This window comes from Hylobates moloch, unplaced genomic scaffold, assembly GCF_009828535.3.
Source record: "Hylobates moloch isolate HMO894 unplaced genomic scaffold, HMol_V3 SCAFFOLD_17, whole genome shotgun sequence".
NCBI lineage: Eukaryota > Metazoa > Chordata > Mammalia > Primates > Hylobatidae > Hylobates > Hylobates moloch.
Genome location: NW_026652292.1, coordinates 2517333 through 2589421, shown reverse-complemented (window position 1 = coordinate 2589421; position 72089 = coordinate 2517333).

The following is a 72089-nucleotide window of genomic DNA, read 5'->3' as shown; positions in this document are numbered from 1 at the left end:
ACAAGCGCGCGCCAGGCCGCCTTATAACACGATTAAACGGTATCATGAGAGCAGGGCATGCCTTGTGAAGCCATCACAAGGGCTTTGGGGAGACTGTGGCTGCCGTAGGTGCGGGCAGTGCAAGGGGAAGCAGGGAACACCGTGGACAGGGCCAGACGACTTCTCCGGGGCGGTGACCCCCCACCAGAAGCCTCTAGTTTCCTAAACCAGCAGCTGACTTCCAGGGCGATGGCTTTCAGGCTGTCTGCAGTCGGGACACATTATGTTTGCCGCTATACTGCAAGTTCTCTTTGATATGCCTGGGAACATATATGAGCTATATATGTGATTATATATATATATGAACATGAGGACCAATTTTGAAGATGTCTTTGTATATCCTTAGTAGACAAATCGGTGAGATGCACTAGGGTTGGGAAATGCTATTGGATGCTATGTAGCATGTTTTTCCTGTCCTGGAGGAAAACCTAAATTATGTAAATGGCAGTGATAATACAGTAAATGGCATTTCAGGATGCAATCTTGAACTCCTAAGATGTCAAGTGCCCGATTGTGATCTTAGTGCACACACATGTAAAGTGGCATTTCTCCCGCTATTGTGCACTCATATTTCCAGGAGGACTGTTATATTTACAACATGAAATTTAAAAGTTAAAAACAAAGAATGTAAGAGCGTCAGGTAAAGCTTTTCCTAGATTGTGTTTTTGTAATATTTCTGCCTTCTCTTTTGTTAAGTCACAACAAGCTTTTCTTGGGTTAAAGAGAGGAAATAAGCCAGTTGAATAGTAATATGGTTCTTTCATGTATATGCAAGAAAAAGATCTTTTCACACCTTGATGAAATTAGCATAAATTTAAATACTAATGAACTGCCAGTGACTGGTTAAGAATACCAAGAACTGCAGTCACACAAAGTTAGACATCCCTAGGAAACAGCTCTGATTCTAGGGGCATGTGGCCTGATCCGGGCATGATTTTTCCACACACACAGTCCTAGACAGGTCAGGGTGGCAGGAGGATCGCTAACTCTTCATTAGGGAAAAGTTTCCTCAAAATGGAAAAATGGAGGCTGAGTGATAGTTAAAAAATCCAGGCCTGGGAGGCCGAGACGGGCGGATCACGAGACCTTCCTGGCTAACACGGTGAAACCCCGTCTCCACTAAAAATACAAAAAAATTAGCCGGGCGTGGTGGCGGCGCCTGTAGTCCCAGCTACTCGGGAGGCTGAGGCAGGAGAATGACGTGAACCCGGGAGGCGGAGCTTGCAGTGAGCCGAGATTGCGCCACTGCACTCCAGCCTGGGCGATAGAGCGAGACTCCGTCTCAAAAAAAAAAAAAAAAAAAAAAAAAGCTCCAGGCCTTGAGTGGCTGGGCCGTGCAGGGGGATTGCTGGAGACATTTTGGTGGCTGCCACGTTGTTTTGTGGTGGGTTTGTTTGGTGCAGGACTGGGCTGAGGAATTATTTGCGTGGGTATCTCACAGCAGCATGGAAGGTTGGTCTAAAGCTCTGCAGACACCTCTGCACGGTGGTATCCAATATGACAGAGACCAGCCAGAAAATATGAATTGTGTGCCTTGATGCTTGGAGTCAAATCAAGTTTAGCCTAAAGCTGCCTCCTTATGTATTTTAAGTTCAGCCTAAAGGGTTCTCTGCACGTAGTGAACCCTTACTACGTGCAGAGCTTACTATCTGCAGCTTATGTGGAGGTGGAAACAGACTAACCTGCTCTTGTGCCAATCACAGAGTTTTGGCCAATCAAAGAGCGCTGACTGGTCGAACTGTGTTCGAATAAGGCAAACGCTGGGCTAGAACCTCTCTGGCGTTTCTGTACCTCACTTCCGTGTTCTGTCTATACATCTTCCACCACCCGGCTGTGCTGGACTCTGAGTCTACTCAGGCTCGGAGGCTGCCGGATCAGTGAATCGTTCTTTGCTCAGTTAAACTCTGTTAAATTTAATTTGTCTGAGGTTTTCTTTTAACGTTGTATTTAGGGAGGAGGACACTCACAAAGTGCTCCTGGGATCCCATCTGCCCCACACACATGGAAGCACCTGCGGCCTTGCGTGGGTGCGGTTCCTCTCTGCTTTAGTACTGAGTGCTCTTAGACAAACTTAAAGGAGGAATCCTTTTTTTTTTTTTTTTTTTTTGAGGCGGAGTTTCACTCTTGTCCCCCAGGCTAGAGTGCAATGGTGCAATTTCGGCTCACTGAAACCTCTGCCTCCCGGGTTCAAACAATACTCCTGCCTCAGCTTCCCGAGTAGCTGAGATTATAGGCGCCTGCCACCACGCCTGACTAATTTTTGTATTTTTAGTAGAGACAGGGTTTACCATGTTGGCCAGGCTGATCTCAAATTCCTGGGCCTCAGGTGATCCACCCACCTCAGCCTCCCAAAGTGCTGAGATTACAGGTGTGAGCCACCGTGCCCACCCCCTATTTGTTTTAAATGTTCTGCTATCATATGGTATTGGGAATAATTTCACATTCTTTCAGGTAAAGCTTGTATATTGATACACAATCACATCATCAGTCCTGCGGTTGTGATCTAAGGTCTCAACATGGAGTCTTGATTCCTCAGGGAGTTGCAGCAGGGCCTGTTTTGTCTCTGTGTCTCTGTCAACACACATCTTGCTTGACACTCTCGAGACACTCTTCCAGGAGCTTTCTCCTTGCTCTGGGTCCTGACGGGCATTATCCTGCCATCCGAAGTGACTACTTATTATTCTTGTTTTTAAGTTTAATAGTCCTAAAAAATTCCAAAATATTTGAAAATATAATTCTAGGAAAAATATTTAAAATGTCACAATTGGCAAGAAGAAAAATTACATCAAACCTCACAAAAAATAAATACTTCTAAAAAATGTGAGTAATTGTCAGTAAGTAATATTGTGGTTATTTTCCAATTTTTTTTTAAATAAATTATTTTGAGGCTGGGTGTGGTGGCTCAAGTCTGTAATTCCAGAACTTTGGGAGGCTGAGATAGGTGGATCACTTGAAGCCAGGAGTTCAAAACCAACCTGGGCAACATGGTGAAACCCCGTCTCTACTAAAAATACAAATATTAGCCAGGCGAGGAGGTGGACGCCTGTAATCCCAGCTACTCGGGAGGCTGAGGCTCGAGAATCGCTTGAACCCAGGAGGTGGAGATTGCGGTGGGCCACGATTGTGCCACTGCACTGTGGCCCAGGCGACAGAGAGTGACTCAGTCTCAAAAATATATATATATGATATAAATAAATAAAATAAACATAAATAAATAAATAAACATTTTCAGGCTGAGTGCAGTGGCTCATATCTGTAATCCCAGCACTTTGGGAGGCCGAGGTGGGCAGATCGCCTGAGCGCAGGAGTTTGAGACCAGCCTGGGCAACATGGCAAAACCCCATCTCTACAAAAAATGCAAAAATTAGCCAGGCATGGTGGCACATGCTTGTAGCCCCAGCCACTCAGGAGGCTAAGGCACAAGAATCACTTGAATCTGGGAGCCGAGATTCCACCACTGCACTCCAGCCTGTCCAGCCCGGATGATAGAGTGAGACCAGTGATAGAGTGAGACCCTGTCTCAAAAAAAAAAAAAGTAAAAAATGTAAAAATTAATTATTTTCTATGGTTTGCAGTTTTTTCACATCAGATCCTTAAAATTTATACAGCACCTCCAATACAAGCTCAGAAACATGTACAAAGTTATTATTAGAAAAGGCAAAAGAGAACAAAATACTTTCTGCCATGGCTAAAAGCTTGGATAAATGATGATTTTTTTTTTTTTTTTTTTTGAGATGGAGTCTCGCTCTGTCACCCAGGCTGCATGCAGTGCAGTGGCGTGATCTCGGCTCACTGCAAGCTCCACCTCCCAGGTTCACGCCATTCTGCTGCCTCAGCCTCAAAACATTCTCCTTCATGGAAATAAGCCTGGCGGAGCCTTGAGCAATGCTCAATTTACAGGCCCCTGAGGGGCGCCTCTCAAGCATCAGGTGCTTGAATCAGATTCCAGCTGGAAGAAACAGCATTGATTTAGGGTTGAGGCCTCAGGCAAGAACCTAAAGTTCCTGTTTCTTGGGTTGTCCATTCAACAGAAATGCAGAGCCATCATTATCTAGGGTTGACATTACCACCAAGCAGTTCCAGAGGTGGATCTGTGCCCTGGTCCACAAGGGGAGGCCAGGCCACCGTGTCGTAAGTCCGGGACAGGCTGGCCGGAGCAGAGCCAGGACTCAGTGACATGCAGGGAAGTCCACTGGATGTTCCCCTACAGGAGCACCTTAGTTACAGTCAGTGTTGGAGGGGAGAAGCCCACAGAACAAGTAGATCCTGAAAATCCATTAATCACTTGGAATGAAATGGACAGGCACAAGGTAAGGCTTCCAGAGACAGCAGGGGATGGGGACCCCTACGTTACTGTCAAAAAATTTATTTAGGAAAAAGGAACTGGAAGTTTTTCTAAGACCACGGACCTGAGGAAACCCTGAACCCACCTCACCCACCGCCCACCCCAGACGTGGTTTAGAGGCCTCTGAGCACTGCTGAGAGGCCCCACTTCCAACAAGGCCCGCCCAGGACTCCCAAGCTGAAAATGGCCTTCCTCAGGGGATGGGGGTGGGTGGGGAGAGTGTCCAACACTGACAGATGGAAGGAGCGAGGGAGATCTCTGCCACTGAAAGACTGAAGAATCAACCAAAGGCTGGGCTCACACTTGTAATTGCAACACTTTGAGAGGCCAAGGCAGGAGGATCCCTTGAGCGCAGGAGTTTGAGACCAGCCTGGGCAACATAGTGAGAGCCGGTCTCTAGAATAAATTTTAAAAATTAGCCTGGTGTGGTGGTGCATACCTGTGGTCCCAGCTAGTTAGGTGACTGAGGCAGAAGGATAGCCTGAGCCCAGGAGGTCCAGGCTGCAGTGAGCTATGATTGGGCCACTGCACTCCAGCCTCGGCAACAGAGCAAGACCCCGTCTCAAAGAAAAAAAAAATGAAATAAGAGTAATGATAATGTTAACAGTGCAAGGGCCGGGTACAGTGGCTCATGCCTGTAGTCCCAGCACTTCGGGAGGCCAAGGCGGGTGGATCACTTAAGGTCAGGAGTTCGAGACTAGCCTGGCCTACATGGTGATACCCCATCTCTACTAAAAATACAAAAATCAGCCATGTGTGATGGCACACATCTGTAGTCTCAGCTACTCAGACGGCTGAGGCAGGAGAATCACTTGAACCTGGGAAGCGGAGGCTGCAGTGAGCCGAGATCATGCCATGGCACTCCAGCCTGGGCAACAAGAGCGAGATTCCGTGTCAAAAACAAAAGCAAAACAAAACAAAACAGAAAAACAAAAACAAAAACTGTGCAAGTAACAGCCTGCACTGCCATTTATCAAACACCTGTGGAGCAGCAGGTCTTGTGCTCTGCATTTTATATGCATTGGGTCATTTAAGATTCACCTTGCAGGCAAGGCGAGTCTGCAAGGACCCAGCCCTTGATGATTTCTCTTAACCAACAGTCAAGGAGGAATCACCCAGTGCCAGGCACTGCAGGGCCCTTTTGGCACGTGCCAGCTTCTTGTAGGAACAGGCTGGCACAATTTTAACCAAGCAAAAAGGAGAGCAAATGGTCAGGGGGAAACAAATGCTGAGAGTGTGGTCTGGTGTGGAGGAGTGCCAGGCGGGGTGGTGAAGGCACTGCCACTTCCCCTTGGGTGGGATGTCCTAGCACAGAAAGCCTGCCCTGGAGACTAGGCTGGCAGGATACTGAAGGCACTGAGAGCCCTTCTAGACCGAAGCCAGGGTTCTGCCAGGATCACAGCTGTTCCCCAGGTGAGGAGACCCATGAAGAGGACATCCGAGTCCTGCCCTCTGACCTCAATCCATGACACACATTGGGTGCAGGAGCCGGAATGAGGAGCTGTCATCATTTTACCCACTCGTACAGTTCTCATTAACGTGCTTTCCTGAAAGACTTGGTTTTGTTCTCCAAAGCGTGGAGGTCCCATGTCTGACAGACCTCCTGGGAGTGCGTGCAGGAATACTGGGCAAGTTCAACAGAGCGAGAAAAGGTGGACGGCCTCTGTGAAGTCATCCCATTAATCCCATCAATGCCACCGCAGACCCTGAAGGAGGATGTTCCCTTGGACCAGTGTGGAAGGAAGAGCTGCATGCTGGCCCCAAGCTGGGTTCCACTTTCGCCTATGCCCGCTGATCTTGAAAAACATTCTGAGCTTTGCTGGCCCGAGGTATTCACTCTCTAAACTAACATGGTTGGGTGAGAGCTGTTTCCATGTTGCTTGTAGCGTCTATGCTGTGACTGGCATGCTCTTCCAATCACGGAGAAAGAAAACTCCATCAGAGACCAAACCATTTTATTCTGGTGTTTGGGCGACAGTGCCTGAATCAGTGGTTGGAAGCCTCTCCTCTGTGTATGGGTGCGGCTAATGTGCAGCTTTTCCCAGACGGACTCTCTGCAGTTGGAGCCTTTCCCCACATGTGACCCCCAGATTCACCAGGGAGGTCTGGAAGAATTGTCACCCCTTCCTGACTTCGGCCATCACACTAGGCACTTCCATGTGGCTCCTGGATTGTGTTCCCACCTGAGCACAAGACAAGGGCTCCTATAAATCAGCTACACCCTCAGTGAACTGAAGTTCTAAGCACAGCAGGTGGCCCTTGCATCTGAGCCGCGAACATCACCTTTGATAGAAAATGCCTATAAGTACCTCCCTGGCAGAGCCACAAACAGGCTCCATGAAACAAATGTGGATAACACGTGGCAGTAGGTAGATGTGGTGCTGATGAGCAAAAACTCCCCGAAGAGAGCAGGTTCTTCAGGCTGCTGTTCTGCGGCCATCCTGGAAAGCCTTCTTGCAGACATCGTGTACTCCCATGAGGATTTTACCTTGCAGAATTTTCCCATTACCCCTCAAAATCACTAGTAGCAGAATTTCACCAAAACATACAGCTGCTTTGAGTGCCAAGTTCCATCACTCATGATTTAAAGATTGGAAAACTGAGACGTAGAAGAGATGAGAGCCACCAAGGGTCATCAGGAAACTCAGCCCAAGCTTAGATAACCTCACTGTTTCTTGTGTTCTTCAGCGTCCCTGCCATTTGCTCATTATTCAGAATGCACACATCGAGGACGGCTCCGTGCTGGGCCCTGGGGAGGTGACTCTGAACCAGGCCTGACCTGGGAAAGACACAAATAATCCCTGAGCTCTGGGAGCTCCTGCAGTAGAAGAAGACAGCTGCAAAAAAAATAAAAATAAAATAAAAAAATTTAAAAAACCACAACCTGGAAAAAATGTAAAATAATTCTCTTTGATTAAATAAGCTAAGCAAATACAGTGTGGCTGGGGGGCAAACAGGAAGATTGTCTCTCTGTAAGGAGGCCATGGAGGCGATGTCAGAGTTTGGGAGGAGAGTTTTGGAACCAGTGCAAAGGTCCTGGGATGGGAATGAGCTCATCAGAGCTGCACAGGGAGCAGTGAGGGTGGGGCAGAGGCGGGTGGGAGCGGGGAGGGCCAGACGTGAAGGACCTTCCAGGCTGAAGTGACATTTGGGTTCTAAGTCCCATGGGGAACTGCTAGCAAGCATTTTGGTGCTTATGGGGGACATGCTGTGATTTATATTTTTAGAAGGCCCCTCAGACTGCCGTGTGGGATGGCTTATGGGCCTGGGAGGAGGACCAGAGAGCTGCAAACATCCAGCATAGAGGTGGGGGTGGATTGAGGCAGTAGCATCAACAAAGACCATGGGAGGACTTAGATTCTAGACATTCTGGAAGGAGGTTCCAGGGGCTCCCCAAAGTGGATTGGATGGGGCCGGGCAGGTTGTGAAGAAACGTGAGTGGAGGCTGACTCCTAAATTTTGGACCTAAGCAGACTGTTTGGGTCCTGGTTCTCCTGAGGAGTGAATTCTGTAAATTAATCATATTGATAATCAAATTAATCATATTGATAGATGGGATGAAGGTAACCTCAGAGGGAGAGAATCCGTCTTGGTTTCAGTTACCAGGGAGGAAAATGCATGCACGCTGAGAGGCAGCATGAGAACTGTGGCTTCCACAAAGCCAGGATCAAATGGGACCAGGACCACAAGCTCAGCTTCCAGCCATCCCCAAACCGTGCATGCACCCTGTGTGTCTCCTGGTTGCAGTGAGGACAGGTGGGGTCTTTGGCCTGCAGTTACATTTTGGAGAATCTGTATCAGCAATGGAAAGACAAACACGGTTGGGAACTGTTTCTTTGCACCTGCTCTGTGGACCAAGTCCCGTGTGATTCTTGTACATTAGCTGTGCCTGGTTTTAAAGTCACAGGCCCCTCCGAAGGCTGTGAGAGGGGAAGCAAATGCCTGGGGCCTTAGGAAGCCAAGAGAAACCCTCAACAGTATGGCGTCATCAGAACCCATGAGAAATCCAGTGTCAAAGCCTCACCCTGCCTTCCAAACTCAACTTCAGATGCACAGAAGTTTTCACCTCCACTGCATGTGCAGCAAGAAGATGGCTCAGGTGGCTGAAACCATGAAGAGTGCAGGAATGTGCAGAAGGCTGCTCAGCAACATCAAATCTGGTGACACGCCATTGAGAATGTTCAGCTCTAAACACTGAGCATCCTCTCTCTGCTGCTCTGGCCACAGACACCGTTTCCATCCTGCAGGGCCAGCAGCCAAGGGAAAAGCCTGAGTCAGAGCGAAGAGGACCCAGTATTGGTCCAGAGGCAGTGAGTTGGGGGTGGGGGGCTGTGGGCAGTTGGAGAAAAGCATGTTGAACACTATGCTTGTTGCAAGAGATCTGTGCTCAGGGGACCACAGATGCCATGGCGGAGCTGGCCTCAGAAGCCAGGAGACCCAGGCACCTGCCGCAGAGACTCTGAGACAGGAGGGGCCATGTATGAATCTGTTGTTCCAAGTTGGCTTTTTGAGGCTGCATTCCTTAGGCCTACTGCCTTTGGGTGGAACTGTGGGTGGGGGAATGTCCCATGCATGGAGTCAGGTTGCAGGGGCGCTCGGCTTTCACACAGCACCAGCGGGAAGAGCTGGGGCAAATTTTCAGCACAAGAGTCCTGGCCAAGGATTGATGTAAATAGGGCATTCTTCTTATTGTTGTTGAGAGAGCTGTTTTCACATGGAGGTGAAGCACACAGTTGTTTAAATGAGGAGCTGGTTCATCAGTCAAAAAGCAGTTCCTCATAGGGGCACATGGGGGTGATAAAAATCAGTGACAAGGATAGTGAATTGCCTGGGAGGGTTCAATACAAATTCGAGATAAAGGAGGGAGAGATGAAGTCAAGACAGCCTAACTGCCTTGGCCGATCTCCGCTGCGGTGCGGGCCATGGCTGGCCGATTCATTTCCAGGGCTCAGGGCCAATCTTCTGTCACCTCTGTTGTCCCATGTCAAACTTTCCGGAAACAAGGCCCAAGAAAGCAGATAATCAATAATGAGATCAGGAGATGTTATCAGAAGAAAAACAGGGCCCCCTGCTTTGTTTGTGTGAGGTTGTTTTGCCCAGGCTGCTTGTCAGTGAGTGAGTGGGGTGCGCATAGCATGAGGGAGTGGGCAGAGATGACCCTGGGAGGGGAGTGAGGGGAGGGGAGAGGAAGAGGGGGGAGGGGAGAGGGGACAAGAGCAGGGGAAAGGAGGGGAGGGGAGGGGAGAGGAAGGGAAGAAAGGAGGGGAGGGGAAGGGGGAGAGGAAGGGAGTGGAGATGAGGGGAGCGGAGGGGAGAGGAGGGGAGGAGAAGCAGGAGAAAGCAGGAGAGGGAAGGGTAAGGGAGGGGAGGGAGAGCAGAGGGAGAGGGGAGGGGCTGGGGGGCCAGGCACACAGAGTCAAGGGGAAAATGCAGCCCTGTGGCCCCCTCACCTTCCACTTCCATCCCTGTGGCACCTGGAGCCACTTCTCTGAGTGGCTTCATTTCTTTGGTGTCCTATCTCAGACAAGTTATTAAGAATTTCAGAGGCTGTGCAAGTCTGACGTGGGACTCTGGGGGGAAGAGACCCAGCCTCCTCAGTTTGGCCTCTCCTTCTCCACATGGCAGGGGGCGAAACTGTCCCCCATATCAGGCAGACACTCTTCTATGGAATAACACTTCTACGTGGTTTTGGGGACGCCCATGCCTCCTCAGAGACTCCAGGCACACACCCTCAGTTGCAGGACATCTGCTGCAGCCCTGCCTCGCCCATGGGCAGTTAGACCCCACTGCTCTGATAGGTGAGCTTCTGTAGGACACTCGGCACCTGCTCTTCGTCTATAGAACAATGGGCGCAGCCACACCTCTGCCTGGTAACAGGCTCACCCACGTCCTCTGTATGACAGTAGGAGCACCCATGTCTCCTCTGTGTGGTAACAGGCAAACCTGACCATCGTCTGCAGAACAGCGCACCCCCCACCTCTCCACTGGGACATTGGGCTTACACAGGACCCTCATGCGATAAGCACACCACATGGACTTTGTGTCATCAAGCACGTGCCTCTGCCACGTGACGTGGGTTTCCTGCTCCCCCTCTGTACGGCAGTGGTGCACACACTTCCCATCTAGGATCCTGGGTGCACCCACATGGCGCTCACACGTGACAATGGACACTCTTCTCTGCTATGTACTTATAGGCAGGCTCAGGCCTCCTATGTACACCAGGTGCCTATCCACGTAGCTACAGGCTTTCTCAGGAGGTGCTGACATGAGACTCTGAACTGTGACCTCAATTCTTTCTCAAAAATATGTTAGTAAGAAGAGTGATTAAAGAACATAGATGCCACTTGTGTGTATATTTGAACAGGCTTTGCAAAACAATAAATAAAACAGTCCTGTTACTGCCACCATCTTATAATTGGAACACTGTTTGTTTTCACGGAAATCGTCATAGACTGCATGGAACAATGAGTCATCAGAGATAAAGGCATTCTACCAATACATAGTTTTTGTTAAAAACGCTATTGTACCTAATTACTCATCTGTACTTTTCCCGCAAAGAATTTCTAACAAATGAGCTCAGTCATAAACATTTGCCATTGACATTTTATCGCATGACCAGCAGAATTAAACTGGCATTTTGGGGGGATATATTTTATTTTTCAAATTACTCTGAATTCGACCCTTGGATATTTTATTACTAAACCAACCCAAGTACTGGGTGTTGTGATTATTTATAAAACGCACCAGGATGGTCAGAGGGCACTGGGCCGCCTTCCTTAGCTGGCAGGTGTCTCCTTTTAACCCCTCTTTCTCTGTCCGTCTTCTGCCTCGGGCTCTGTTTGGGGAGACGGCTTCCTTGCTTGTGTGACTGTGAAATGCAACTTGCTTTTAACACAATACGACATGACCATGATCGTTTAAGGCTGTTTTTCAGAGGGGGCAGCTGAAGTGTTTGTGCAAGATAGTCAGGGAAGCAGGTAGGGACCAGGAGCGGGGAGCCGGGGAGCCCGCAGGACTCCTGGGTTTCCTCCCCCAGATTCCCAAACTGCCATCCGGTCTTAGCCATGTCTTCCAGCGAGGGGAACCCGCACAGTTCATCCCAGCCCTTCAGAACATCTCTTTCTGAGGAGTGTGTAGTTTCTCTAAGCTGAAGGCTGATTTAAAGAAGAATTTGTGCCCGGGGGAAAGGCCCCGTTGGCCTTTTAGTACAATACAATTCCAAAGGCAATCACAAAAGAAGATAGGCTTGCCAGAGTTAATGAGATTCCTCACCAAAAACACTAATCTGGGTTAAAACTAAAAGAATGCTGATAAGGATATTATGGCTCACACTGAGAACAAGAAAGGTGCTCTGCTAAGATCAATTGTGCATATTAGGAGGCAGCCTTTAATAGTGTTTAAAAAAATCTGAGGAAATGGATGTTAAAGACAAAGCCTCTTAGATGCGGAGTGGCTGAAATAGAATAAAACACACCATTTTCACTTTTTTTTTTTTTTTTAAATAACGTTCCAGGTACAAATCAACTAATATTAGCAGAAGTTTAACATCACTTTAAAAGAAAGCGATTGACCCACTGCGAAAGTACAGAGTGAAATGTGGAGCAATGCAGTGATTATCTCTGTTTCCCCTCAGGCAAATACCTCTCTCTTAAGTATGAGCACTGCAACATTTTGTTTTATTACCTTGTGAGATAAGTGAGGAAAAAAGCCGTCTGTACCTGGGGAATTAAAATATTCAGCTTTGTCATATCAGGGTCTGTTCTCAATTTCATGCAGGGCGCATAATTATAACAGTGTTTAAATTGAGCCCAGAAGAAAGATGGGTTCAAGTGCAAATTAATTTCAGATTATCACAACAAAGGCAATCATATCTCAACAAGCTTGCCAGCAGCACACTCAGCTAAGGTCCCCAGGTCCTTCCCCTCCCCAACTTACAACAAAGACCTTTCAGCTCAAATTAAGCTAATGATCTCAAACAGCCCCTTCTGCCTACCTTTTTGGGATTTTACTATTTGCACAGTTGAATGTGGTAAAACTGCAAAAGAGACAAAATGCAGGAGAGGAACAGGGCTGGGGTTGGGGGAGGAGGTGGGGGAAAAGGTAGCCCGGAAAGGTCAGGGCTTTCTATCCATCAAGCGGTAAAATAAACAGGGAGCTGCGCGGCCGGGCCTGCACATCCTCAAATCGTCTTATTCAGTGGAGCCGATCAGAGCAGACGGACCCGCTGAAAGGGGCCTGGGTTGATCTGAACTCTTGCAAGTGGCCTCTGAGGCCACAGAGCCCGGCTCCGCTCCTCCATGCAGCCACAGCACAGCTTTCATAGAAACCCAGCGTCTTGTGCCATCCCGGGGGACCTGCTGGGGAAGGAGGGAAAGCCAGGGCTGAAAAAATTCAAGTCAAGCCTCATTACTTCCTCATTACCTTTGCAAAAGTGGAGGGAGAGAAATTTTTATCTGGGGAGCGAGGCTGGGATGTCACTGTGCTCTGCCTGGTTACTGCACAGCCGACCGTGGCACGCGGCCGCCGGGGGACTGGAGAGTTCTCCCGTTCCTCTGCAGCGATGATCCACTCGTTAGGGTTTTTAAGGCAAATTGCCATTGCTTATCACTGTCAGCCAGGGGGGGCGGGTTCACCCCACTTCCCGCCCTGCAGATGGATGGGGGAGATGAAGGAAATGCATTCTAGAGTTTGCACCCTCGTTCTGTGTTAATTGTCTTCACCTGCTTTTATTTGGCTCTACCCAGAAGACAAATGCACTTGATGCCAACACAAATGCACCCTCCTCACCCAACAACACCCCTGTGGCCTGGGGTCTCTGCTTGAGGCGGAAACTCTTCTAACTCCCACTCGGGAGCTCATGGCTGGGTTCAACTGAGCAAAATTTAGTTCACAACAGGGCTCCAGTTCTTCCATGCTGGTCTCTTTTCTCTGACTTTGTGTCTTCTGGCTGAATTGTTTTCCTCTGGCCAGCGGTTGCTTCTCAGGGTGGGTGAGAGCAGGCTGCCGTCCTGTGGCCAAGGACACTCCTGGGCCCAGCCCCACCTCCTCTGTGGAAAGCTGGGCTGAGGTTGAATTTAGGATGCGGCCGGATGACCGGATGGGCCTTGAGCAATGGCAGACACGAACGTTGATTCCAAAATAGGACCCTGTGATGAAAGGCCTAAGAGGCCGGGTGAGCTCAGGCTGTCTTGCTCAGAGAGCATGTCTTCCCGGAGGGCGGTTCTCATCAGCAGCCCCTCTGGGGAGAGTTTGGTGACATTTTAAGCTGCAGAGCAGTGCCCTGATGGAAGCCTGCTACCAACCCTCTCCCGCCATGTCTTCTGGTTTTCAGTGTTTGTAAGCAACTAATTCTTATTTTCACGCTGTATTTTCTCAGAAGACGCTGTTTCCCCAGGTGTGTCCACCTCTCCGTCCTGTCTCCTCTTCCCAATCCCTATTCTTTTTTTTTTTTTTTCCACATAGAGTCTCACTCTGCCACCCACGCTGGAGTGCAATGGTGCAATCTTGGCGCTGCAACTTTCACCTTTCAGGTTCAAGTGATTCTCCTGCCTCAGCCTCTCGAGTAGCTGGGATTACAGGCACCTGCCACCACAACTGGCTAATTTTGTATTTTAGTGTAGACGGGGTTTCATCATGTTGGCCGGGCTGGTCTCGAACTCCTGACCTTAGGTGATCTGTCCACCTCAGCCTCCCAAAGTGCTGGAATTACAGGTGTGAGCCACCGCACCCAGCCCCCAATCCTTACTCTGAAAACTTTGTGCCCATTTTTTATTTCCCAATTCTTGCCCTTTCCTGTCTGTCTCCTGGTTTGCTGTGGGTTCTCTGTGAAGATGCAGGCATCACATTCGAGGGACAGGAAGCGGCAGCAACACTCATGTCCCCAGCAGTGGCCAGCAGTCGGTGACTGCCCAGTGTTGACAGGAATTTAAAGGAGAGGGACACAGAATTAAACACAAAGAGAACTCTATCCAGAGGCTCCAGGGGCTGGGGGAGGGAGAGTGGACTTGTAGGGGGAGAGGAGGTGCAACAGTACAGTCAGAGTTTGTCAGGAACGAATTTCCCTAAATGGAGATAAGCTGTTCGGATTTTGCTCTGTGGCCTAGAACGCTCCGCCTAGAGCCTAGGGGGTGAGTGGGCCTCCTTTGCCTACCAAAGCTTTTCTAAGTTTGGGCCAACACTGAAAATCGAGAAAATCCACCTGTCAATCATTAGTTCCTCCTCTCCTTGGTACTGCACAAGCGTGGCCTGGGGGCCGGGCTGGGTTGGGAGAGGGGAGCAGGCCGGGAGGACTTAGGAAGCATGGAAATGAAAATGTGTCCTAGAAGAAAAGAAGCCAAAGAGGTGTAAATGACATTGTTAGGGATCTGGAGAGGCCCGGGCTCCCGGGGGGCTGGGGCACATTCCTCACACTTGGGGAGGCCCCGCAGCTTCCTTCGTCCCAGGTGGGCCTCTGTCCCCATTCTACATCTGAGTGAGCAGATTCAGGTGCTCAGCCCCACGCAGCTGGAGGTGGCCTCTCGCTGGAAGGCCCCTGCAGAGTCAGAGAGGAATGGGGGACCGGGGGAGGGTCACATGGACAAGGGGCTTGGGGGAGATGGGAGGTGGGGGACAGAGCCAAGGCTGGGGCCTGGGGACAAGCCACTCCTGCTGTGACATGTCCTTGGTGTGTGCGGCTGGCAGTCTCCTCCCAGGTGTGTCTCCAGGCCCCAGTGCCGTGCTGGTCCTTGCAGGGGCCTCTTCCCGAGCAGTGGCCTCTGTCTTTCCGGAGATCCAGCCGAGGGGCCAGCCTCTGGCTCTGCCCACGGGTCTGGTCCCGGTTCTCCCCTCCTCCACCCACCCCTGTGGCTGTCTGGGCTATGCTTCCCCATCGGGGCCCAAGGGAGAGAAAGGAGGCTGGTGGCCGCAGCCCTCCCTGGTGGGTGGCGGGTGGTGTGAGATGGCCGTGGCACCAGGAGGACAGTGCATTCACTTACACTCCCTGTCTGGTGAGCGTCCTGTCCAAGCCTGTGATTCCCAATGCCCGAACTTCCCGATCCATCTCCTGTTTTCTCTTGTGGTTTTCTGTGAAGATGAAGCCATTGCATTTGAGGGGCAGGAAGCAGCAGCAACACCCATGTCCCCAGCAGTGCCCAGGAGTCGGTGACAGGACTCTTTGTGCCCCCAAGTGCGAGGTGGTCCTGGCCTGGCCTCCACCGGCAAGAAGTGGAATGGACCAGAGCCACCACGTGTGGGAGGTGTGGGTCTCTGGCCTGGATTCTCTCCAGCAGCGGGAGGAAGGTGGGAGACTGGGGTCTGTGCCTGGCTTCAGGGCCGACGGAGGGGTGGTGCTGCCGCGGGGCTGGCCTGGAGGCCTGAGTGGGGCAGGTATCTCCTGATGAGATCCTGGGGGTGGCAGCGACCATGTAGAACCCCAATGCCTGGTCCCGGCACCCCCTTTTTAACCTCATTTAGGGGGAGTCTGTTGTCTGGGACAAGACCCCAGGCCTGCTCTCCTCCCCAGACAGCAGAGCACCTAACTCCACACGTGGTTCCTTAGGTGAGAGGGCATGCGCCTGGCTGCCCAGGCACACTCGTTGTTCCCCCCGGCCCTCAAGTGTGAGCCGGGGCTGAGGAGGGGACATGAAAGCAGCCTGCATTCACTTTGAACTTGAACCTTCTGAAATGAGCAGGGAGACAGGCAGTTCTGAGCTGACAGGGGTGCAGAGTGTCCCCCGGGCAGGATGGACTTGGCTGTTCCTCCAGGGCTGTGTTGAAACAGGGCCATGCACAGTTTTATTGATGTGTTGAATTCTTTTCAGAAATAGTTTCAGCATTGCTGTGGTCTGAACGTCTGTGTTCCCCAAAATTCCTGTGCCAAAACCCTCATCCTCAAGGTGATGCTATTAGGATGCCTTTGGGAAGTGATTTGGTCATGGGGGTGGAGCCATCGTAAATGGGGTTAGTGCCCTTAAAAGAGGGACCCCAAGTAGTCCCCTTGCCCTTTCCACCCCATGGGGACACAGTGAGAAGGCACCTTCCACGAACTGGGACAGGAGGCGTTGCCAGACGCCAAATCTGCAGATGCCTCAATCCTGGACTTCCAGCCTCCAGAACTATGGGAAGTGAATTTCTGGAGGGCATAATTTAGACAGTAAAACATCCCCCGTTTAGGAGCACATCATGTCTTCACAGCGGCTGTGTGGATGTTAAGCTAACATGAGCCATCTGCCAAGAGTTCTGGGCTGTGCTTCCCGTGGAGTCTTGAGGGGCTCATCCTTGACAGCGTCAGGACGGGGTTGGGTGCTGATGGCTTCTCCCGGGAAGCCTTCCTTGTTTGCCGGGTCTGGCAGTGCCCTGGTGTCCCCTTCTCCTCTATGTCCCGTGTTGTGAACACCTGAAAGTTTTTGAAGCAGGCCTGCATCGTGCACAGCTGCAGCCTCCCTGCCTTCACAGACTGCCTGGGGGACCAGTAGGCACACTTGTCGCTGGGGACCTGAAGACAGCAATGTTGAAACATAGGCCCTGCTGTGGGCACAGCATGGGGTCCCCCTCCCATCGTGGGGGACCGTGAGCACCCACAGGCATGAATGCTGGCTCTGAGGGACCCTGGCAGAGAGTTGTGGGGACCTGGCCTCACATGGCTGTGGTCCCTTACCAAATAGAATGTTGTAGACTCCCTCAGACCAGTGACCAGCATGCAGACAAATCACAGAAGGGGAAGGGAAACACACCTGTTTGAATTCAAAACAACAACTTTGAACTAGCTACAGAGGATGCAAATTACGGCATCATGCTCTTCATAATATCTTATTCTGTTTCCCAGAGTTCTGAAGTCAAGATCTGACCCGGGCAAAGTAGGTCCAAAGCCAGCCTCCTCCCACTGTGCAAACTTCAGCACCCACAGAAAGAGGGAACCCAGGTTTTCCTGGGAATCAGTCAGTTACCGATCTATCTATCATCCATCATCTATCCATCTATCCATCTAGCATCTATGTATGTATTATCCATTTATCTATCATCTATATATCCAATTATCCATCTAGCATCTATCCATGTATTATCCGTCTATCTACGATCTATCCATCTACCATCTATCCATCTGTCATCTGTCTATATACCCATTATCCATCTATCATCTATCCATCTATCATGTGTCCATCTATCATCTATCTATATACCCAACTATCCATCTATCTTCTATCCATTCTATCTATATACCCAACTATCCATCTATCTTCTATCCATCTATCATCTACATACCCAACTATCCATCTATCCATCTATCACCCATCCATCTATCATCTATCTATATACCCATCCATCTAACATCTATCCATCTATCTATGATCCATCTATCTATGATCCATCTACCTATTACCCATCTATCATCTATCCATCTATCTATCCATCCACTTATCCATCTATAGCTGTCTATTCATCCATCTATCATTTATCTATCCACCTCTCTATCCATCTGTCTATCTGTCTTCTACCTGTCTGTCTATCCAACTGTGTAGTATCTGTCTTTCTATCTGTGGAGAGATACGGAGACAGAGAAAGACACCAAGAGAAGAAAAGAGACAGAGAAAGTGGGAAAGAAAAGAGACAGAGAAAGAAGAAAAGAGAGAGAAAGCAAGAAAGAAAAGAGACAGAGAGAGGAAAAAGAGACAGAGAAAGACACAGAGACAAGAAAGAGACAGAGAAAGCGAGAAGAAGAAGAGGGAGGGAAGGGGAGGAAGAGACAGAGACAGAGTTTTGCTAGGCAAGCTAAACTCTTCGAAGACATTAATGTACCGAGTGCGATGCTCCACCTCCTCTCACTACATCACTCAACATCACCAAGCTTCAGGTTTGTAAAACATAGCTCATTTTTAGCACGGGGAAAATATAGAAGTTTCTAGTTTCAAGACTTGATTTTTAATATATTTTGTCTTCCACCCTTTTTGGTGATCATTGGTGAAATCCTAATTACATCTTGCCTTTAACCACCCACAGAGACCTTCACAGTCACCTTTCTTCAGACTTAAAGAGCAGGGTCTTTCTCTTCCTTTCACTGGAGCGGGTGAGTGCTCTCCAAGTCAGATGTTCACTTTTTGGCACCATAAACAAGCAGGTTCTGTCTGCTGAGGGATCAGGGGATGTGAACCTGACACTCCAGCTTTACAATGATGACCACAAAATGCCTTTAGAAAGAAGATTGCAATCCATTTTAATCTGGGAAGACATTTCTTTTTGTTTTTTTTTTTGTTTTTTTGAGACGGAGTCTTGCTCTGTCACCCAGGCTGGAGTGCAGTGGCGCAATCTTGGCTCACTGCAGGCTCCGCCCCCCGGGTTGAGGCCATTCTCCTGCCTCAGCCTCCCGAATAGCTGGGGCTACAGGCGCCGGTCACCACGCCCTGCTAATTTTTTGTATTTTTAGTAGAGACAGGGTTTCACCGTGGTCTCAATCTCCTGACCTCGTGATCCGCCCGCCTCGGCCCCGCAAAGTACTGGGATTACAGGCGTGATCCACCGCGCCCAGCCTAATCTGGGAAGACATTTCACCTTTGAAACCAAAATCTTTGGTAGATATTTCTGCTGTTTCCCAGAATGCGAAGCAGTGCTCATTGATAATGCTAATCGCGTGTTCCACCCCAAGGACAACTTTGGAATTCCGCATCTGTGGCTATTAGAATCAATCACGACAAAACTTACACATTTTAACTTTGTATGTTTTATCTAATCATTTTTATTAGATTTGCTATAAGATACATGACTATGTCTTACAGTTTTTTTGATTAATTGTTAATATAATACAAAGATTAATGATAATTATCTACTAGGTATCTACATAGCAATTAACCAGCACTTTGCTTGTGTGTCTTTTACAATGTTCATTTAGTTTATTGAACATGTTTATTCTGGGTTTTTAGAAATGAATGTTTTAACACACGCCTCTTCCCTCTTCATATGCTATTAGAGTTGATTTGCCAAGAGAGACTATCAGCTGTGCATAAATCCAACAGAACCCATGCTGTATCTAAGAAATCTTAGTTTGTTTTAACTGAAAACTAAAGCAGCCCTGGAGCCCTCACCTGTGAGGTGTGGAAGGCATAAAGAAGTTGGCAACATGTAATATATTAATGTTTATGCTTCAGAAATATTTACATGAGATTGAAAGAAATTCCAGACAAGTCACATCAGGATATGTGAACACATTTGAAATACACACATCAATATTGCCAGCATTAAAATGAGTAATTCCAGAGAAAACAAATTAAGATGGCCAATGATAACGGTCTCATTTGACAAACGTATATGACACTTTCCTTTATCGTTTATCGCATTTACCTTGCAGTAAGAAAATGGTGTCTATTTTCTTGGGGCTAGAACAGGAGGGGTCCCGGGCCCTGGATGGTGTGAGGCCTCTTGTCCAGAGTTGCAGTGAGGTCACTGCTAGTGGCCGTGCAGGCTGCTTTGGGGCAATTATATGCCCACAGTGAAGGACAAAGAGATGCAAGCAGAAAATAGGAACCCCAAGGAAGGTGCTCAACCTAGAGGCCAAGGAGAGGGAGAGAGCAGCGGGGAATTGAACTCCAGAAACCATGGTCGTGGGCAATAATAGCATGGCGGCTAGAGCCCTGGAGATCAGGGTTGAGCCTAAGAGGGGCACCGTGGAGCCCAGGAGCACACAGACATCGGGAGATGCCAAGGCATGTGGTTCTCACATTTACAAAGCATTCATCAGAAGGCAAGCACGGTCATTACGGTTGCTGCTATCGTAAAAATCATTACAAATAAAAGCAAAACACATTTCTGTTATTAAACACAAAACTCAACTCTCTCAGATTTCTGACAAATGTCTCCACATATGTTTAATACTTGCATATAAAATAAGTGTCTTTGTTTTTTGAAGGTTCAGAAACATGATGCTTTAATTTAATGTATTCTCCAAATAAACATACTTGAATATTAGTCCAAGATTTTTTAAAAAATATAATGCGATACAATGCTACAACACACAACTTCTTAGAGCTGTTTCACACTGAGCCAGTGGGAGTTGGCAGTGATGGAGAGTTAACATAGGGAGAGCCTGTCTTGGTGCCTGGTGGGTGGAGGAACAGGGCTTTCACAGGGGCGGAGATGGGAGTGCAGGGCTGAGAGCAACCCCTTCCTTCAGCCATTTTGTTTTTGTGCAGAAGCCCCGAGCTGCTTAATCAAATCCATCTCCTCTCAGGACTTCGCTGCTGTGAACAGGATCGGGGTCTAGTGGGGCCGACCTCCACCCTCGGGGCGGTAAGAATGGGGTCACCCTGGAGACTCCCTGTCCCATGCATTTGAGGGGTAGGCACAAACAGAGACTTCTTTTTTAAAAAATTTGTACTTTTATTTCAGGAGTTTTGGGGGCACAGGTGGTTTTTGGTTACATCATAGATATGTTCTGTTTTTTTTTTTTTTTTTTTTTTTTTGACACAGTCTTGCTCTGTCACCTACGCTGGAGTGCAGTGGTGCAATCTCAGCTCACTGCAACCTCTGCCTCCAGGGTTCAAGCGATCCTCCTGTCTCCGCCTCCCGAATAGCTGGGATTACAGGCATGCACCACCACGCCCAGCTCATTTTTGTATTTTTAGTAGAGACGGGTTTTCACCAGGTTGGTCAGGCTGGTCTCGAACTCCTGACCTCGTGATCTGCCTGCCTCAGCCTCCCAAAGTGCTGGGATTACGGGCGTGAGCCACTGCTCCTGGCCAAGAATAATATATTCTTACCACTCCAAGTACAAGACAGGTGTGAGCGCCTGACCCTCAGAACATCAACCCGTGCCTTCATCATGTTAATAAATTAGCGCCAAAGAGGAAAACGATGGATATTTACATCTTTGTATCAATCATGTGACCTTTTCAGAATCAGGTTTCTCAGCAAGAATCCATCCCAAAGACCCAGCACGTGCACTGCGATGCCGAATCTGAGCTTGTTTTCTTTGGAAGACAAGTTCCACTAAGTCTGTCAGAGACTCCCCATGCAGAGGTCACTCGTGACTCCCTCCAGGCCTGAGTCTCTGGGGCCTAGGATCCAGTCATGAGCATGGCTGACTTTGGGGACAGTTGTTAATGTGGCCATCATTGCCAGTTTGTGGCAACCAGTTGCATACTGGGCCTGTAACTTAAAACGCTTCATACCTGAGTTTTACTAATTTTATGTAACTGGCAGTTCTCATAAATTGAATGTATTATCTTAAGTATTCAATAAAGGAGAAATGAATGAAAATGAGAAATTATGCATTTTGAGATTGGAAACTGGTAATTCAAGATTTACTTTATGAGAAACAAAATGTTTATGGAAGTGTCAGTCACCTTGGGCCTCCGATGAGCCCAAGGAGAAACCCCATACTGTGGGTCATTATCTTAGGGATTTTCTTCTGTTCATGCAATGTTTGGCACACCTGAAATCAACGGTTTCTGTGAAAATTTTTTTGACTTGTGTGAATTCCCTGGGGGCATCAAATTGGAGTGAAATAATGCACCAGGTCCAGTCTACAGGACAGTGCTCTGTTTCTCTGATGACGCTGAAGTTGGCACCCAAGCTGCATGCAACGGGATGGGAGAAGGACCGCCTGAGAACTCTGGCATTTGCCGCCCTGTGGCCATTGCCTTTGGCACCCAAAGACACTGAGAGCCAGGTTGGTGGGAGACACATAGACAGAACCTCTCCCAAAGCTACCGGTGAGAGGTCTCAAGAGACTTATGACACGAATACACCTAAGCTTAACACCCCAAGTATAAGACTAAAATCCCAGACTGTAGCACTAAGTCCAGGAAAACTTTATGCACAAAGATGGCCCCTGAAATGTTCCACGGGATTATCAGGATTTTAAATGTCAAATCACTAAAGGATGCTTTTCTATGTTCTGGCCAAGTTACCTGAATGAACATTTGGCAAGAAACAAAAATGTTTCACGATATTGGAAAATGCTTGTGTGATATAACCTTGAAAAGCAAGGCATGAAGATACAAATGCAATCGTATGCCACCCGTGTAAAACATTATGTAAACATGGAGCTCTTACGTAAAAAAGTAAAGTGATTAAACTGTTAGTGCTTATTTCTAAGTGTGGGGTTATGAAGTATGTTTTTTACTTTATCCTTCTCTGTTTTTTTCCCAAATGACAATGAGAATGATAGGAAGACATACAGGTGAGTGCAGCCTCAGAAACAGGTGCAGACGGTTATGAGCTGAATCATGTCCCCCCTCCCCCGATTTCTTGAGTCAAAGTCCTAATCCTCACTACCTCAGAATATGACCTTACCTGGAAATAGAGTCACTGCAAAAGAATTAGTTAAGATGAGGTCATATGGGAGTAATCCAACATGACCAGCGTTCTTATCAAAAGGGGACGTTTGGACATGGAGAGGGACGTATACAGTGGGAGGGCTGTGTGCACACATGGGCAGAGATGGGGCGATGGCCAGCAAAGGCTGGAAGCTGGGACAGAGGCACAGAGCAGAGCCTCCCCCACAGCCCTCAGGCTTCAGGCTCTAAAACAGGAGAGAATGCATTTCTGTTGCTTAGGTCTCCCAGTGGGAGATACTTTGTTAGGGCAGCTCTGGGAAAGGAATATCTGGGATAGATACAGATGTAGATGTGGAAATAGATCAGATGGAGATATATGAATCCATAGCAATTCAGAATTACAGATATGAAAATTTATATAGATATAGATATGATACAGATATGCATGAAATGGTTATAGATGTATGTTTATGTATAGAGAAAAATTGATATAGATACATAAATCAATATGAATATGAATACAGACACAGATGGTTATGGACACAGATATAGGTACATGTGGATATACATAGGGGTATAATCTTTTCTTTTCCTTTTTTAAGATGGAGTCTCTCTCTGTCACCCAGGTAGTGGTGCAATGGCATGATCTCGGCTCACTGCAACCTCCATCTCTTGGGTTCAAGAGATTCTCCTGCCTCAGCCTCCTGAGTGGCTGGGATTACAGGCACCTGCCACTACACCCGGCTAATTTTTGTATTTTTAGTAGAGACGGGGTTTTGCCATGTTGACCAGGATGGTCTCGAACTCCTGACCTCAGGTGATTCTCCCGCCTCGGCCTCCCAAAGTGCTGGGATTACAGGCATGAGCCACCGTGCCTGGCCGGGGTGTAATCTTAAATAGTAAGTACAATAGAGACAGGGACCAGAAAAGACCATGGTGGAACAAGAGTCCCCGAAAACCATCTTCGCGCTACACAGAGGTGTGTCGGCCTCCGTGGGATTCCTTGTGCTGCTTCCCTCCACCCCCTGGCATTTCTTGTTTTGAGTGATGCCGTCCGAATTCCTTGTGAGCTGGCAAGTGACTTATGTATAGATCATGACATTCACCTAGGTGACAGATGGTCTCACATAAGGGTCTAGTCTCCTGAGCGGCGGGGCAGGGCACCCAGCCTTTTCCAGCAAGTTTTCCCCCAATGGTAGAAACACATATTTTTCCTTTTTTTTCCCGGTTCTTTTGAACTTACGTGGTAAAATCACCCCTTCTGCTGTTTTATGTTTTAATTAGTGTCATTTCATTCGTACTTATACCCTTAGGCTGTTTTAGCAACAAACTATAATTTTACAAATTGGGGCAAAAGTTCTCATTCACCGTATGTATTTCAAACAGAGTATTTTATTTCAATAGAATGATTTAATCTTTAAGGGTAGAAAGTCCCCCTGATATATCACTCGTCAACATTGGCCTCTGCAATGACTATCAGACTCCCCGAAGCTACGTGAAACTTCGTCTTTTTAGGAAGTTTGCATGGCCTGGCCAGCTCCTACCAGATGGAAACTTGGTTCCTTCCCACTCTGGGCTATCGTAATCACCTCTTCCTGCTCTGAAGGCAAACCCGCCCCTGCAAGTAGCCAACTGCCAGGGGAGGCTGCTGTACACCGCCAGCGAACAGCACTTCCTCACTTCACACTCTGCCCACGCTGGCGTCTTCCAGATAACCCGAGTGTGATGTTGTGAGCACTGATAACCCCAGGACACCGTGAGCCTTCCCAAAATAGGAGCAGACTCCGGGGCCCTCAATCATAGCATCACTTAGGCAAAATCCGCTGCAAAAGTGGGTAATCTCTCTAACCACCTCACTCGTCAGAGATTGTTGAGAACGCTGAACCCGCAAGCCCCAGAAATCCCATCAGCCAACACTAAGAAACAATCGTCAGTTACTGGTGACAGGAAACGGAGGGACTCTGAGGTTTGAGCTTAGCAAAGCACGCCCTGGAATGCTGTTTGGAGGTTTTTGGTTTGGGAGATCTGCTGCACCTCTGTTCTGTCCACGGGAAGCCTGCTCTGGGGCTGGAGGGCTGGTCCACCTGCTTTTCCTCATAGGCGTGGTTCTGAACGTTTCATTAGAGACACATGACCTGCTGGGGAGGCCGTGGGTGGCTTATTAGACCAAAGACAGGCAGGGTTTGAGGACGCCAAAGCCAATCTTGACCACGCCTGCTTTTTAGAAGGTAGATCCTCCCTCAAAACTCCTGAACATTGTGGAGCCTGGTCCTGAGGGCTCCACAGCTTGTCTGCAGGGCAAAGAGAACCGATTTTCACAAGGCTCACAGAGGGCCATGCAAACTCCATCATCTGACCTCACCCCAAACTGTCCGCTTCCCAGCGTAGGAGCCACTGAGTCTCCTCGTCTCAGTGGAGGAGGACACCGTACTGAAAGTGCATTGTTAAGAATGAGAGGCACAATCCTTTTATACCAAATGCTGTTTTGAAAAGCCTTTAAGGGGCTGCGCGAGGTGGCTCACACCTGTAATCCCAGCACTCTGGGAGGTGGAATTGGGTGCATCACCTGAGGTCAGGAGTTTGAGACCAGCCTGGCCAACATGGCGAAACCCCATCTCTAGGAAAAATACAAAAATTAGCCGGGCAGGATGGCAGGTGCCTGTAACCCCAGCTACTCGGGAAGCTGAGGCAGGAGAATGGCTTGAACCAGGGAGGTAGAAGTCGCAGTGAGCCGAGATCGTGACATTCTACTCCAGCCTGGGTGACACAGCAAGACTCTGTCTCAAAAATAAATAAATAGATAAATAAATAAATAAACAAAATTAAATTAAATAAATAAAAGCCATTAAGGGAGCCCCTTCAGCCATCTTCTTTCTTTCTAAACTTCCAAATGGAACTCAGACAAACTCGGGTTGTCATCCTGTTAGAGTCTCCTTTGTAGACTGGGGTGTCAAGGACAGTGACAGTTCTCGCAATGGGAGCCACTTGGGTTACATCAAAAATCACTTCAGCACGTTCTCCCCCTCACGTGTTCTGTGAATGGAATGTTGCTTTGGACTTATGAGAACAGGAACTTTCTTTTCACTCTTCTAGCACATGTCGGGTTTTTTTCCCTCTTGTCTTTCAGTAATTTTGAAATCAGACTCTTGTATCCGTTTATAATACAGTAAATCGGAAAAATTAACCTCCAGACTTAGGGGGAATTTTTAGCTTTGAAGATCTGCTATATAATTGCAATAAAAAAAAAGTGTCCGTGATCTTTTCCATGGAGGAAGGGAGGGGGAAGACGTCGGCGTGGTGGCCAGCATGCTGCCATCTCAGTGCCTCTGACGGTGATAGTGTGACGAAGATTTTTCAGAGTGGTTGCTTCCTCCTAACAATGAACTTTTTGAATAAAGCTATTTGGATAGAGAGCTGTTTCTGGGGGACAATAAATAATGAGCATTCAGGGGCGAAGGTAAGAAGATCCAGTTTGTGGCTATCTGGCAGTCCCAGGAAGGAGAAGAGAGACAGGTTCGTCTTTGAGGGAGTCGCTAGGGCCCTGTGTTCCCCTAGACGCACTATTCCAGACTCTTCTAGAAAGTGAAAAGCCAGCTGCATCTAAGCAACTCTGTCTTCCACTAAAATAACCAGTTCCCTTGATCTCTCGTACAGGATGTAGGGGAGTGGACAGGGTAGAGGCAGAGGGTCCTGCCGGAACACGCCGAAGGCGACTGATCCGGATTTGATCCCAGTGAGGATGACGGAATCATGAAGGCTAAGATCATGTCCAGTTGGCATGTGGGAGATCTTCCCAGACAACACCGGAAGCCCGGAGGTTCAGAATGAAAAGCTGAACATAAGAAACCACAGAAAAAGTCTTAAAAGTTTTTGTCTGGGGAACATCACACACCGGGGCCTGTTGTGGGGTGGGGACAGGGGGGAGGGATAGCATTGGGAGATATACCTGATGTAAATGAGGAGTTAATGGGTGCAGCACACCAACATGGCACATGAATACATATGTAACAAACCTGCACGTTGTGCACATGTACCCTAGAACTTAAAGTATAATAATAATAATAATAATAATAATAATAATAATAAAAAGTTTTTGCCTAGGAAAAGACATCAGAGACACATTCAGCAGCAGTTTCAGTCAAAATGAGCCAAGTCATGGCACAGTAACACACAGCACCCAGATCTCAGTTGTCTTAAGCAGCAAAGGTTTTTTTCGCTCAGGGAATGTGTCCATCTCGAGTGACTGGAGGTGTCCCAACTTAGAAGGTCACTGGCCACTTTAGCAGACAGCACACATCGCAAGCCATTCCTTGGTCCTATGGCTTACTCGGTTACATGGCTCCTGAAAAGGCTCTGTTGAAGTGACGCTGGTTAGTTGCTGAAATTTCGCTGGCCAAGCCACTCACCCCTATGACTGGTTTGGAGAGGAGAGGAGAGTACAATCCTATCATGAGCTCAAAAGGAGGAGAACCAGAAATATTTACAAACAGCACTACTGACCACATACTCCGCCCTTCTGCTCACCAAATATTTGGCTGGTTTATTTCCTTTTTGGATCATTTATTGTCAGTGTGCAGAAATACAACAATGTTTGCATATTGATTTTGTGTCTTGCAATTTTGCCGTATTTATTTATTAGTTCTAACAAATTTTGGTAGAATTTAGGGTTTTTTACAGATAAGATCATGCCTGCAAACAGAGACAACTTGATGCCTTTTATGTCTTTATCTTGCCAAATTGTCCTGGGTAAGCCTTTTAATACTATGCTAAATAGAAGGTGCAAGAGTGGGCATCCTTATCTCTTTTGTGACCTTGGAGAAAACATTTTCACTCTTTCATCTTTGAGTATGATGTTAGCTCTGGACTTTTCGGGTATAACCTTTATTACATTGGTGTACTTTTTTTTTTTTTTTTTTTTGAGACAGAGTTTCACTCTCGTTGCCCAGGCTGGAGTGCAATAGCACGATCTCAGCTCACCGCACCCTCCACCTCCCAGGTTCAAGTGATTCTCCTGATGATGGTTCAACTATAAAATGATGGTTCAACTATAAAATGATAAAATGATAAAAATGATGGTTCAACTATAAAAATCAATCAGTGTCATATGCCACTTTAAAAAATATTAGGGGAAAAACAAACTACATGATTATTCAAATGCAGAAAAAGCATTTGACAAAATTCAATACCCTTTCTTGATAAGAACACCAACAAACTAAGAATAGAAGAAACCTACGTCAGCCAGGTGCGGTGGCTCATGCCTGTAATCCCGGCACTTTGGGAGGCCGAGGCGGGCAGATCACCTAAGGTCGGGAGTTCGAAACCAGCCGGAACAACATGGTGAAACCTCGTCTCTACTAAAAATACAAAATTAGCCAGGTGTGGTGGTGCATGCCCGTAATCCTAGCTACTCAGAAGGCTTTCATTGATTTTCCCTATTTTTTCTGTTGTTTATTTGTTCATCTATATTATAGTCTTTATTAACTCAGTTTTCTGTTATTACTGCCTGCAAGTGGACTAATTATTTTTTGAGGTAATGTCTTTCTTTCAATAACCTTTAAATGGAGACAACAGAAACATAAATACATGAAAATATTTTTATTTTCTGCCTTGTTTCCTGAGTGCTATTCATTTATTATTACCTCCCACGTTTCCAAAGGTAATAGTTTTTCAAACATTTTGCCACCATAAAATCAACATCATTCTTTCACAGACTGATAATTCCATCATTATCGCATGTTAATCAGTACCAAACCAATGAGATACCTATCTAGCTCTCCACCTGTCTGTCTCTCTATATTCATCTATCCGTATTTCTCTCTCTCTCTCTCTCTCTCTCTCTGTCTCTCTGTTTTTCAGTAAAGCAGCTTGGTTCCATGTAACAATTTCGGTATCAGTCAGGATGAATTAGGATGATGCACTAGACAACACCTAAAATTGTTTCTGCAACTAAAGACAACAAATGTGCAGGCCCTGTGTCTACCTTGGGTCACAGTTGGGTGTGGGTGACTCCCACATTCTTAAGCTTGTCATCCAGGGATGGAGGCTCTTAGAGGCATTATCATGTTGAACGTTACTGACCTCCCTGGTAGAGGGAAGGAACCATGGCAAATAGCATCCTTATGCTTCAAGCCTCAGGCTGGAAGTAAAACTCTTCACTTCTAATCACTTTCCTTTGGCCAAAGTAAGTCACAAAGACATGGCCACCTTCAAGATGGAGAGGGCACAAACTGGCTATGTGTCCAGAGTGGGGAACTAAGAATACAGACAGCTTAAAGACTTCAGCAAAAGTCAGCTAACAGTCATGGGAGAACGTCTACAAAGCAGAGGGCAGAAAGAGTGTTATTCATAATTTAAAAGAAAAAAAAAACTTCGAAATCCAAATAAGATAAACTTCAAATAGAAAAACGGGCAAAAAAAAAAAAAAAACCATAAAAATGTGATTCACAAAGAAGCAGCTCATGTACCTAGCACATCTGTGCAAAGATGCTCAAATCCCCACGAATGAAAGTAACAGTGAAATATCACTGTATGCTTATTTGCTTGGCAAATGGAGGCAATAAACCAGAAGATACCTAGTGCCCACAGGATGTGGGAAGAATGTTCGTTGTTACAGCCTTTGGGAAGCTCTGGCCACATTCATCAACTTCACAAACATGTGCTTCAATTCAGCAAGTCCACCCCTGAAAAGCTATGGTAGAAATAGAAAGCATAGTTAGGTAAATATTTTAGTACAAAAATGACTATTACAGTGTTGCAGAGTGTCCAACATTGGCAACAAAATGAATATGTCACAATGGGTCCATATCAAAAACATTGCAAGTTGCTTGCAAAAAACTAAATTAGAGTTATGCCAGGTGACAGCATCTGTTAGATATTACTAAATATGAAGCAAAAGCGACACAAGGGTCTGTAGTATGTGGTCTCACTTCTGTAAGGCAAGCAAAGGGCCCTCACTATGTGCGTAAATGTATGTTTTATGGACTGTATGAACAACGGAAGTCTGAAAGCATAAGCACCCGGGGGTGACAGTGGACTCTCTGGGGTGGAAGACCTGGGGCTGACTGGGAGGCAGGTGAGGAAGGAGCAAGGTGTGTGGCAGCGATGAACTCAAAAGGAAAGAAAAACTGCATGATAACTTGGCATTATGTTACTATCCCATTTGTGTATTTTTGCAACTTTATATGATTGTATATTAAAGCTTCTTAAAAAATGAATATTTAACTTTAGTCTGTACCACTCTATCCCTTTTGAAAATACAGTCTTAACTCTGGTCCTGCTAGCAAGAAAGTTTATTAAACTTGCAGGCCTGTCTTCTGCAGATACCTCACGTTCCTGACCCTACCTGTGGCTTCTGTTGACTATCTGTGAAGCTGGAAGATGTGTGCTGGAGAGATGTTCAACAAAAGGGCATCATTTATTGGCCAGCTGGTGAGCAAGGCCAGTGTATAACCTTCCCCTGTGACATGCTGTCTCAGAGCCATGTAGGACCTCGGAGAAAAGGTCCTGCCAGGAGGTTTATAAGGCAGGGAATGTTGTGAAAAATTTCCCACAAGGTTCCTGCACAGTATTTCAGGGGCTGAAACTTAAAATCCCAAAAGAATGAACAGTGATGGCTTCTATTGCCCCCTCTCATGTATACCTCAAAATTCTATTTCCAAACTCTCATCCTATGTCATTCTTTTCCAAAAACGTCCAGAATTTCAAATACAATTGACTCATTTTTGATACAGTTACACTGTTTTTGTGTCATCACTAAAACAGAAAGAAACCAAAGAAAGATATGTTTATTTCTACGACTGAGGGCAGACAGAGTTTTAAGGCTTGGGACATAGTTTTAAAAAATAATTTAGAAAGCCGAATTGCTAACTTATGGTTTCTTTAAACAGAGGTTCTCTGGCTCCAGGTTCCAGTCTCACAACAGTCATGGCGCAGTGGATTCCATCAATGGCTATGCCATTGATCAGCAATTCAAAACCGCCAAATCAATTGTTCTATGGTCAATTTGAGGCCACACAGCATGGATTACATGCTTGTCAGTCAAATAGACGTGGATTAAGTCCACTTAGATTTGTATGTCTATTGAGATACCTATTATTTAAATAACGCTGAGCGATATTCATCTCCCTTCACATGGAGTAAGTATATACTGCTTTGCTTGTCAATATATACCTGAATTATTATTTCATTCAATGTAGTAAACCATCTTTCCAGGTGCTGGAGACATGGGAAATGATAATTCATAACAGTGGTCCGGAGTGCAGAGCCATACATTAATGCCATGTGATAAAAATCAGACACCTGCCAAACCCAGGCAGAGAGAGGCGCACTTGTTCTTCACCTGGGTAGCTGATGTCTGGAAGTTACTTTTTCCCCAATGGTGCCCATCTTGCAGACTGAAAAGAAACACTAAGGCTTATGCAGCCAAAACAGTCAAACGTTTTCACGTAAACGGTCCATTTCATGACAAATTTAAGCAAGCTCCATCCTCGTTCTCCCTGCAGGTGGAATATCACGGATAGGGCGTGGAAACAGACCCGCCTGCATTGAGCCCAGCGCTGCTCTCTGTGCAATGGATCTTGGTAAGTTACTCAACTGAGGTAGTGGTTTCCTTGTCTGAACAGCACGGGTGGGTATTAGACAGACGAGGGTGGGCAGCGGTGTAGCTGTGGATGCAGAACACGGCAGCCGCTGGTTCCATCTGCTCTTCCTTCTTCCTTTTCCCCTGTCCTGCCCTCTCTACCTCTTTGCAGCCCATGTTCAGCATGAATATTAAAGTCAAACCTCCTCTGAGATAGTGAATTTTAATTGTCAACTTGGCTTGGCTATAGTGCCCAGTTGTTGTCAAACATTTAGTCTAGATGTTGTTTTTTAAATATGGTTAACATTTAAATTAGAATATTTTGTTTTTTGTTTCTTGGGGTATTTTTAGAGATGGCGTCTCATCTTTATGTTGCCCAGGCTGATCTTGAACTCCTGGACTCAAGTAATCCTCCTGCCTTGGCCACCCAAAGTGCTGGGATTACAGGTGTGAGCCACCGAAGCTGGCCTAAATCAGAAGCCTCTGAATAAAGCAGATGCCCCGTGATAGTGCAGGTGGGTCTCTTCCAATCAGTGGAAAGCCATGAGGGCAAATTCCCCTAAAGGGAAGGAATTTTGCCTTCAGATGACAAAACAGGAATGCGGCCTGAGTTTTCAGCCTGTGGACTCAGGACCGCAGCATTAACCTTTGCCTGAATTTCCTGTCTGCTGATCTGCCTTGCAGACTTCAGTCTTAACAACAGTATGAGCCAATCCCTTAAAATACAGCTAAAATAAAATAAAATAAAGCTAAATAAATTATACACTTGTGTACACACACACAGAGACACAGACACACACACACACACGCATGCATGCACACTCACCCTGTAGGTTCTGGTTCTCTGGAGATCCCAAGATAACATGTCCTAACATGGCTCTCCCCTGCCTAGCTCCATCTGACTCATCTAACTGCCCCCACAGCAGAGCTTCCATGCAAGCAGGTGCATTTTTTCGGGGACCTGGCCCAATCCATCTCACAGAGCCACCTCCACCATGATCTTGCCCCCTCCTCTCAGCACTGGTCTCAGCCATGCCATGGAGTCTTGCCCCCCAAGCACGTGTTGCAGGACAGTGGGCCTGGACAGTGTCCACACCCTCTGCCTTAGCTTGCCAGCAGGGCTGAGAAGCACCAGCACTGCACGACAGGACTGGGCCGTGGCAGGGCCGCTGAGCCTGCAGCCTCCAGGCTCCTGGGGGCCACGCGGAGGAATATTCACAGTCATGTGTCTTTTCTTCCAACTCAGCACCCAACAGGATAGCATACATTGTCAGGGACAGAAAACCCACTTAGATCAGCTCAAAACCAGAGGATGTGTAGCCTGGTATAAATGAAAGTGGAAGGAGAGACGTGGAGTTTTACTCCCCCTCTCTATTAGGCCTACTTTCCATGTCCAGGTTCTGGCAGCCTCCAGTTCCTCCCAGGCCCCAGTGCGGACATCCCCATGAAGCGCCTCTGCTGCCTGCTCTTTGGGGATCTGACCAGCAGCTGGGCTCAGCATGAACTCCAGCCACCAGCCCTGATCTCCCTGGAGGCACCTGGACCCCCAGAGGCCCTGGCGGCTCCGCCTCTCCAGGGCTCCAGCGACCTGGGACCAGCCACCCAGGGGTAAGTGCCACAGCCTGGAGGTGCTGGAAGGAGGGCCCCTGGGGCAAATGCTGGGCCATCTGGGCCATGTCTGGGAAACCAGCAGATAAATTTCCCTCCCTTGTCACCTCTGCAACCACCTGGGGCTGTTCTCAGCAGGTGGTTTCACACGCCCTGCCCAGAGCTGAGCCCCTGACTTCCCTGGTGAGGCTGGGCCAGATCAGAAGTGCTCGACCTTGAACCTGTGCCTCCCCTTCCTCACTGCTTGTTTCCCACCTGCCCCTGCCCTGCCTCACACTCCTTGAAATTGCCAACCTGTAAATGCAGGCTCAGCACCTATTTTCTAGCGTGCCTGGCCTGAGGAAACCTCTACCATCGAAACTCAGACAGATGTGATCCCATAGTTATCCTTGGAGGCTAATGGATGCAGCTTTAACATATTCTGTGAAGAAGGGAAAATTATGCTTTTAAAATTCTTTCTCATGGCGGCCACATGCTCCCATTACTATGTCCTCAAGTCTGTCCTCATCTGTAGCCAGCAAGGCCCCAATAATATGGTCTCTAACTCTGATTGGGGGAAATGTGGCATAAACACACATCCCTGAGGGTTTCCTAGCTGGGGTGCAGCCTCTGACCTGCAGCTTCTAGCACAGGCTGTGCCTCCAATGGCCTCTAGGACATTCATGTGACATGAATGGGGCCATTCCCCTGGCAGATTCTCCGGCACTGGTGCCTCACGGCTGCCAGCACAAGCACTTGTTCACATTGCATCTCCCTCTTTCCCAGCTCAGTGGACCCCCAATGCAGGGGCTCTTCTTCAAATCCCCCATCTCCCCCATCCTTGCCGGCCTCCTCTTCTGCTGACAGTCTTACTGGAGCAAGACCCAGGAGGCTGCAGGCAGAGTGGGCTGGGGAGGGAAGGCTGACAGGACAGGAGGAGGAAGCCTGGCCCACCTCGAAACTCACCTCCTGGATGAGGCTTCCAGACAGCAGTCCTCTGAAAACATGACGGCCCAAGGGGTTTTGTACTCAGAGTCATGTTGAATTTGTGTTTCTTCTTCAACATTTCTCATCAAAATGTCATGTTTCAGGAATAAGAATGGCATCAGAGTTTTTTATTAAATTTATTTTTAATTTTATGTATTTAAGGTTGTATAACATGATGCTTTGATATACATATATACGCAGTGAAATGATGACGAAGTCAAGAACTTAACCTATCCATCACCTTCCATAGATACCTTTTTTATTTGTTTGTAGCAGCTAAAATTGATTCTCTTGGCAAATTTTCAGTACACAATACAATATTATTATCTCTAGTTTTCATGCTGTAACAGATCCCTCCTGGCATATGGTAGATTTCCGTAGAGGTCCCTCTTGGCACATGGCAGATCATCCTGTGGATCCCTCCTGACACGTGGTAGATGCCCCTGAAGGTCCCTCCTGGCACGTAGTAGATGCCCCTGAAGATCCCTAGTGACACTTAGTAGATGTCCCTGTGGATCCATCCTGGCACGTGGCGGAGTCCCCTGTGGATCCGTCCTGGCACTTGGCAGAGTCCCCTGTGGATCCCTCCGGACAGGTGGCAGAGTCCCCTGTGGATGGAACCCTCACGGTACATGGCAGATTCCCCTGTGGATCTCTCTTTAGACTCCAGGTTCATTCATCCTGTGTAACTGTAACTTTCACCCTTTACCTCTACTGAGGTCCAGGATGTTTGTCCTAGCCTCCTTCTCATTCCCCTTATGTACATTCTGATTATTATGTGTTGGTGAATCTGATTCTCTTTTCCTACCACCTCATCACACCCTGTTCTTTCCTTTTTCTCTAAGCCCACCCTGTTCTCTACCATCAAAACCTTCTTAGTTCATTTTTCCCTAGATTTCTTGCATCCTACTCCTTCTCTCTACTGAGGCCTTCACCTCAGCCAGGAGTCCCCATCCTGAAAGAGGCCTCTCTCACCCTGACGGCTTCCGGGAGACCCACAGGCTGCACTCCACTCCCTCCCGTGGCTCCTGGAGGGTGGCCTGCCCCCTCCTTGCAAGTCTTCACCAACTCTGACGTCTTGAACTCCTTGAAGTCAGGGTCACAAGTCTCTTGAAACTTCCCTTTAAAGTTTGCTGGTGACCTCGTGCTCATCAGACCCAGTGGCCTGGCTCCCTCCACTCTCCTCCTGTTGATGAGATTTGCCGTGGGGTTTGTTCCTCCTGCCCCTTCAGAGACACGCTTGGCTCCCTGGCTTCCCCAGCCCTCACCCACCTCTGCCTGCCGCTTCCTTGTCTCAGCCTTCTCTTCCCTCCTGGGGTCTCTCCCAGAAGCCTGCCCCAGCCTCCCTCCTTTCCCATTCTGTACTCCCTTCAGATGACCTGGTGCTTCACAGGGTTTAAATCCTCCTTCTGGGCAGGTGCATGCCACACTCCATGAGTTTTCATAGATAGTCTCCTCTGCATTCATTCTGGGAGTCCTACATTCTGCTTCCTGAATCTTAGAATCTGGATTCTTTAGCCACAAACTCAACTTTCTAGAATCAACATTACCTACATCTTCTATGAATGGACCTTATCCTGATATCTATATTTTTGTCAACCAATCTGGCAACTTGCCTTCTCTCTCAAGTTGAAAAAGGATGCTCATCTTTGATTCTTGTCTCTCACATCTACATTTGAGGAGAAGCCGTGTCTTATCTGCCATCAGTTCTACCTTGAAACATTTCCAGATTTCACTTTCTTCTCTCTCCTCAATGCCACCAGCTTGTGCCCCACATTCCTCCCAGGCAGCTTTCCATTGGCAAGGCCCCTGCTACTCAATTCCACTCCAGACCACAAGATCTGGGAGCTGCAGTGGAGTGGAGGGAGGGTGTATTAGTTCATTCTTGCATTGCTAAAAAGGAATATCTGAGACTGAGTAATTTATAAAAAAAAAAAAAAGAAGTTTAATTGGCTCACAGTTCTGCAGGCTGTACAGGAAGCACAGGGCTGGCACCTGCTCATTTTTTTGGGGAGACCTCAGGAAACTTATGATCATGGTGGAAGATGGTGGGGAAGCAGGCATGTCGTATATGGCCGAAGCAGGAGCAAGAGAGAGCAAGGGGAAGTGCTGCATGCTTTAAATTACCACAGCTCATGAGAACTCACTCACCATCGCAATGACAGTACCAACGGGGATGGTGCTAAACCATTCATGAGAAACTGCTCCTATAACTCAATCACCTCCAACCATGCCCCACCTAAAGCACTGGAAATTACAATTCAACATGAGATTTGGTGGGGACACAGATCCACATCAGAGGGACGCTTTGATGTGAGAAAGTCAGATTTGAGGCATCAGCGTCTCTGTCAATGCCGTTCTCCATACCTGTTGTCTATCACAGTGCCTGGCACACAGTAGGTACCCCGATGTGTTGGATGAGCTCAAGAATGGTCAGAAGAGTTACATATTCTGGGCGTATCACTTTTCAGATTTTGCATCTGGTAGCCTCCATTCTGCCACGTCTAAAACTGAGATGAAGGCACCTATTGCAGAGAACTGTGGGGAAGGAGATGCGATCAGGTGCCTCATGTTCCCACCACAGAGGAGGCATTGGATAAATGGGAGCTATTATCGTTACTGAGGGCAAGTTTCATTTGTGGAGTGTGGAGTGTGGTTCTGATGACACTATTTAGCTGCTCAGAGCCTGCATTGTGTCCTCAGGGCCACTAGATTCACTCTGATGTCTCTGAAGCCATTAGCAGGATCCAGGGCTACCTCCACAATCACCCCAAAGGTTTGCTCACCTCCTGCCTTTGTTTGCAAGTGGGAGTGACATCTTCAACACCGCCCTGCCTGAGGTCCTGAGCACAGTGGAATACACAGTTGGTGCTCAGCAGATGCTGGGAAGTGGGTGAATTCATCCTCTCAATCGGGTCTTCAGGCCCCCCCTTTAATGCCATAGTGAAAAAACAAAGGTTTGCATGGGAAATAGAAAATAATGCTTTTGTAGTGCTTGAAACTAAACATGACTGGATTTTTAAAATAGATAATTTTTTTAAAAAATATGCATCTTCTTCAATTTTTAAAGAAAAAATAGAAATTAAATGAGGGAGAATAGTTGTGAACTCCAGAAGGATATGTCTGGATTCTTGGAAGCTAGTTTTACCTTGCATTTTGCAGTTTCTAAGTTTAGTTCAGAGGTTGATAATGACAACAACAACACTGATGACACTGATTCTCTGACCTCTTGGCTGAGAAAGGGCCTCATCTGGGCTCATCACATGCATTTCCTCATCAGTCCTTGCAGCCCTCTCTAAGGGATCCCCACCCTGTAGGTAGAGCACTGTTACAAGAAGTGCTGCACAACTTTTCTTCTTATGCGTTAGGATGGGAGAGAAGGAAAGAAATCCACATGCCTAACAAGCACTGGGGTAGGTGATGAGTCAGGGGATAACAGGCAATAAAGTTGAGAATTGGAGAATTGATGAAATTACACACAGTGAAAGACAGAAAGTACTAGGTCACACCAGGTTTGCAATCCCCCTTGGTAGGTGAGGGGAAGTGAGGGTGGGGGAGTTTGAGAAAGCACTGAGATTTGCAGTTACCCAATCTGCTCACTAGGTGGTACCATCTTCCTAGGACAGCTTGGTTGCCAACTACCAGGTTGGAGTTGGGTGGGGTGGGGTGGGGGTGAGGGAACAACCTCCTGGGGAGGGGCCAGGGTGGGTTTAGGTGGCTGGCAGCTGGTGGTGGGATATTTAAAGTGCAGGATGACCCTAAACTGCGTGGCAGTCTGTAATTTCCTTCTGGCCTTATTTAGATAATATGTCATAATGTGTGAAGACACACATGTATGACACAGGAGAACTTTTGATTTAATACAGTGTCTAGGTTGCAGTCTCAAATGTAAACACTTAGGACTTCTCAATCAGTAGGAGACCTGATCAGCATCCAAGTGAATAAAAAACAGGCCAAAGACATTTTAGACACCATCTTGTTGACAATGAACTCTAACCACTCGAGGCTTAGTAAATACACTTGAGTGTTTATGAAAATGAATACACTAACTTCTGAAAATAATTTATTACAGAAACTGGAAGACAAAGTTAGAAAATAGATGCATGCTTTTAGTAACACCCAAGAAGACACCATCTCTATAAAGACAGGATAGAAAGTCAGAAGGAAAAAAAATGCTGAAATGAAAAGTAAGAAAAGGTAATAAACACTTGCATGGAGATTGCTGTACACCAAACACTGGAGTTTATGTATATTAACTTATTCAGTCTTTGCAAAAATCATGTAAAGTGGAAACCATTATTATCGTTATATCTCAGACGATAAAACTGAGATAGAGTTAGAGATAGAGATAGAGATAGAGACAGAGATAGGGATTTAATGTGGTTCACTAATTTGACGGTCTGTAAGGATCCACTTAGCCTCTTCAACATTGCGTTTCCTTCTTCCCACAGACCTGTTTTGGCGTCTTCCTTAGTGCTGGAAGATCCTGGATGCAGAGTGCAGACATGGGGTAAGATCATATTGCCTGGAACACTGAGAGAAGCACCTGCATTCGCTGACCAGCAACTCATTGGTGAGAGCAGAGCTTTTCCTTTCTGAAGTCTAGAGTGTGGTTTCCTGAAAGTAGCAGTGGCAATGATACACATGTGCATTTGCAGTTCTGCACCCCTTTGCCTTTCTGAACTGCTCAGCAGGAGTACATCTGGGACCTGCACAGACTTTTTAAGGTATGATGTGGTAACTCTGAGGAGCCAGAGGATCCCACACAAGGGGGGTGTCATCAAAATTTATTGATTCCCAATCGTGAGGGTGTGCAAGGGGGGTGTCAGCCTCTTCAGAGGGAAGCTTCCAAAACTGCGTGTTCCCTGTCCTTCAGCCTCTGATAGAGCCCACGTGGGAGCATCCTTTTGGTAGAACAGGGGTGAGAGCCAGTGGCCTCTGACCTGAGACACCAAGACAGACACACCAGGAAAATGTCCCCAGGTAAACCCATTTGCCAAAACTTTGCTTCTAACTAAGTTTAGCGTTTTTTAAAAATACAAATAAACAGGTCTTGGCCAGGTGCGGTGGCTCCCAGAACTTTGGGAAGCTGAGGTGGGTAGAATACCTGATGTCAGGAGTTTGAGACCATCTTGGCCAACATGGCAAAACTCCATCTCTACTAAAAATACAAAAATTAGCCGGGTGTGGTGGCGTGTGCCTGTAATCCCAGCTACTTGGGAGGCTGAAGCAGGAGAATCGCTTGCACTTAGGAGGTGGAGGATGCAGTGAGCCAAGATCGTGCCACTGACTCCAGCCTGGGTGACAGAGCAAGACTCCATCTCAAAAATAAATAAATAAATAATAAATAAATAAATAAATAATAGGTCTTTGTTAGAGAAAGAGTACCTACGGAAAAGGTATTTTCTTTCTCCGTGGTAATTTCAGTTTAATGGGATGTAATAATCGGAAATATGTAGTTGATCATTGTTCCCAGCTCCTGACACGGTTTCTAAAACTCTTGAATTTCCTGAGTGATGGGTGAGAGGGACATCTTTTGTTATTCTTCACAATCACCTTTCAACCATCCTAAGTTTATGCTAAGGATGTGACTCCTGGTGGGCCCCCATATAGCTTCAGGGTAGGGCTGGTTGCCAGAGGAACATCCCTGTGAGTAGAGGGCAGGAACTTTCAGCCCCACCCCCCAATCTCCAAGCAGGGAAGGGGCTGGAGATGGAGCCCCATCACCAAGGCCCAGTGATCTAACCAGTCTTGCCTACGTAATCTAACCTCCATAAAATCCCTAAGTAGTGGGGTTCCAAGAACTCCTGGATTGGCGAACACGGGGAGGTGCTAGGAGGTGGTGTGCTCAGAGAGGTTGTGGAAGCTCGGTGCCAACCTGGACCCTTCTCCATGCATCCCTTCCCAAGGTGTGTCCTTTATGATAAACTAGTCCTAGGAAATAGAGTGCTTTCCTGAGTTCTACAAGCTGTTTTAGCAAATTATCACACCTGAGTAGAAGGTCTGGGAGGCCTGGGACATGCAATTTGCATCGTAGGCAAAGGCAGTCTTTTAGCACTGAATCTCACCCTGTGAGGTCTGCACCCACTCTGGGTAGTTAGTATATGAATTGTGTTGAATCACTGGACACCCAGTTGGCTTTGGAGAGTTGGAGGACTGGCCGGCATAAAAAAAAAAAAAAAAAAAAGAAAGAAATTCTGCACACATTTGGTGTCAGAGGTGCAGTGAGTTTTAACTCTTTCAGACAAGGGGGTGTAGAATAAGCAAAGGTTAAAAGCCAGTAATATTCCAAATCTGTTTATAGCGTTGGGGCTTTGAAGCCACTCCAGGAAGGAATCCTGCTGCTTCCACGTACTGCTCCCAGTGGTGGGTAGCATCCTTGGCTTCTCTGGAGCCCATGTCCTCATCTGTAAGTGGAGGGAAGTCACACATATCCTACAAGGTCATGGTCAACACGCCGAATATGCACAAAGTGGCTACTGCTCTGGTTATTCTAATTATTGTGTGTTTATCATATGGATAGCTAGGGACATACCCCATAGCAGGAATCATATTCAAATGCTCAAGAAGCTCAATGAAGACCAAAAGAAGAGATTCTTTTCATCAGGGCCTTGGCTTCTGGTGAGGGCTCCCTTCATGGCTTGTAGACACTTGTCTTCTCACTGTGCCCTCACATTGCCTTTCCTCTGTGTGAGTGCAGGGAAGGAGAGAGAGAGAGAGGCAGGGGGGAGACAGAGAGAGAGAGATCTCTTCCTTTTCTTAGAAGGACATAGGACATTAATACTATTGGATCAGGGCCCCAAACTTTTAATCTCATTTAGCCTTAACTACTCCCTTACTCCAAGTACAGAAACACTGGAGGTTACAGGCACCACATGTACATTTCAGTTGACACAAACATTTAGTCCATGGAACCCTCTTAAAAGCTTCCATTATGTCAGTTCAGAATTTCCAGGTTGCCTTCCTTAACACTACCTACAAAAATTCACTGAAGATGGATTAAAGACCTAAATGTAAAACCCAAAACTGTAAAAAAAGAAAAAAAAAAACAACCCTGGAAGATAGCCTAGACAATACCATTCTGGACTTAGGAATGGGCAATGTTTTCCCATGACAAAGATGCCAAAAGCAGTTGCAACAAAAACAACAATTGACAAATGGAATCTAATTAAACTAAAGAGCTTCTGTGTAGCAAAAGAAACTATCAACAAAGTAAACAGGCAGCCTGCAGAATGAGAGACCATTTTTGCAAACTATGCATCTGACAAATGTCTAATATCCACCATCTGTAAGAAACTTAAACACATTTATGAAACAAAACAACCCATTAAAAAGTGAGTGGACATCAACAGTCACTTTTCAAAAGAAGACATACAAACAGCCAAGAAGCATATGAAAAAAAGCTCAACGTCACTGGTCATTAAAGAAATGCAAATCTAAACCACAATGAGACACCATCTAACACCAGTCAGAATGGCGATTATTAAAAAGTCAAAAAGTAACAGGTGCTGGTGAAGTTGTGGAAAAAAAGGAACACATACATTGCTGGGAGTGTAAATTAGTTAAACCATTGTGGAAAACAGTGTGATATTTCCTCAAAAAGCTAAAAACAGAAGTATCATTTGACCAGCAATCCCATTACTGGGTATATACCTAAAGGAATATAGATTGTTTTGTCCTGAAGACACATGTGTATGTATGTTCATTGTAGCACTCTTCACAAAAGCAAAGACATGGAACCAACCTAAATGCCCATCAATGGTTAGACTGGATAAGAAAACTGTGGTATATATACACCATGGAATACTATGCAGCCATAAAAAAGAAAGAGATCATGCCCTTTGTGGAAACATGGATGGAACTGGAGGCCATTACCCTTGGCAAACTAACACAGGAAAACAAAACCAAATACTTCATTTTCTCACTTATAAGTGGGAACTAAATATTGAGAACATGTGGACACATAGAGGGGAACAACACACACTGTGACCTATTTGGGCGGGAGGGTGGGAGGAGGGAGAGAATCAGGAAAACTAACTAATTGGTACTAGGCTTAATACTTGGGTGATGAAATAATCTGTACAACAAACCCCCATGACACAAGTTTACCTATATAATAAACCTGCACGTGTACTGCCAAATTTAAAATAAAAGTTAGGAAAGGTTGGGCAGGCTGGTTCATGTCTGTAAAACCAGCAATTTGGGAGGCCAAGGCAGGTGAATCACCTGAGGTCAGGAGTTTGAGACCAGCCTAGCCAACATGGAGAAACCCCATCCTACTAAAAATACAAAAATTAGCCAGGTGTGGTGGTGCGCACCTGTAATCCCAGCTACTCAGGAGGCTGAGGCAGGAGAATCGCTTGAACCCAGGAGGCAGAGGTTGCAGTTAGCAGAGATCACACCACTGCACTCCAGCCTGGGTGACCGAGCGAGACTCCATCTCAAAAAAATAAAAGAAAGAAAAAAGAAAAAAAGAATTTCCAAGTCAAAAAGAATTTTTACAAATGTATATTTTAAACAGTATCAATCCTAGGAAAGAACAAAAATCAACTTACAGTTAGGCTGTACTGTGAACCCCTTGACAGCCCCGAAGGTTTCCAACATATGCCCCTCAGCATGTTCATTTCTTTAAGACTTAAAAATCAGATGCACCCTTATTTAAATACAGTGAATGGTCATGAAATAAAATCTCCTCTGGATCAGGAAGACCCTTGACTGCAGTTTGCAATCATCAGGCATCTTCGTGACATCTCTACATGTTTATTCAACAGGACAAATGCTTATGGTCAATCACGTATATTTTCCTTCCAGTCAGAGAGTCTTCATCTTGAAATCCCAGTGCCTACTAGCTTAATGGGTCCTTTACAGCATGCTCCCACAGGGGCCTTCCAGGAAGAGACATGGCTGGGAACCTGTCCCAAGCTCTGATGGCCAGGCTGCTTGAAGCTGAGCTCCCATAGCCATGGCCAAATGCCGCACAGCAGTCCTAGAGGCCAGACTCTGAAGTCCAGTGGAAGTCCATCCTCCAGCAGGAGGCTTAGGGCCCAGATGGGAGATGCCCCTGTCCACTCCAGTCAAGTGGCTACTGGTCCCGATCTGTGAAGAGAAAAGAAGTTGTAATCCCAGGGCCACAGGCATTGGGCATCAGCATCTTATTGGATAAGCAGGTTTAACAGCAGGCGGCTGACATCTCATCAAGTAATCCTGGCCTGTGTCCAGTATCCACTGTGAATTAGGAAGGATTTTAAACAGTATTTTCAGAAAAAGGCAATGTAACATTTATACAGAAATGTAGGAAAAGAAATTCGGAAGTTTCCAGGGTTAAGTATCCAAAGTGTATGTGGTGCATTTGCTGATCTTAAGGCCACGGAAGGGGAGGAAATGAGATCAAGAAAATCATCATTGAAAAACGAAGATTTAAAGTTGTTCAACAAGATTCCTTCAAGTCGAACCATTGAAATTTCACTCCTCCATTAAGATAAAAAAAAATTCAGATAAACATTTGTCAAAAGTAATGTGAAAATTTTTCAGCAGAAATTTTTCATTTACAGACACAGACCTTCATAAAAATATAAAACTTGAGAAATGTGACTTGGGCACTTCTACAAAGTCTGCCATGTTGATTTTCTGCAATATATGTAACAGGATATGCATGGTTACGGTCTATTGTGACTAATGCACTCCCTCTCACTGGGTAATCTCACACCGGCGATGTGCTGAGATGTTGAATAATTGGGAAATAAGAGCTGGACTGAGATTCCATTTCCATCAACTTATATATACAAGGTGACTCTCACCAAGGGTTCGTGGTCATGGCAATGGAAACCAACTCTGGCTAACTCAGGCAAAGAAAGAATGCCAGAGACAGGGATTGCCAGCTCAGAGAGTCGGTGGGTAAACTGGAGGACCCCTGAGAAACACAGGCAGAAACAAGGCAGGGAGGAGCAGAGATCACTGACAAGGGGGCACATGCCACCCCTTTGCTGGGTGTTCCCGTAGCCCCAGTGGGCAAGCCTTAGAGTGCCAGGCAATTCTGAGATTCTCCTTCAAAATGCAAGGACTTGGGTGGGAGGCTCACTTGCCAAATCTCTGGCTTCCAGTGAGTAGGAGGAGGAAAGGTAACCCTATTTGACTTCCACTGGGGAGGGCAAAGGGTGGCATGTCCCTTAACACTACACACAATGAGGAATTCCATGCAAAGAGAGAAAGGGCTTGCTTGATAGATGACAGGACATAGAAACAAAGACAAACATTTCCTGGAAGAATTTCATCACATAGGACCTTGAAAATACTTTAATAAAAAGGATTAGCTGAAAAGGAACTTTCACAACAAACTGCGTTATGTACGTTCTGCATATACTGTAATTTAGATGTTCAAACAACTGATGCTATTCAGTTACAGCGCCAAGACACTCGTGGTCTACCAGTTGTATACTTTGGCAGGAGGGCTGAACACAGATTGGAGACTGGAAGATTCCATCTTACCAGAATGTCTAATAGGGTGTTCATGCTGTGAGAGCAAAAGATGAAGACGTAGGGGAGAGCTGTGGAAGGAAGGCTGGCGTCTAGGGTGACAGCACAAAAACTGTTACCAGCCAAGAAAAGGGTTTAAAATGCAAAATCGCCCCCACACTAACCCAGGCTTAAAACCATGTGCTTAAGGAATGTGTGTGCTTCATGCAAACTAAACAGAACAGAGAGAAGCAGGTCAGGAGGGCGGAGCTCTTTGGGGGAGTGTGGAGAGAGACATGCTGGGCCTGCACGCTGCTGAAGGCTGGGAGGAAGCTTTCTCTCCAGCAGAGGCAAGACGAGCTCTAGAGGCTCCAGGGCGAGGAGCCGCCTGGCCGGGAACCAGGGGAGATGCTGATGTTCGCCAGCTGGGAAACGATGGGGAGCAGGTGCTAGTGGCACTGACAACTCCACCACAATACAGCAATGGCATCAAAACCACTGCATTTCAAAAAGAATAAAATGGAATCAGGTCATCTTTTAGGGTGCTGTTGCTGGATGCAAGGCCAGGGTTGCTGAGCATCTGTGAAAGCAAGTGTGGGTGCATGTGGAGGCAGTCACATCCAGTGTGGGCTCCACAGAATTATGCAGACTGTCCACCTGGGTTCTACACTCACTGATTAAAGCCTTACGCTTGACAGGGACCCCATAAGCATAGCCATCAGAATGGGCCACAGGAGTGGTCATGTTTGAAGAAGTACGGGGTGGTGGCTGGAATACAGATTTTGGGGGTAAAGACAACTCCCACAGGTGACCAAGACATTGCAACCAGCTTCCTGATACTCTTGGGGGAGGAGTGACAAGCAGAAGGTTGCAGGGAAGCCTCTGATGAGAGACACAGAGAGAGGCCAGGCGAGGTGGCTCATGCCTGTAATCCCGGCACTTTGGGAGTCCAAGGTGGTTGGATCACCCGAGGTCAGGAGTTCGAGACCAGCCTGGCTAATGTGGTGAAACCCCGTCTCTACCAAAAACCACAAAAGTTAGCTGGGCGTGGTGGCGCACATCTGTATTCCCAGCTACTCGGGAGGCTGAGGCAGGAGAATCACTTGAACTCGGGAGGCGGAGGTTGCAATGTGCCAAGATTGTGCCACTGCACTCCAGCCTGGGCAAGACTCTGTCAAAAAAAGAAAGAATGAAGGAAGGAAGGAAGAAAAAAAAGACGAGGAGAGAAAAAGAAGAAAGAAAAAAAAAAAAAAAAGAAAAAGAAAAAAAGAAAGAAAGAAAAAAAGAAAAAAAGAAAGAAAGAAAGAAAGAAAGAAAGAGAAAGAAAGAAAGAAAGAAAGAAAGAAAGAAAGAAAGAAAGAAAGAAAGAAAGAAAGAGAAAGAAAGAAGGAAGGAAGGAAGGAAGGAAGGAAGGAAGGAAGGAAGGACCCACTTGGGATTACCAGCCACAGCTCACCTCAAGGTGTGGGGATACCCTTGGCGTCCCATGGCCTCTGTTTTCATATCTGCAAAACGCAGAGCTTGGGATAGACACCCTGAGTTCTCTCCCGCTCTGCATTATTAAGGGTCCTGCTTGGGAGTTTCCCTCGGGGCTAGCCCAGGTGCTGCAATCCATCTTCCCTCCTAACAAACCAAGCGGCACCTCTGTAAACTGCAGTGCGAGATGGTCTTCCCATTCTGGAAAGTCAGAGTGAGACAACAGGATCAGGGAAGGTAAGGCAACTCCCTTGTCTGAGGCCTCCACAAATATATACTTACACACACTCACACACACACACAAACATCTGTTGGGCTGATTTAAGAGTAGTATTGACTGAAGAACTAGGTAGGTTTCCCCACATCGGCCCAGACACTGGAATTCATGGAGAAGATGAGGTATTCACAAATCATAAAGGATGGTCAAGACGATTGAATCAGACTCCATCAGGCTTCTCAGGGATGGAATCAGTAGATGACGTTGGCTTTGAATCCTCAGTGTTCTGATCTTGTCAGGAACTGGCAGCCACTCCCACTAATAGGGCATCAAGTGGGACCCTCACATCTAAATGGAGGACAGCCAGCTATTGGATTTGTTAAGGGCTGAGGCATAAACACCCATCTTCTTCTCTCTCAATCTCAAGACCAGTCAAGAAATAAGACAGAAGATGGAAATAGATCATCACTTTTATTACTGATGAAGTTGATTAGAAAAGAGGCACTGGAATAGTAGCCACAGGGATTTTCCAATGCTTCTCCCCTTAAAATAGACCAACCACAAGCCTCATGCGGGGATACAGACCCAGGACAACGTGGTAAAGAGACGAACATCTAACCACCTTGAGGCTCAGAAGGAGGTGGACAGGAATTGCTCAGCGTGCTCAGCAGATCGGGATTGGGCCCTCTCCCCAAATTCATGAGTGAGTGACGTCCTCCCCACTGAGAAGCAGCCAAGGTGGGGGGAAAGGCTGGCAGAGTCACTCTTTCGGAAGGTACAGACAGGGAGGTGAAGTTCCTGCTTTGCCTGCCTTTCAAAGGATGAATTTTGCAGACAGAGTTAATGAATTTCAGGGTCGCTCTAAAAACGTATAGAGATTATCTAGTATATAAAAATCACCCAGCAAAGTGCATGGCACATAGGAAGTGCTAAAAAAATTAGCTATCCGATGATCTTTGTTATTTTAAAAGATTTCAGTTTCATTGCATCGCTTCTATTCTATTGGTTTCCACATGATAATTCTAAACAGCAACCACATTGTCTATCATTCTTAGGACTGGAGTTTGTGGAAATTAAATAGATATCATATTGCAATTTTCTAAAAAGTGATTTAAAATAGAGATAAAATGTAAGACAATATATGATGTCATTTTTAGGGTAAATATTGAGAACCTGTTCTCACTTTCTGCATAATCCCCAGGAAATCGAATTTCCCCAGGTGGACAGCTCGCAGAAGGAGATGCTGGGGGTTCAGCTGTGCCAGGAGAAAACTTAAGTCAAATCATGCTTCTGTAACATGCATATGTTTGTTTTTGCTCTCTAGTCCAGGAGTGTTATTAGCGATCATTTAAAAAATTCAGCTTTTAGCAATTTTATCATTCTGTTTCTTATCAATAAGAAAGATAGTAGCAGTTCTCTTAATTCTAGCATAAGTGTAGCTATTATCTCTTCAAGACTTAAGAGTAGTCGGGGATCAACAAAAGTGGGGTACCCAAGGGGTGGCTGTCAAGGGCATTTCAAAGGGGTTACACGGACACCTCTTCAAAAATGCATCGTACTCTACCTTTCCCCAAATGGACAAGGCTTCTGATATTAGTCTTAGGCACATTCTCATTGTTCCTGAACTAGATGGGAACAACTTCAACAGTGGAGAAGTCGCCTGTATCACTGTAAATAATTAAACAGAAGAATTTATGAGTAAAAAAGAAGAGAACGAGGAGAGCTCAGAAAAGTAAGAAGGCAGCTCCTGGTTTGTTATTTCCCTTCCTGACCTCAGCCGGCAGCTGCTGTCGTCAGCAGGGACAGTAGCTTTCTCAGTGCTTTCCATCTGACCCCACAGATTTTCATATATATTTAATGCCCCTCTATGTCCAAGATCATATAAAAATTTGAACTTCTTTTTTCCTTCATTAGAAGAACAAAGAAAATAATTGAATAACAAAGTAGTTAAACAAAAATTTAAATTGGCTGATGGCCATTGCAAGGATGATCTCTTTCCCTACTTTTTTAAAAAGCTCAAACTTCAGGCAGAGATGACAAAAATGACTGGACTCTCCCTCCAGTCCCAGGGTCTTGGATCCTGAGTCAGAGGCTGAGCCGTGGGCAAAAGTTGGTGATGAAGACCAGAGAGGCCGCTCTGCTGGTGTGTCAGATCTGACTCATGGTACCTGGACCCACGGGCCGTTTCTGAACCCTGGGGTCTCCTCTACTGCTGGCGTGGCCGGATCCCTGCCAGCCTCGCTGGACGCAGCAGTAGCCACAGTTCCCCGCGGATTTGATGGGAGGGGAAGTTATTGAAAGTTGATAACATCTACTTTCCTCACTCTGGTCTCAGCCCTGAAGACAGACACAGACCTTCTTCCTGACCAAACCTTGGTCGGGCTCCTCTAGGCCATCTTTTCACTGGGCCTGGCCCTCCAGCCTGCTGGGCGCAGGTGCGGCAGGAATCCGGCTGAGCCACTCCAGCGAGCATCTGCTGTTCTGGATGCTTCCTCTTAGGAATTTCCTATCCTCTGACCCCAACCGTGCTTCTTCACTATGAATCCACACTTGATTGTGCTGTATTTAGAATTGAGCCCGGTTTTATCCTGAGGTCTCTGTTCCCCTATTGCAATAGTTTCTGCTATTTCTGCAAATCTGCTTTTTTTGCTTTAACTGTTTAATCAGCTCTGGTTCTCTTTAAAAAGACTAGGCCTTAATATTCATTCAACAACCAGCGGGTGCCTTGGACCTCTCTCAACGCGTTCTCATGCAACATTGAATTGCAATGGCCACATGGTGAAAACCCCAGATCACACCTGGGTGACCAGGTCACACTCCTCTGGGGAGCGCCATTCCTGGTCCTCATGAAGGATCCCCCTACAGGCTTAGCCTCCTGGTGGAGGGATGTGCTGCCTTGGCTTTTGTCTTTGTTTTGTTTTGTGTTCTGTTAGAGGTAGTTACATTTATCTTTAAATAGCAAAAGGAAAATGAAAGCTCAGCTAGTCTACTTTCTCTCTGTACTTCAGGGCAATCTTTCCTGAAGGTGGCCCGGGAAGCATGACCTGGGCCTGTTCTGGCAGCTTCTCCTCCGTGGCCTGAGACTCAGATAAAATAGCCTGCCCAGCAAATTCTTTCACTCCACAGCTTGGCATGTGGTGGCTTCAGCCGGGGTCTTAACTCTCAGAAGAGCAAACGCTGATTCTACACATTCCCAGCCATTCCGCACCACGGACCATTTCTGCCCCTCCCTCATTCTAGAAAATCTTCTCAACCCTGTCCCTCCACTCCTCTTAGCACCTGGAATTGGGGATGTTTGCTGTGAGGAAGCATTGTTTTGAGACAGCCCTTGATTCTTTCAGGAAATGTTCATGTCCTGATACACTCTTTGATGAATAGAATCCTACCATTTTACTTTTTCAGTTATTATTTCAAACTAATTTTAGACTTACAGAAAAGTTATAAAAATAGTACAAAGTCCTGGATGCTTCTCACTGAGCTTCCTCTGATGCGAACACCTTGCTCAGCCAGAATGCAATGATCAAAGCCAGGATTACAATAGTGGAAAACCACTATTAATTAAGGCAGAGTGGGGAGGCCAGGCAGACATCACAGTAGTGGGATGGACAGACGAACACCGTGAGACCCTTGATCCACTGCACTGAGGACACAGCCCCATTTCTATGCTATTCTTGCCAGAAATTCATAATGCCGTTCTAATACCAAAAAAATACTAGACGAGCTCAAACTGGGGAACATGTTACAAATAATTGACCAGCTAGGTTAAGAACACAAAAGAAAAGAGGGTTAGTTTGCTGGGACTGCCAAAACTAAGTACCACAGACTGGATGGCTTACACAGAAGAAATTAATTTTCTCACAGTTCTGGAGGCTGGAAGTCCAAGATCTGGGTACTGGCAGGCCTGGTTCCTGGTGAGGCCTCTCACCGTGGCTTGCAGACAGCTGTCTTTTGGTGTGTCATCATCTGGCCTTTGTTCTGTGCCTGTACATTCCTGGCTTCTCTTTATGTGTTCAAATTCCCTCTTTTTATAAGAATACCAGTCTTATCAGATTAAGACCCACTCCAACAACCTCGGCTGGACCTGTAACTTCAGCTGGTACTTCTGTAAAGATCCTATTTCCAAATAAGATCACATTCTGAAGTACTTGAGGTTAGACTTCAACAGAGGAGTTTTGTGGGAACACAACTTGGGCCATCACAGGTGGTGACAATTGAATGTGACATGGGATCCTGGACTGAGTCCTGAAGCAGAAAAAGGACATCAGTTGAAATATTGATAAAATTCACATTCTCATTTTTTGTTTGTTTGTTTGTTTGTATGTTTTGTTTTGTTTTGAGACGGAGTGTTGCTCTGTTGCCCAGGCTGGAGTGCAGTGGCATAGTCTCAGCTCACTGCAAACTCCGCCTCCCAGATGCAAGTGATTCTCTGGCCTCAGCCTCCCAAGTAGTTGGGACTACAGGTGCACATCACCATTCCCAGCTAATTTTTGTATTTTTAGTAGAGACGGGGTTTCACTATGTGGGCTAGGCTGGTCCTGAACTCCTGACCTCATGATCCACCCACCTCGGCATCCCAAAGTGCTGGGATTACAGGCATGAGCCACCACCTCCAGCCAACATTCTCATGTTTTCAAGCCGATAACACTTTGATATTGTCTATAGTATATTGCTTAAGAAAACTTACTCACAAAGAATTGGCCAAATGTATCAGTCAGTTAACATTTTATATATATCAAACATACAAAGCTTAAGAGGACTAATTATTAAAAACATTTATGTAGAAATTTTTTTCAAAAGGGAAATGAAAGATTGCGGATATTTATAGAAATATTTGGTGGATTTTGATTCTAGATATTTATGGAAATATTTGTTTATTTTGCTTCTATCTGCCTAACATGATTGGCTGTGTCCCCACCCAAATCTCACCTTGAATTGTAGCTCCCGTAATTCCCACATGTCATGGGAGGGACCCAGGGAGAGGGAATTGAATCGTGGAGGTGGGTTTTTCCAGTGCTGTTCTTGTGACAGTGAATAAGTCTCACAAGATCTAACAGGGTGTCCCCTGCAGGAGCTCTTTTGCCTGCTGCCACGTAAGATGTAACTTGCTCTTCTTTGCCTTCCATCATGATTGTGAGGCCTCCCCAACCACGTGGAAGTGTGAGTCCATTCAACCTCTTTGTTTAATAATTACCAAGTCTCGGGTATGTCTTTATTAGCAGCATGAGAACACACTAATACACTATCCTTATGCATTTTACTAAAATGGGATCATAATATTTAGTAACTTTTACTATAACAACATGTTATCAGCATATCTCCACGTGAAATAAAGATCTGTGTTTTTATTTTAATGACTACGTTGAATTCCATTGTAATGCAATAATACTTTACTTAACCCAAACCCTATTTTTAATATCTAAGCTACTTCTGATTTGGCACTACTGCAAGTATTGCTAAAATGGCTATCCTTTCCACATGTGTCCAGTGATTTACTGGGTGAATTCCTAGAAGTAAGGTTGGTGTCAGGGAAGAAAATCTTTGAGGCTTTGATGTTGCCAAATTATTCTCCAGGAATCTTGTATTAATTTGTGTTCTCAACAAGTGTATAAAAGTGATTTATTTCCTATACCTTTTCCCACAACGTGTAAGATTATTTCTTAAACCCTGGCTAACCTGATGGTGAAAAATGTTGTTTCTGCTAAATGTACATCAATTTAAATCTAATCACAAGTGAACGGCAAAGTCCTTTAAATGTTTACTTGAAATTTATGTTTCTTCTTTGTAGATTATGCATGTCCTTTGTCTATTTTCCTGGACTTTTGCTTTTCCTTATTTATTCTTGGATCCTTTATATATTGAGGGTATTAATTCATTGATGATCATGTGATTTGTAAATTCATTTTTCCCTAGTTTGTCATATGGGCTACGTCAGCCAATTATCACTTGCAATTCACATAAAGTATGAGTTCTCTTTAGTCCAGGTAAAACGTGTATAACATACTTGGTCACCCAAGCAGTGGCCATACATTGTAGTAGCATCTGAAATAGATCCAGCATAGACCAAGGGCTTTAGGGTAGAAAGAGCCACACCTGGGGGCTGCAGACCCAGGTTTCAATGCTGGCTGGGGATTCTCTCCTCTTCTTTATGGGAGTGCAAATAGTAGCCCCAATTCTTTTTTTTTTTTTTTTTTTTGAGACAGAGTCTTGCTCTGTCGCCCAGACTGGAGTGCAGTGGCACAATCTCAGCTCACTGCAAGCTCCACCTCCCAGGTTCACACCATTCTCTTGCCTCAGCCTCCTGAGTAGCTGGGACTACAGGTGCCCACCACCACGACTGGCTAAGTTTTTGTATTTTTTAGTAGAGATGGGGTTTCACCGTGTTAACCAGGAAGGTCTCGATCTCCTGACCTCGTGATCCGCCCGCCTCGGCCTCCCAAAGTGCTGGGATTACAGGCCTGAGCCACCGTGTCCGGCCAGTAGCCCCAATTCTATAGCTTATGTCCCTCACCTGTCCATGGTGTCAAGGGACAACCTGAGCTGTCTCCCTGCAGGCTGCAGCTCTGATTGGCCAGGAGGCAACGCCATACTCAAAGTGGGGTTTGCAATCCATTCACATGCGCGTCCTCCTCAACTTGCCAGAGGACAGGATGACCAAGCTGCACAAGCTAAACAGACAAAGAATCACAAGATGCGATCCCCAGTGCTATCCTACTGCGAGGTGTGCTAGCAAGTGGGCTGGGAAAAATGCCTGCTTCCTTTCCAAGGCTGTGGAATGCTGCTCTCTGAAGACTGGAGACTTGCTGCCATTCGTTTCCACAGGAGGTGGCCCAGCTAGGCCTAGGAGGTGTGCCAAGACAGCAGAAGGTCAGGTGCGCCCCACAGACTGGACCCCGGGTTCAGCACTGGCCCTGGGGTCAGACGCGATGGGGAGCTGCAAGCTTCCTGCAGGACCTGGGGAAGCTCCTGGGACTCAGATTTAAAAGTCTGGATGGTAATTGTCAGAGAAAGGAAACAGGGCTCATCCTGTTCGGAACCGAAGAGCCATGGAGAATTGGATGTTAGAATTTGATAAAAAAAAATTTTCTTCATGAAGGAGTGTGTTTCCTGAAAATAATAAAAGTGTAGACTCCCCCGTGCCCAGGCGGTCTAGACGGGAGGCTGCGGGGCTCGCTGGATCCCCTCAGCCCTGCGTGGAGGTGTCATTCTGCATTATTATTCAAGGCATGTGATGAAGTGAAGTACTCTCAGGAAGCCCGCGGTGTCTGAGCCAGGGCCCTGCTCTCCAGGGCTGGCTCCTGCGAGGCTTCAGAGCTGCAGCTGGAGCAGACGCGTGACAGCCTGACCCTGGCGCCCCATCCTTACATACAGCTCCCCCACACCGATTTTGGTTGGGTTTGGAATAGCCGTTCATCTGCAGGTTATCATTTGTATTTTCCTGGGAGCTGCAGTTGAATCTCTTTTGTGATCGTACCTTTGGCTGTTTGAATTGTTCCCCTCCTGGTTTTTCTTTGGTTTGTTGTCTTTATCAATGTGCGACGATGTTGATAGGCTGTTAGTCCTTTCCCTGCAAGTCTGGGTGTGTTGTGCCTTGTGTCTGTGTCTGGGCATCTGATCAGCTTTCTCACAGCACATCCCTCGAACGTGGGTCCTGGGTGTGTGGTGCCCGCTTTTGTGACATCCCATTCGTGTGTGGGGCTGCACTTCTGCAGCCACCAGCTGTCCCAGGAGGGGCCAGGCATACGCAGGATGCAGGCCTGGCCGGATGTTATGGAGCTGCCTCAGGTGGCCTCCCTTTTTCCTACTCCATGGATGAGAATCCCTACAAATGAACTTAGAAACCAGCATGGCCTGGTGTGGCCCTGGAAAGCATCTGTGGAGGTGCTCTCTTTGTTAGAGGTGGTGGTTTGAGTGGAAAAGGATAGAACTTGGCACAGGAACCCATTCAGAACTCAGGCCTTCTGCTGCTGCACCCACAGAGCTGCACCAGGCCAGGGAGTTCACTGGGGCCCAGCCCATATACTGGGCTTTGGTACTCAGAGGGAGCAAATGTTATGCATGGCTAGGAACTGGATGCCTGAAGATTCCCCAGTCCTGCTGGCCAGGGCAGCCAAAAAAAAAAGGAAAAACATGGAACGTTGCAGGTATGAGCAAGGTGAGGTGAAGGAGGGCGCAGAGTCTGGATTGCTCTGGATTGCTGCCTGGTGCAGGGGGCAGAGGCCCCCGATGGATCCTAAGATAAGCCCTTCCCCTTCCTGCGTGGTTTTCCATTGGCCCTGGTGTTAAAATACGATCACTCCGTTTTCCACCTCTATAGACTGAGGCTGTCTGCTGACTGCTTCTGCTTCCTAATATTCCACAAATGAGCCCAGCATTTTATAGCTCTGCATTTAGAACACCTTCGGACCCTCCACCAAACCTGCCTGGTTCCACTGGCCTCGCCACCACCCCTGTGCCTCTGACCTCATCTTGTCTCCCAGTACACCCAGATCCTCTTGGAAACACCTTTTTCCCACTGAGTCCAAGTGTTGAGGGTGGACTCAATACTTGATTTCATTGTTTGTAAAGTTGTAAAAGAAAAAAGTGACTTGCCCAGAAGTCAAACTTAATACAAGGTTTAGGAAGTTGTAGAAAGCATCTGCCCAAAGGCCAAGATTCAAAGCGATCACGTTCATTTGCCCAAAGCAGACAGCCCAGGACCACTCCGTTCACCCACGCACAGTGACCACCAGCAGAGGCTGCGGGGAGAGCCTGCTGGCCCTCAACCCAAGGCTTCATGACTTCTACCAGCTGATGGAGGTGCCCAGCTCCAATTAGCAAAGGAGAGAAATAGCAACAGGTGTGGAATGCAAAGTTGTGTCTTTGTAGCCTATGATCTAAGTGCATGTGTCCTTATATTATCCGTTATGCTAGTGCAAATGTGATTTTGGTGAAATAAAAGCAAACAAAGAGATGACTCTTTTATCCTTTTATTATCATCCTCAAAGCCACCATTGTTTCAGGCAATTCTGTTTTTTCAGAAGTAGAGCCAGTCTGCTTGATGGTCATTGGCCTGACTCAATTTGTAAGTCATTGCCAGCTTAAAGTAACTACAGAAGAGAGGGGACACTCCCATTGTTTGCATCCTTTCTGGGTTCCCTGTGCCAAATCTTCTCCAGATACAACCTGCCAGAGAGAGACTTGCTCAAGCAACTTTCCCAGCCGTGAGTGGTCCTTGGATAGGGCACTGGAAAGACATTTCCTGTGCTGTGCAGTGTAATAGGAGCTACAGATTTTACTCCAGCTATGAGCTGCATGAGAGGAAATTGGAATGCCCAGAGACAGCGCGTAGTAATTAATCATCATATGCCGAAGCCTGTCAAGTCCCTTTCTGGGGCTGACACTGCTGTCAATTACAGCCAGCCTGCCACCATCTGTAATTGTTTAAAATATCACCCGGTACCAGGATCCACATTTTTAACACTTATGCCTCATTTACACCTCCCAAAGAACACTCTGTAAGAGAATCTGCTCAGCCAGGAGCGGTGGGGCTCGTGTCCACCTCTAAACAAAACATTACTGGCCGATCTGAACATTTAGCAAAACCTTTGAGCTGTGAAATACAATCCTAACAATATTACCTTCACTTCCAGTTGAAATTCCGACAGCAGGATTCAATTCTGGTCAAGAGTTAACCAAAAGTAAGAGTAGGTTGTTGCACCTCAATGCAAGGGCTGCAGATGAAAACAAGCATTATGGAACAAAAAGAAGTTTCCATGCTTTAAATAAAATCCCCACTGAAAATACATAGTCAGCCATGCTCATTCTCAGCATTGCCCGTATGCCTTTTTCATCTGAAGTTTGGCATTTGAACCTCCTGTGAGTCTCTATGCTCAGTGTGGACCTCTAAGAAGGGAATATGCAAACGAGAGGCCCTCCCCGCCGCCGGGGGAGAGGGAGCACAGTCGCTAGCACTGAAGAGTTAAGTTTTTCTAACCTTTTCTAAGTACACATGTAGAATTGGTTTTGTTTATTTTATTGATCTATTAAATACATAGGGAATTTCTTAGCTAGAATAAATTTCATAAATTAATAAAAAGGAGAAGGACAAATCCCTTTAACAGAGAAATTCCAAATAATAAATGTAAATATCCTTCTCTCCAGGAAGTGGAGCTGCAGCTTCCCCCTCCCCATTTATGGAGAAATTCCAGATAGTAGATGTAAATGTTCTTCTCTCCAGGAAGTGGAGCTGCAGCTTCCCCCTCCACCTCTCCTCTGTGAGCATCCTCTGGGCTTTGTGATCTTTTCCAGCAGAGTCTGGAAGGGAAGTCCAGTGACTGCCGGCAGCATCCCAGCCACCTGTCCATGGCTGCAGGGAGCCGTGATGTCCAGGTGACATGACCAGAGGTGTCTGCGGAGATCCTGCACAAAGTCCTATGTGATAAGAAGCCACCTCACCTCTGTGGTTTTCTTCTTCAAAACCTATAACCCCAGTCAAACCATGAGTAAACCTTAAAGAAACTCAATTGAGAGACAGTCTACAAAATACCTGACCAACATCCTTCAGACCATCAAAGGCGTTTATGAAACACAAAGACGTTTGAGAAACTGTCCCAGATTGGAGGAGGCCAAGGAGTTGTGAAGACTAAATGCAATGTGATGTCCCGGACCGGGTGCTGGGTGGGAAAAGGGATGTTGGTGGAAAAACTGATGAACACCACGTCAAGTCTGGATTTAGCTAATAGAATTAGACCGGCATTCACTTCAAAGTTTTGGTAAAGGTATCATAGTTACACGAGACGTGAATGCCAGGGAAAGCCAGGGAAAGCACATGTGGGAACTCTTGAAACTCTTATTTGCAAATGTCTATACATTTAAAATGATTTTAAAAAAATTTAATTTAAAAATTAGATTAAAAATAGTCTTCTAAAATACTGGGCCAATGTAACAGCAACTGAATCATGCAAGCTTTTCTGCAATGTTCTGCCTGTTGCTGGTGGCAGTTGTCCACTGAGCCCCTGGAATGCAGACATCCTTCCTGATTGACATATGTCCCATTTCAGCTCACAAAATGCTTTTTAAAGGCATGATTTCTTTTTCTTCTGAATGATACTCTATTCCATGTCATATGCTGCTAGTAATAATTTATGGAGATTCAAGCCCTTTTATTTTTCTAGTTTCAACATCTGCAGGTGCAAAAGGAATGAAATGGACAGTGAAAAATATCGCTAAATATTTTTTCCTGTTGGAAAGCTACTTAAGAGTGCACCATATTTTCTTTATATTAATCTCTTTATTATGTTCATGAAGTATGTAATATGTAACCAAGGACCAAAGGATCACCAGAGAGCAGTACTGCTTTTTACACAAATACCCCCAAAGCATGTGCTTATGAACCTGTTAGAAACATCTGGTATTACTTGGTATAGACTGTCTACACTTTTGTTCCACTTTTCTTGCATGAATGGAAGCAAACCTAGGGTCCAGCTACACAAGCTCTTTGGTGCCATTTCCTTCACGGGTCACACAGAAGTGGGGGCTTCAGGCTGGCTGCAGTGGCTCCTGCCTATAATCCCAGCACTTTGGGAAGCCAGGGCAGGTGCATCACTTGAACCCAGGAGTTTGCGACCAGCCTGGGCAACATGGTGAAACCCCATGTCTGCAAAAATACAAATAATAATAATAATAATAATAATAATAATAAGTTGGGGCCAGGGATGGGGGAGCAGGTGGCATGTACCTATAGTCCCAGCTATTCTGGAGGCTGGGGTGGGAGGATTGCTTGAGCCTGGGAGGTCAAGGCTGCAGTGACTGAGGCACCACATTCCAGCCTGGGTGACAGTATGAGACCCTGTCTCAAAAAAAAGAAAAAAATGGGGACTTCATCCTAAGCCTTCCTCAGTTACACATGGATTGTTGCTCATGGTGAATTGTTATTTGACTTCCCCTCCTTTGTCCCGAAGTATGTGGGATGTTGAGAACTTCTCTCCCAGCATAACAGTGCAGAAAAGTCATATGGAAAAGCTAAAAGCCTTGAAGTCATTCCAGGTAATCTGGAGCCAAAGTTTTCAACCCAGTGTGAAAACCCCAAGAAAGAGGCTTCCAAGGGGAATGCCGCACAGATGGGCTTGAAGACACTGCTTTCTGGAATCCCAGCTTCCATGTCACCCTTTTTGCACATCAGAAAAGGAAGGCTCCGTCTCACCACCAGGAACCTAGCAGTGGAGCCTGGTCCTGTCCCAGGAGACTCTAGGGCACCAAACGAGAGATCCAGGCTGAAAAGGTGAAGGAGTAAAACAATGTTAACAATATTTCTGCATGTCTGGTAGCTTCCAGCTCTTTCTAGTCATCAAATTTCAGGGAAGAATGAATCTAGTTGTCACGTGACCATTGAGACTAATTTTTGATAGATCTCTATGTAATTTTTGGTCTACAAATCAGAGTTTCAGAAAACCTGAAGATATTTTTATACCCAAATTACTTTTATTCACATCTACTTATGTATGGTCTCAATTATAACAACTACAGAATAAATAAATTTGAATCATGTTTCATTCTAGCCATAAGTAATATTATCAATGAACATCGATTTTAGAGGATTTGCTTCCAATAGCATTCAATTTTTACATTTAATAACTCTTAAATATACGATGTATTTCTATTGTTTTATTCAATTTTTAACAATGTTTCCAATGATAACTCAATTCAGAAGAAAAGTTTATCAAAAATTACGAAAAAATAAAATTTTAATTTTATGTGTATTTTCCTTGCAAAGAAGAATGAGTGATCAATGAAAAACTTTTAAAAAAGTACAGTAGCTAAAATTCACAGTTTTAATGTAATGGAAATAGAAGCTAAAGAAAAGATGGCACCATTTTTAACTATTATTAAAAGATTGCTGTGTGTTAAATAGATGTGGGTGAGTATCAATTCGGTGTCATATTACAAATTCTAGATTGTTCACACACTTTTGAATAGATGAGGCTGGGTATCACATGACTGTCAGCCTTAAATTTCTTATTTATTTATTTATTCGTATTATTATCATACTTTAAGTTCTAGGGTACATGTGCACAACGTGCATGTTTGTTACCTATGTATACATGTGCCATGTTGGTTTGCTGCACCCATTAACTCGTCATTTACATTAGGTATATCTCCTAATGCTATCCCTCTCCACTCCCTCCACCCCACGACAGGCCCCGGTGTATGATGTTCCCCATCCTGTGTCCATGTGTTCTCATTGTTCAATTCCCACCTATGAATGAGAACATGCAGTGTTTGTTTTTCTGTCCTTATGATAGTTTGCTGAGAATGATGGTGTCCAGCTTCATCCACGTCCCTACAAAGGACACGAACTCATCCATTTTTGTGGCTGCATAGTATTCCATGGTGTATATGTGCCACATTTTCTTAATCCAGTATATCATTGATGGACATTTGGTCAAACTTAAATTTCAAGGCTGCTGATTGGTTTTGGTAATAGACACTGGTGGGCATCCAATCAGTTAAAAGAGTTATGTGATAATTTTGGCTTAAGATGCTAACATTTATAATTTGCCAAACAGTACATACTTTGCAACTACTGAAATACAATGGAAAGTTGTAAATGTCAGCACAAACATGAATGTGGGAAAATGTAGCTGTTGAAAAATTATAGGCCGGGCGCAGTGGATCACGCCTGTAATCCTAGCACTTTGGGAGGCTGAGGTGGGTGGACCACGAGGTCAGGAGATCGACACCATCCTGGCTAAAACGGTGAAACTCCGTCTGTACTAAAAATACAAAAAATTAGCCTGGCACAGGCCTATAGTCCCAGGAGGCTGAGGCAGGAAAATCACTTGAACATGGGAGGTGGAGGTTGCAGTGAGCCGAGATCACGCCACTGCACTGAAGCCTGGCGACAGAGCGAGACTCCGTCTCAAAAAAAAAAAAAAAATTAGAGTAGAGGATGTGTTATGAGGGAAGTCAGCCCATGCTTCCGAAATGACCATGGCAGCACAAGGACAGAGTCTTCCTGGGGTCCCCAGGGGCCTCCTGCCTCCTTTGTCTCTCCTCTCCCACTTTTCAGGCTGATGGGCAGGCCCAGCTGGTTCTCCAGGACGGCTGGGAGGGACTGGGCAGGACAAGGCCTCCTGGAGAGACAAAGGTCAACCGAGCCACTGTCCCCAGCCCTTGTGTATCCACGGAGAGGCCCGACACCTGCGTCTGGTGGGGGCTGGACTTGGTGTAGACACTGTCAGGACAGCAGTGGCTCCCTCGGAGGTTTCTGTGAGACACACATACTCACCACCTTCACAATCTATTTGTAACCAAGACTTCAAATAAGCCCAAGTCCATTTGAGTATTCCTTTCTCTTTCAATCCCGTGAGCATTGGATGTGCTCCAGAAATGGTCAGAAATAGGGTTTTGAAAACTTTTTAGCTTGTTTCCATGTTTATATTTCCATGGCACTTTATCAAGTTCTGTCAGTTTCACTCCCAACGTTTCCACAAAGTGTGTGGGAGGTAATTTGTCCCGAATGCTCACAATTTCCCTTCTCCCCCTTTCTTTTTATAAGCAAAACTTTTATTTTCTGATTACAATTACTAATAATCCTATCATTGACTGGCTGGGTGATGGCAACCTAGTTTCCTGGTGAGAGGTGGCACCAGAAACCAAGGGCAAGGGGCATTGCTATCACGGCTATGTGTTCCAGGCTGAGGACAGCACAGAGAGCCCGTGTGTGGAAATGTCACACATGTGAGCCATGTATCCTGGCCCTCCAACCTGCGACGTGTCCGCCCTGACCATGCCCACCCGACACGTCATGGAGGGACAGGGTACTCGACTGCCATGCCAGTGCTGAGATGGACGTGGGGCCCAGGCCCGCCAGACGAAAGCCTCCCGCACAGCAGCCCTGCAAATCCTGCTGCCACCTGGAAATCCTCCAGCGAGCCTCCCTGAATGCACTGGCGGAACCACGGCCTCAGGCCTGACTTGTTCCGACCCTGCTTCCTGGGCGTCTCTCCACTGCGCAGGACTGCCCATCAGCAGAAGGGGTGTGAGTGTTCTGTTGCAAGGCCAGGAAGCAGCATATCAGAGTCAACATGTTGGCTGTAAGGGGGCTCCTGGGAGCTGTATTTCTAGAAAACTTTTGAGAAGCGAAGGGCAAGCCAGGCTGGGCGCCTGCAGTGGGTATAGGAATGCGTGCACAGTTCTCCCTGGCAAAGCCACCTTCCCAGGAGAAGACCTCAGGCCTCCTCACAAGACCCACCAACGTGTGTCAACAGTGGTGTGGGCCAGCCCTCCAGCCAAGGCCTCTCTATGAAGCAAGAGGCCTCCGTGGGTTTGTTGTGATTACCAAGAGGCCCGAGCTGTAGTACATGTGGCCAGCGGCTTGACTGTGCGTGGATAAGCAGTCCCCTTGGTCCTGAGCGATGCTCATCAGGAGCGTCAGCATCCTCGATTCAGTGGTGCTAGTGCCCCCGGGACAGGGCAAGAGTCCTTCTCAGTGCTTTGAGCCGGCGCTCCACCCAGGCTCCTGCAAACCCTTGATCCAACCACACAGCCAGAACAAAGCAACTTTCCTGCATCTGACACATGAACACCATCTGGTGAGAAAAGCCCTCAAATAATTGAATGTGGTATTATAATTTTGGTGCTTTTATACTGGCACGGAGGACTACCGAGCTTCCAGCTGCACTTCACAAAGTCGCTCCATGGTTGTAGACCTCTGGACAGGTATTATAAACACAATCACGGACAAACGGGGTGTATGTGCAGAAACGCGTGGCTGATGGGGCTGCTCATAAGTAATCGTTAAGATCAATCCCTTTCCCCAAGCATTCCAAGCATTTCCCACAGCAGATGAAAAAGCACTCTCTGTTCAAGGTGGCCAGACACAGAATATAGCATTTAAGTTTAAACAGTTGAAAAGGAATCTCTCTTCATTATATAGATGACAAGTACCTATTCATCAATAAAAAATAATTATCAATCAGTAGTCACTAATATGAACTCTTGAATAGTTTGTAAATAGGAGAGTTAAAAATGTGCACATTAGCCACAGCAAAGGGAATATTTATGATCTATATTCCTCCAGATGTGTGCGTATCTCACAGCTTTCGAGATCCCTGTTTCCCAGGAATCATAGAGCATGGTCCCTGGAGCCGGGCTCCTGGTTTGCACAAGTGCATGTGGCCCCACGTTTGGTCTCTGGAGTATTCACTGATGCTCTTACTCTCACTGACAGGCTAAATCCCGCCTTCTGTGGGAGCAGGGGGTGTCTCAGACAATGGGAGGCACCGTTGCCGTTAAGACTCAAGAGCCCCAGAACCCACTGGAGGTGACCTTCTCTTATTCAGCAGCCTTCTGCCACGTTGCCCTGTAGTCTCCTAATCCCACCAAATAAGCCCGGCTAGGAGATGGCTTCTGTGAACACACCTTACAGCAGCCCTTCCATCGATCAGAACTTATGTATGGCTGTGTGTGCAGTTATTTTTTACTTTTTATTTTTTATTTTTTAAACATGTTCTAAACATCATGTGGACATGTTTCTTAATATAAGATAGTACAACTTAAAAACATGACGTTTTCTAAAAGTGTCAATTGTCTGAGAAAACCAACACCATCAATGCATTTTTCTACTTCTAACATTTCAAGCTTACTGATGATCCCAGACCTGATGGGTCCACATCATTCATGGAGTTATGATCATTCCATGTCAGATGCAGGGATGGGCAGGTAACAGAGGCCAGGCTTCTGGTCAGCAGCTGAGGCCCCAAGGGCAGCTGGCACCAGCGTACTGAGGTGCTGGAACCCCAGTACAACTGTGGGTCTCAGAAGTCGTACTTCTGTTTTTCTCATGCACACTTGGGCAAATACCCAGAGGGAAATGTTAAGAGGATGAGCACAGACAGAGAGGCATGCTCCTGACACAGCTCGGAAGCTGGGATCCAGGGAGCTCTGTGGGTGGGACCAAGGTGGGGCTTTCCAGAATGGCAGGGACCTGGCCACGGGAGTGTTCCTGTGACCTGAGACATGGCCGTTCCCTGCCCCTGCCCTGCAGTTAGCATAGGACACTGCTGGCAGCTCACCCATCTCACAGGAATGAACTGTGAGGAAGAACCGGTGAAGGCTGGAAAGCCTTTTGATCTTCATGAAAGATGGTTGCCAGATGGAGAAACAGAACTGTTAGAATATAACGAAGCTGCACTCAAGATAATCTTCATCTTGTTCAACTTTTCCCTGCAACTCCATATTAGAGGAGAGATTTATCATGTGCTGTGATGTGGGGGGAGGCTGTGGACGGGGCTTACTTTTTGGGACATCAGAGATGGCGAAAAAGAGTAAGTATCTTGTCACTCAGTCAAGAGGACGCGTGTGTACCAGGGAGCAATGGAACATAAGGAATTTATTTACAGAAAATACCCACCGATCGATCTGTTTATTGTCAGATTTGGAGAAAGGAGAAAGGATTTGAGAGTCTTTGTCCCACTTTCCTCACCCTTGACGCCCCACCCCACACAAAACTTTCTCTTCTTAATCCTCTGGCTGAGTCTGCATGGAGTCTCTGAGATTTACATCATAATAAAAAATGCACTTAAAATGATATATTTTAAAATATTCCCACCCCACACTGGTATTTTTATGACTAGAGAGAAAGGTTAATCTCATATAGTTGCATTTGTATGACATGGATACAATTGGAACAGTATATATTTATGTTTGACTTAACTGATCAAAAATAAACTTTCTCAAAAAGGAAGCTTCATGAACTTTTAATCTAATATATTACATTTTCAATGAAAACTTTTAGATAAACTTTCTAAGTATGTATTGAAATGTCTTTCATAAAGAATTTAGTTACAGAAACCAAGCCGTTTGTTTAGAATTCATTTTTTATAGGGGCAAACTCTGGGTCAAAAACAATGGGGTCTGATGCGTCTGCTATGATGACAAATTCATGTCCACACCTGCCCACTTCACCAAAGGCACATCAGCGATGTGTGGGTGGCACGCATTGTTCTGCTGGGATACACAGTGCTGATGTGCAAGTCTCTGAGTCCCACACAATACTCCTGAGGGTCGACAGCCACACATCAGACACACAGCACGTGACGCACCTTGGGATGTGCTGATAAAACAGCCCAGCCAACTCCAGCAGACACCCATGTGCTGGTCAGGCAGTCAGGACAGTGGCTTCCAGGGAGGTTCCACCCAACCACAGCTGGGCACGTCACCCTCCATCCCACCATCCTTTCAACAGTGGCAGGAACTCCTCACTCAGACTTGTTCCACGTTAGGCACCAGAAGAGTACCGTGAACGATTCTCCACCGAGAATGCTAAGCTAAAGTGTTTAAAACAGAACTAGGCAGGAATATAATTCATTTCATTTCACTGACCTTAAAGGTTTTTAATGGAAATCTCGGAGTTGTAATATGGGACAAGTCACCTTTGAAAGCAGCAGCTGAGAGTGAATAATCCAGGTTTAAATATTTGCAACAATGATCCTTGAGAGGCTGATGGAGCAGGTGCACATAAGTTATTAGTGAAGGTAACTGGTTGTGCCTTGAAACGTTGTATTAAGATTGAAAAGTAGCCAGGCAACAATGTAAATTTGTTGTATTCATTAGACGATTTTTGAGAGGCAACGTAACCATCTGGTTATATTGAGATTTAAAAAGTGTTATCAATTGAGGTTTAAAAGGTCACCAAATTGAGATGTAAAAGGTGTTATACAGTATAAAAAGCTAGCCTTAGAGAGGGATCCCTTTTCTCCCCAGCTTTTCATTGGTATTAGAGCTCACATTAGGTTTTGAAGATCAGAAGCAAACACTCTGTTAACAACAACACAAAATGGCCTCAGCTGGGAACGGGGTTCCAGGAATCCCACGGGCTCCTTCAGGGCTTACCCAGCCCCCACAGCACCACCTCAGCTTCGTCCCTTCCGAACGCCTTGTCATCAGGGTCCTTGCACTGTGGAGGACACCAGGTGAGGGCCTGGCTTTCCAGGATGTGCTGAGGAGCCTCAGGAGGGAGCCCATGGAGGGCAGATGTTGCTCGGCCCTGAAGCCTGGGTCCTAGATCTGCCTCCCACTGGCTCCCTGCTGGACCCCCGACCCCACCAAGTCTGGCCTCACCCTGCCTGCAGCACAGCCTCACTAAAGAGGGACGCCGCCTGGGGGGATATGACAGAGCTTACCACCTATGGGAACATGGGCTGTCACTCCTTGGACAGCCACCACCCGAGGGATCCCGGCTCCCGGAACTATTCATCTGAGCACCCACAGTGACTCCCTGAAGGGGAAGCTGCTCCCCTTGTCCCCTGACCCGTGTCCCAGAACACATCTGCATGGTGACTCCCCCCAGGTAAGCACAGTCCTCTCTGCCACCTGGTCTGGAGATGGAGCCCATCCACTCAGGGAGGACATTGAAGCTGGTGGCTCTTGCCCCACCCACCCTTCTCTTCCTAATGTGAGTACCAGCCATGACCCCTACCTCACCGACAGAATCCCACTAAGATGAGAATCCGTTTCTCTGTGTGTGTCTTCATCATTCCCTAAAACCTGTCACATTTTCATCCATCCACACGAGAACCCTTGAATTGCGTGCCACCCTCTTCAACTCGGTAGGATGGGGTAAGCCTCCTCTGGCCTAAGCAGCTCTCTGCCTTGGGAACTTTCTCACTGAAGATGGTTCCAGGTTAGCTAAGACAACAGGTGCATGGAGTCCGGCATCCTCCCTCCACAAATGGTAACTCTTTACCTACCCTGAGGTTGTCCTGGGAATTGGATGTATGCTGAGAAGGGTCATGGATTTGGTGCAGGGAAACCTAGACATAGCTAACTGAATATCTCTGGCCACTTATTCATGCATTTGGAAAAAAAGTTCTATATTAAATATCTGTGAACAACATATTATGCCAGAAAAAGAGTGCATGATAATGAATAAGGCGCAATTCCTACCCTCAAGAACACAGCCAAATGCAGAGACAGGAGGACGCTGGAAAACAGTGGTGCGACTGATGGGTGCTGGAGGAAGGGTGTGGACATGGAGGGAGGCACTGCTATGTTTGTGCATGGGAAAGAAAAAAAAGAAACAGAGAAGAGAAAAATAAAGATGAACAAGCTCCCATCTACAAATCCAACAAAGGTGGTAGATGCATTCCACTCCTGTTGTTATAAGGATACCCTAGAAATACTTTTATGAAATAAGCAATTGGAATGAATTTGATATATTTGAAAAAAAAAGTTAAATAATATTTTAACCAAATCCACACTTAAGGCTGTTAGAATGTCACTGATGCATAAAAAGCATAAACGTTATTTCTTCACATCTTCCTTCATCTGACTATGGATTCATCTAAGTGCAATGGCAAAATAATGTAGATAAACATCTATTTACTGCCTTTCTATGTCACAGCAGGGGTGTGTGTGCATGTGTGCATGTGCATGGTGCAACCACAGGATGTAAAGCTGGGGAGAGATTTTTCTAACCTGGTGACCTATTCCCATCCCAGGGATTCCTATGGAAACTGTGAGTGTCTGGTAATTATTATTCCGACCCTATTAGCATAATGATAGCCTACTTCTCTGGCTCTGCATTTTTATCCACAATCTCCCAGAGGTCTTTAAGCTTGTTAATAATCATTACAGATAGCCAATGAAGTGAATCATGGCTAAAATGAACTCACCTGAACTAAAGAGATTAACCCTACTCAAGCCTGAAGTGTCCCATAAGTATTCATCAAAAGTCTTCTCCTATCAGCAAATAAAAAATAAAGAGAGCCGCAGGGAAATTACCCCATGTGGGAACACATATTTTTGCTTCAGTGAGTGGCTTCCTCCAAGTGGTTCCATCTTTAATTAACACCACCAGGCACATTTTAGGTGTTTTCAGCACGCATCCTTCTGCAGACGTGGTTAGGAGTTTCTTGATGGCCTCAGCGTTTTGTGAGATGCTAAGATATGTCTGTCAGCCAACAGGGCACCATATGAAGCAGGTACACTCCTGATGGCTCATTGAAAGAAAACTACATCATTCTTGGGGTGTAGTTTAATTAGCCTTTTTTTTCTTCCTCTCCCTTTATTTTTCTTTCATAGTTTTAATTCTAACCATAAGAAAGTCTGCCTGTAATTTTTTTTGCCCCAAATTCATTCTCTGCCCAGGGCCGGTTGTTGGCCCCTCTGAGCCTCCCACCCTGCAGGAGTGTTTAGACATCACTGCCTGCAGAAGGCCTGTGATCAACTGGGATGTGTCTGTGGCCCTAAAATTTATCCTAAGAGCTTCCAAAATCCTGTTACCTTTACCATCTGTTCGTCCTTCCTAGTTGTTTTGACCATTTAAGAATACAACTTCTCTTGAAATATTTTCAAGTTCTATTTCTTATATTTTTAAATTATGAATAGAGCATCAGAGTATAATAAAAATCTTTTCCTAACTTTCAAGATATTATGTTGTATATGTTTCTTAGAAAAGCAATATATGTTTGTTGCAGGAAATTTAGATAACACAATAACACAAACATGAAAGAAAGAAAGGAGGTAGATAGGGAAAAAGAAAAAGAAAAGACAAATACAAAAGAAAGCCACCTATCCTCAAACCCATCACCTCCAATGGAAAAGCCTTTTTTTTTTTTCTAATTTGGTATATACACTCAAAATCTCTTGCTGCCACCCATCCATTTGTTCCTTTTCACAGAAGGAGCCACCCCACTACAGAAGACATCTCACGACTGGCTGTTTCCTCAGGAAGCTTCTTTAGGAGAAGGGGAAGGTCTGATAATGGTGCCAGTTGTGCCAGCTGCTGTTTGGCCATCATCAGCCCTGGCCAGGCCCACTTGCTTCTCACCAAGAAGTTCCATACTCAATCCCCACAACCTCCACAGGTCACAATATCCTTCAGCCATGAAACCTGCCATGAACTGTGTTTTTATTATCTCCCAAGTGGTTGGGATAGCAGTGACCTCCAATGTCCCTACCGCCTCTCCCTGATTCCTTAATGTCATCTCTGGCCCATCCTTGGTTGCAGTCATGGAGAGCAGCTGTTTGTTGGTCCTCCACTGCCATTATCCTGTGTGTGCACTCACGTGCGTGCCCACATGCACACACACACACACACACACACACACTCTTTTTATGTCTCCTATGGTTGACTGCTTTCATTGGTGAAAAGGCCAGATAGCTTCCTTGAGCATTTTGTGTTTTTGTGGCATTGACCAATCAATTTCCAATCAATCAAGTTCAGTTCTCTTGAGTAAATATTTAGTGAAGTTTCTGGGTCATTGGGTAGATGTAGGTTTACTTGTAGAGAAAGAGTTTTCCAAAGTAGTTGAACCAATTTACACTCAGCAAAAATGTCTGAGAGTGAAGTTGTTCCATACTTCATCAACATTTGATGTTATAAGCTTAAGTTTCAAGTAATTAAATAGATGATAGATATAGATAGATGGTAACCAGATAGCTGGATGATAGATAGATAAGTGGATAGACAGATAAGACATTGATAGAGAGATAGATATGTGGATGGATGGAGATAGAGAGCTAGATAGAGAGAGATATGTTGATAGAGAGAGATAGAGAGATGAGATGTGAGAGATAGATAGAAACATGGATGGAGACAGATAGATAAATAAAGAGATATAGAGATAGATGAAGATATAGAGAATAGAGGTATCTTCATGGATAAAGAGATGGAGACAGGATAGAGACAGATATAGCTAGATAGGGAGATAGAGATGATAGATAGGTGATAGAGAGAGAGATAGATTATAGATAGATAGATAGATAGATAGATAGATAGATAGATAGATAGATAGACAGACAGACAGACAGACAGATGACAGATAGTCAAATCAACAGATGAAACCAGAGGAGGAAAAGCCACAGCATCCCGGGGTGGGCATCAAGGAGTCCTGGGTCTAATCTCGCGTTGTTTTTACCAGTTATGAACATGGGGCCCTGGGTGTCTCTTTCTGTTCCCCTGAGAAGATGGTTCATCATCATCACATCTGTCTTCTCTCTGTCAGAGCGTGTTTCCCCCACTTGGTCTTGTCTGGCAAATACCTGTGCATCTTCCCATCTGTAAATCTCCAGTTAAGCACTGGCTTCCCCAGGAGCCCTCCCCGCCCCACTGTCTGGGGACAGGCGTCTTCGTCGTCGCTGGTGTGCCCACCTCCTGTGCTCAGCACTGAGTGCCCCAGGCAGGGTCCACTACGTATCCCTGTCTGCTTTCTTCCTCCTCCAGAAATGGAACCTCATGGAGCTCAGAAATGAAAACACAGAAAGCCGTGCTTCAGGCTGCTCATGTAGCACAACGGATCAAGTGAAATGATTATCTTTTAAACTCTGTGTCTCAGTGAACACATTACCAAAAACTGGAATTGAAAAAAAATGCTTTCCCAATGCATTTCATAGGGTTACTGAATACTCAAATGAGAGAGACCATTTGTATGAAATCATTTTATGAACTTGAGATCATTTAAAGTGAAATAATAGGAATAAACACACCCAGGAGCAGAGTCCATAATGTTTTCAGACATCACTTGAGTTATTCCACTGCCATTTTGCCATCTTATTGGTCATATTGTCTCACTGGGCTAATTTACCATGTGGCTTCTGGGCTACAATTCTTTCCCCGCTCCTCTGCGTCTGGGCAGCCTTCCTGGTGGCCTTTCAGGACTCATCTTCTTGTGTCTGTCTCGTCCATCCTGGTGTTTGGAGAATACTCTGAGGCCTCCCTGCTCACTTCATGGGCTCTGAGCAATCATCCCCATTCCCAATGCCTTTGGTCATCAGTGACTCCCAAAACCACATTTCCCAAAGCCCCTCCCAATGGCACCTCATCCTCTGACCACTGGTCACTTGGTTTCCCAAGTAAGGAGGCTCGGGGGTGTCAGCTCGTGCTTCCTGACTCTAGGGAAACCCACATCCAATGGCACCCACTCACAGCCTCATGCCTCTAGAGCATGTGCCTTCCCTGCACCGATCTTCTGGTTAGCACAGGAGCCCTGGTTCATCTCACAGGTCCACCACTCAGGCTTTTTACAGACAGGTGTGGAATTGATGATGTAATTTCAGATTCTTCTTTCATGAGCTACCTGGTGAAAGTAACACACTGCTTTCCCTCGTCTAGGACGCCCCTTGCCTGCCTCCATGTCCTCCAGCTGTTGCCTCAACTATTGCCTTCTTGACATGTCTGAGTGGAATGAGGAAGCCCTTCCTCCACACCCCACAACACCTTGGACCTTCGTAGACAGAAATGTTCTCTTTTCTTATCCGCCAGTCCCTGTGCACTGGTCTTTAGAAGACGAGTGGCTTACACATGGCCATTGAATAAGAGTCTGTCAAGAAATGAAATGGCCAAAATACAACAAAATAAATTGTGACTGAATTATGACCAAACTCCCTTTTCCCTGAAAGGTTTATTTCTTGGCAGCATTGGACAGGTGTTCCCTCCGAGGCCACTCGAAGTGATTCAGCCTGGAGTCCCAGGGTGTGGAAAATCTTCAATCTCCTCTTGGAGTTTGTCCGTTCCAGGTTCCAGGAGCACCCAAGTGGGCTCTAATCAAGTGTGACAGTCCCTCAAATCTGTGTCACCTTGCAGATGTTCAACGGAAAGAACTGTGTGAGCGCAAGTGATAGATGCCTGTCCCGAAGCTCAACAGCGAGAAGAACGCTGACTCCACTCCCACTGCAGAGCTGGGAGGAAAATCGAGAGCTTTATTTATTTAGCTCTCCCCAAATTCTTAATTTGCACACTTGAAAAATTAAGTCAATGTATAAGAATCACACAGTTCCAGCCCTGTAGATGCTTTCCAATATTGGAATGTGTTCGAAGTGGCCGCGAGAGCTGACCCCACAAATCTATCCAGCTTGTAGCAAAATCCAACTGTTTTCAGATAAGCCTTTCTGGTAACTCTTCACTGTGCTTTATCGGCCTTTAAGTTGAAATCCTACTGCTTTAAGTACATCTCTTTAAAACACAAAAATGGTGTCTGCATATTCCTCACACTAGAATCCATCGTCTGCCAAAGCTGCAGTCCCGTTTCCTAGTTTTAAATTGTGTTGTTCCCCCACTGAGTGAGAGCTCAGACATATATATCCAATAAATTCAGAAATGTTGATCCTCAGAGCAGATGAAAGGATGAATAACAGGGTAGTCATAAACCAGCAGCCTGCATCATATTTTACCTCGAATTTCAAAATACATCATCGGGACAGGTTTCCCCACGTCAGGAAATGGTATCCAAACAGTTCAAACCGGTTTCTCAGCTGCCTCTGTAAAAACAGCTTTAGCTTAGTTATAAAAATGTTGAACTCTATTTAGGTTCTCATTATTTCCTAATGTTTTGATTCATTATATGGCCTTCTGTTAGCCAAACAACAAGCTCCCCTAAACATCTTTGCAGGGCATGCCACAACCTCAAATGCTATGGGTGGCCGCACACTTAACCTCAATACAAACACTTGGAGGTTTGTATTGATGGAGAAGCCATCAAGCCATAGATACAATTCCATCCAATTAGGATCTTAATTTTTTAATACAGAAAATACATTCAAGACCCAGGAAGCCTGAGCAGTAAAGGCAGAGGTCTGGTGAGTGAAATACTGAGCCACATATGTGTGGGGATGAGCTGCCATAGAGTAAAATGAGGAAAGTGTATGAGATGTGTGCACGGCACATGTTGAACTGCAAGATGAAGAGAACGTGGATTGTGCATGCAGGTGGCCCACAGCATCCGGTCAGGGTTCCCCAGAGAACAGGGCCAGTAGAGAGGACATCTATCTCTCTATCTATGCATCATCTACTATCTATACATATATAATACATTATATGTCTATGCACATGTACCACATACAGATACACCCAAACATGCGCGTGCACACACACACACACACACACACACACACACACACACCATGGACTGTGCATGCAGATGACTCACAGCATCTGGTCAGCCATCATGTATGGTCAGTGTTCTCCAGAGAACAGGGCCAGTAGAGAGGGCATCTATCTCTCTATCTATACATCATCTACCATCTATACATATATAATACATGATATATCTATGCACATGAACCACATACAGATACACCCAAACATGCACACACACACACACACACACACACACACACAGATTTACTCATGTGTCCCTTGGTGAAAGGGATGTGTCCTAGAACATCTCATTAGGCGATTTCATC